General features: G+C 42.4%; 1 protein-coding gene and 1 long non-coding RNA gene across 3 annotated transcripts; one reads left to right on the forward strand and one right to left on the reverse strand.

Annotated features, from left to right (window-relative positions):
* Positions 1 to 316: 316 nt before the first annotated feature.
* Positions 317 to 39,827, reverse strand: NDNF (neuron derived neurotrophic factor). Of its 2 annotated transcripts, none has more exons than XM_028743705.2 (4): positions 39,371 to 39,827; positions 5,760 to 5,954; positions 3,434 to 3,558; positions 317 to 2,850 (listed from the first exon to the last, which is right to left on the reverse strand). In XM_028743705.2, the coding sequence occupies exons 2-4, from the start codon at positions 5,951 to 5,953 to the stop codon at positions 1,457 to 1,459; spliced, it is 1,713 nt and encodes a 570-aa protein (XP_028599538.2). In that variant the 5' UTR covers position 5,954; positions 39,371 to 39,827; the 3' UTR covers positions 317 to 1,456. The 2 variants fall into 2 exon arrangements, with proteins under 2 accessions (XP_028599538.2, XP_077790126.1); XM_077934000.1 differs by lacking the exon at positions 39,371 to 39,827 and adding an exon at positions 38,107 to 38,250 and having other exon boundaries at positions 3,434 to 3,557; positions 5,758 to 5,954.
* A 149-nt stretch (positions 39,828 to 39,976) lies between these two features.
* LOC114604022 (uncharacterized) lies at positions 39,977 to 54,410 on the forward strand. The gene is made up of 3 exons (XR_003708203.2): positions 39,977 to 40,448; positions 53,152 to 53,225; positions 54,037 to 54,410. It is a non-coding gene; the product is annotated as an uncharacterized LOC114604022 (long non-coding RNA).
* The last annotated feature ends 965 nt before the right edge of the window (positions 54,411 to 55,375 follow it).

Here is a 55,375-nt window from a genome sequence, read left to right on the forward strand (position 1 = left end):
ATATATAACACATAATAGCTCCAAACTCTATTAAATTTAAGGGAAACCCGCGTATTTGAATCACAAAAGTTTGAATTAAGGTAAAGTCGTCTAATTTACAAAACACACACAAAATACTCAGAAGTGCAACATATTGAATCCAGACAATTTTTCTGCCATGTAAATGCTCCCAGGCTTCAGTCTGCAATCCTATACTCACTTACCTGGGAGTACGGTAAGTCCCAATGAGACTTAATTCTAAGTCATTTATTCTAAAATGTTTCAAAAAGCAGATGTTGGAACTATTTTTTAGAAAAATAAATGAAACCAAAAAGGGTTATGTTCCACAAACATGTTAATTTTAATCAAACTGATTTCTGTGGAAATGCAAAAAATAAAACAGTTATAAAATGCATTTTGCCTAACCTTCACTTGTGTATTGCATCTACAAATTGACCTTCAGAGTATAGGCCACTAGGTACAATCCAAAATTGAAAATAAAAAGACATAAATTGAATTGTGTTCAATCAAAATTGATTATATACTCTGGATTTTGCCCAGTGTATAAGGGCAAGTAATTGTTGTGTTATTGTTATAAGTTAAAGAAGAAAGGAATCTACCAACCCCAAACACTTTAAGCATTACTAGATTATTTTACTCCTAATACTTATACAAAATGATTGATCCTATTATTTGTAAAAGCCTCCATTTGTAAAAGCTTCCATTTTCAGGATGCTAGTAGCTGAAATAGATTTTCAGATATAAAAGTTTTACAAATTTATTAATTAATGATGCTCAAAATGCATTGGAATGGATGAGAAGGAACATATACTCTAATATTTAAATTTTATGTACAGGAATATAATGTCTGACAATTTTGTACATGAAATACATACAGTATTTAAACATTTAAAATTTACGAGATAGGAATTTACATTAGCAATAAAACTGACTTCTGCGTAGTCCAGTTAATACTTAGTTTAGATCTGTGTTTTAAGAGGGGGAAGATATTTTAATAGTTTACAATCATGGAAACATAGACATTTCGAACAAGACTTTATAAAATAATTTACATGACCCTATAGCCTACTAAGAGATAGAGGTTGTGTGGGAGTTTTGTTTCTGTGTCTGTGCATAAGAATAAGGTAACTGAATGACTTTTCTTAGCCTTTGAAGTAATAAAATAATTTAGAAGCACTTCATGCAATATGGAAGCGAAAAAGGCAGTTCCTTCAATATTTCCTGCTACTTTCGTTATCTACTGAGCACTGAACTTGGACCACCAGACGCATGATAATGCAGCTGTCCGATACCAACGAAGAGCACCAGCCTCAGTCCCTTCATTTGCTCTTGTAAACATAAATATAGATGTTAATATCTTCTCTATATAGTACCAATACAGTTCACAACTCCTCTGCTGTGTAAGTAGTCAGTCCATATGCTTAATGTTCTGCTGATTTCAACATGAGAAGTGCCACTAACAGAATTTCCTCGTTTTCACAATTTTACTTTGATACTTGACGGAGTGGCCTCCATGTCCTATGACATAAACATCCAGAAGGTAGGATTTGCCAGCCTGTAGACCTTTAATTGTCTCTGTGGTAACTGCTTTTTGTAAGTTTTGGCTGTGGAAATATTTACAGAGGACTTTTTCTGATTTCTTCCTCAAGTCTGGCCCCAGGCACTGATTTTGTTCTCTTTTCTTTTGTTCCTCATTATAGTTGTCATCTACTTCCTTTCTGTATATGCAAAATTTGTTCCTTTCCTGTGTACCTAGCCATGCAACTGTGACTGAAGAACACGTGCGAAGTTTATCAAAGGCTTTAATTCGCGTGTCCTCAGGAAGAGATGGAAATGACTGTTTATTAGGCCTTGTAGTAGCCAAAATCTTCAGCATGGAAGCACCTCTTTTATTTCCTTTCAGTCGAATGAGGTATTTAGCTTTTGGCTTTCCTCTAAGTTGGAACTGACGGACGCCTTCAACATTTTGAGACAACAGAAGTTTACCATCTCTTCTGACTTGGATCTGTACGGCATCAAGGCATGAATGGACAAAAAATGTAACCTTTTGGTGTGATGAAACAGGAGCAAACCGCAAAAATTTAGAGCCTTTTCTCTTGACAAACACGTCTGTAACTTTCCCATCTTTGAGATCAACTGTTTTCTGCTTAGCTTCTTCTTTGGTTCTTTCGAAAGTGCCAACATAGGCAGTACTCATATTGGTGTTGACATTCACGGCAAATATGTCAAAATAGTACTGTGTATCAGGTTTCAGGTCAGACACAGTAAAGATGTTCTTGTTCCCAATGCATATCTTTTCAAGGTCAACTCTAGGCTTTGAATAGACCTGTCGCCCAAACTTTGATGATGACTTTAAGAAGCTGCGCTCTTTCCCAGAATTACTGTTGGATGAAAACCCAAAATGGGCAAAGTCAAAGGGGCTGAAGTCCAGACCAGGTTTGGGAGCTCTCATAAAGGCATCATCAGCACTCTGCTTAGCTTCAACAGCACAGAGGCTTTTGAAATTGTGCTCTTTATTAATGACCACACAATATTGCATAGGTTGTTTCAGTAATGAAGCTGTAGGGCTTGGTTTCCATGCCAAAGTGACAGTTGTGCGGCCAAGAGAAGTGACATCAACTCTTGGGTCGTAAGGTAGTTCAGGATATGGTTGATCTGATTCTGGAGTTGTTGTGGCGTACACTTTAAAGTGTGTGTCTTTCTCTGTTGACAGGAGTTCCAGCTGGTACAACCCAGAAGGTGAACTGGAGGACACAAAATACTCAACATCATTTCCTCTGTAGGAGAACAGCTCTGTACCTTCTTCATTGAGAATCTGTTGTTTCTGCTGTTCAAGTGGCTCAGGTTCACCTAGAAGACACACAAAGCATTTTTTTTAGGAAAGGTGGTCTCAGAGGAAACAAGTATATATGTTTAAGTACTAAAATAAATGATTGCTTGGTGGTAACTTAATCACGAAACAATATGGTTTATGGTTTGCAATCCATTCAACTTTTGAATAAGTAACACTGCAATTTTATTGCTATATTGCATTCACATATAGAAGAATAAATTACTATATTCTGCTGCTTTAGTAAGAAGATTTAAGGGCATTTAAGACTAAACTTTCCTTTATTGAAGCTTAGTTCTATGCTGGATTCATATTTAACCATCTCTCAATGTTCCCATCCCTGTTCTCTTTATAAACTGCATAATGTGTGTGAGAAAGAGAGTTAGAGAGGGAGTGTGATAATCTTAATGCATTATTTTGCTATTACAAGAATGGTTCATATAAGCAACCATTCTATGTAGCAGAGTCTAATTTATCAAACTAATTCTAACACACAACTGGTCAGGATTCCCTTAAGGCAGTCACTGTAGATGGAAAGTAAACATTAATCACTCCAGCTGATTCATATCTCCCATAAAAACTAGAATTTTATCTGAAATTTACCTGAGCCATCTCCACTGGACTCTTCTGGAAGCTCCTGCAAACTCAGCTTCCATTCCAAAGGAGCATCACAAGGTGTTACTGTAACTGCTAAGGGTGTGTTATCTTCCTCAACTACAAAAAAAAACCTAGGGAAAGATTAACAAATCCATTAAATTTTTCACAGTGTACTTTCAGTACCTTCCAATCAAAATAAATGGATGTATATTTCACATCCTTCCATAAAGACAATCAATTAGCAAACCCTAGCATTTCATAGTTTCCTTAGGGCTTTTATTTAAAGTTTATGTGACATATCTGAGTGGGGTTGCTGAGGTTTTGGATTGTGTTGTCAGCAGTATACTGAAGACACACAGCTCTATTTCTCCTCTACATCTGCAGTTATGGCAGTAGATGTGCTGGACTGGTGTCTGGCCTCAATAATGGCCTGGATGAGAGTCAATAAACTGAAACTCCATCCATATAAGACTCAGCCACTGTTAGTGGGTGGTTCCCTAGACTGGATGAATGGGAGACTGCTGGTTCTTGAGGGGGTAATGTTCCCTCTAAAGGAGCAGGTACGTAGCTTGGGGGTGCTCCTGGACCCATTTCTGTTGCTTGAGGCCCAGGTGGCCTTGGTGGCACCAAGCGCCTTCTGTCAGCTAAAGCTGGTGGCCCAACTATTGCCCTATCTGGACATGGATAGCCTAACTTCTGTGGCCTATGCTCTGGTAACTTCTAGGTTAGATTACTGCAATGCTATACACGTGGGGCTGCCTCTGAAGATGGTTTAGAACCTTCAGCTGGTGCAAAATTTGACAGCCAGGTTGCTCACTGGGGCAAGCCAAGTTGAGTATATAACATTGATCCTGGCACAACTGCACTGGCTGCCAATTAGTTTCCAGACCCAATTCAAAGCTAGTGCTGAACTATAAAGCCTTAGCTGGCCCAAGACCTCAATACCTTAATGACTGCCTCTCCCCAACCGAACCAACCTAAACCCTGCGCTTGTCACCCAAGGTCCTCCTTTGGGCCTAATTCTCAAGAAAAGGCTGTTTCTATGGTGGCTCCCCATCTGTGGAATGCCCAGTACTATCTTTACACGTCTTTAGGCACCAGGAAAAAACATTCCTCTTTACCCAGGCCTTTTGCCATTAAACAATGACCTTTTAAAAGTGAGTTGAATGTTATAAGGATTTTTTGTATAATTGTTTTATTATTGTTTTTTTAAAATGTGATGTAAATAATCTTTTTAATGTTGTACACTGGGTTATTTGGAGAAAGTGCAGTATATAAATTGAATAAATATGAATAAATAAATACATATCTGGCCATACATCCATTTCCTCAGTAGGAATTCTCTAGCTATATACACCTCATTATCATCTGACTGAGCAACTTGATATTTTCACATATCATAGTAAGCATTTATCAATATTTTGCTTTGTTCTGAAAACAACATTTCAGATTAGCAGAACCTAGTGGTATATTCATCAATAATATATTTTACTACCGAGCCAGGTTCAAAGTTGTTATATCAATTTACAAAGTCCTGAACAACTTAGGTCCAGGCACTTCAGGGATTCCTGGAACCCATATATCCCAACATGATCACTGAGATCATCTGCAGGAGCATCACTGGTCATTCCCCAGGCTGGTGAGGCTCATGTGACATTTCGTGTCATCAGCCCAGTCCTATGGAATAATCTGCCAATGAAGATTCAGCAGGTGCCCTCTGTTTCAACATTTAAGCACCTGCTGAAAACTTCTACTCTGCCAAGCCTGCACACAGGCAATTGAGAATACATATTTCCACAATGGTTAATTGATGGCTGCTTTTAACTTTCTATGTTTTATTGCATGTTTTATGTAGTATTGCTATGAACCACGTCAATATTTTTCTCATTATGATATAGTGGTTTATAAATATTTAAATAAATAAATAAGAAGGCCTGGAAAGGAAAAGGTCATTTCAGCCAGGAATATTGGAAAGAAACATTTGTTTAAAAAAGATATTTTCCTTCAAAACTCAACACTTACTAATGGGAATCTGCTTACATCTTTTGCTAGTCATTGAAATATTTGTACTTAAGTGTGGTACCTTAATAGTACCAATGTCCTTTACAATAATATTAAAACGAGATATTGCTCATATTGTGACTCTGTTTTAAAACATATGATGTCTTTCTCCACATTATTCTTTTGAAATTTAAGCATAATTTCATTTCTAAGTAGAGAACTAATATTTCTATTCTCCATGCTTAACCCAAATTAAATTTAATTACAAATCCCTAGAGCAGCTCCACCTGTAACTTCTGTCTATCTCTGAAAATTTCATTGACCCAAATACCTTTTGGGTGTTTCTCTGAAGAGATAGCTGCTGATTTCAGCTCCATCTGGGAGAACTGATGTATCGTGGAAAAATGTTTTGTCCTGGATCTGCATCTGAAAAAGCTCTTCATCTCTAGTTGGCAGCTTCTGTGTCCAGGAGCAAAATGGTAGCAGCAGCAGAAGGTAGGACATGGAACAGTGCAGCAAGAGCATCCTAAAGCAAAATGAAAGGGATGCATTGTAAATGACAGGGCTAGTAAATATAGTTGTTGCTGTAAAAAAGGGGGGGGAGGTGTTATCTCTTATGCCATAATTCAATTACGTTCAGTATTTGTCTAAGTGATCCGTCAAGTCAATAGTCTTGAAACTCATGTTGTTGTTGTATGATTGAATGAATAAAGCATTTTAAAATTTCCTGCTAGTGGTTTTCCCAGCTGAGACATCTAAAGTTTAGGTTCTAAAGGAAAAGGGCTATAGAGGGGAGTGCTTTGCCAGCGCCACCCGTTCCCACTGACAACAAGTTTCAGTTACCGGTACTTTCTCCTGCCAGCCAGTTTTCAAGCAGGGCTGTTCAGAAGAATGGAAACACAGACTCATTTACAGACATGTGCAACAATATTACAGAAGATCAGAAGACGGCTAGTCTGTTGTCTATTGAGTCTTGTAATTAAACTCTATAGGAAGCCGAAAGAGAGAGAGAGAGAACATGTAGCTTAATTTGTACTTCATTTGCTTTGGTACTATAAAAGAAGGAGTGGTTTACAACATTCTGGTACTCTACAGTGTGTCCTCATTACAAAGTCTTTTTCCTTTGATCGTATTTCACAAAGTGTGTATTTTTCTTTCCTCAGTCACTGAATTATTCTGTATAGAACAATGATCACCGCAGGACTAGGAACAGCAGTGTAATGTAATCTATTTTTGCTTTCTTTCAGCTATATAAACACTCATCTCTTTCTCAGAGTATCAGAAGCATCTTCTTTCCCAAGATCAGGGTTGTATGTGGTAGACATTAGGGAGTTGATTTGCCATTGGTGCTAATAATGGAGGACCAAACCCTCCATGTCTCATCTAACAGAATTCCAGTAGAATCCCCTTATTCAATTGGACTTTCTCTGATGTAGGAAGGGTTGCTGCCTCAGACATCTGTTCATAGATAATCAGCGTACTGTTTATAAGCCCAAAATAGGTTCAAGGTGTCTGAAGGATTGCTTGTTTACATATCAGTGAATGCCAACCTATCAAGATACTTGGAGAAGGCTGTGCTCTGTGTCCCACTATTAACTGAAAATAGGCTGGTGGGTACACAGGACAGTGGCTTCTGGGTGGTGTTACTTACATATAGATCCAGTGTGGTGTAGTGGTTCGAGTGTTGGAGTAGGACCCGGGAGGCCAGAGTTCAAATCCCCACTCAGCCATGAAGTCCACTGGGTGACCTTGGGCCAGTGGCTATCTCTCAGCTTAACCTACCACACAGGGTTGTTGTGATGCAGAGGGGGAGAAAATGTATGCCACTTTCAGCTCCTTGGAGGAAAAGTGGGATATACTGTACAGTATATGCAATAATAAAACAAATGAAATCCTGATACAGTAACACAGTTGAAAATAAAGAACTAAAGGAAATTTGAGCATAGAGATCACAAGTCGAAATATTTGATAATTTGTTTTACAAAACTCATTGAAATATGTTTTAAGTATCATTTAGGATAAATTATGACTAAAACAAGATACTTGGTTCATTAATTTTTCAGTCAGAATTTGTCTATGAATTAATCAGAACTACAGCAAATTCTCTGGTGTTCTGAATGCTTATGATGATAGTGTCCTTTCAATGAACCACTATAAGATCTTAATAATGGATATTCTGAGTCCTGGATTCCAGTGCAATTTTGTTTTAAAAATAAAGGTTACTGTATAGGGTTCTCCAGATTAAGCTTTGTTTCTCAATTTTGTTTTTTAGCCAGATCACCCACTTTATAGGCAGGCTTTTGAATCAAATTAACAACTATAAATAAAGTAGGTAGGATCTTGTTTTAATTTACTATAGCTAATTATCAGGTTATTCCTTCAGACAATAATAGCATAAGTCTTATATTAAGTCCAGTCTTGCCTGCTTATTTAGGCATAAGAAGTCACTTGGGATTTTGTTGAGTAAGTAAGCATACGCCATAGAGTGTTTATTGGGTTCTTCACTTTCTCTCACTAACATTACACATGTAAACCTGTGTATTAGTGAGTAGCCATCAGATAGAACACATTTTAAGAGTTTCCACTTTAAAGCATTACCCCCCTTTTTTGCTGATCCCTAATTCAAAACTGCTCACTCCAATACAAAAATACTCATTATTTGATTCTAAAGTCCAGTCCACTGTTGTTACACAATTCTTTCATGCTGAATTTCCTTTATTTATTTTTACAGCCCTTAATAATTTGCTGGCATGTACATTTCACCTAACTTTTTTAAAGAAAGCTCCTGGTTTGCAAGAAAACCAAGCTCTGAAACTTAGCCCCTGGTGTGAGAATTGGCACTTGGTCCATCATTGCAAAAAAATTGGTGGGACAGGTTTGGCCTTTTGTTTTAATTCCAATTAATCTCAGCTCTTCTTTCTTTTTAAAGCCAATGCTTAGCCCTGAAAGTTGGAAGACAACTAGGAAAATATTACCGTAGCGTCTGCTTTTTGTTGTTTCTGCCTAAGCTGAAAACAAGCATGATGTTGGAGATCCTTGATCGAAACTCCCATGCGTGTCTGTGAAGGTTTAAAGCAGCTGTGGTTGCGATGGTGGTTAGGGCTCAGTAATCAAATTATTTTATGCAAATGTATTTAATTAAAACATTTATACCATTCTTCTTCCGCACTCACTACACTGCAGTTCACAAGATTTAAAAGCAATACAACCACATACACTTAAAACCAGATATAAAATATGAGACCAAGTGGGAGAAACAGTAGAGGATTGTGAACAAAATCCACAGCTCCCAGCGACCACGTCCCCTTCTTTTAGTCACATTATGGGGCCCTCAACAGCCTTCTTCAAAAAATTATTCAGTGGATTCTACAGAAAAGTAAGGGGCCTGGTGTTCTTGGACCCTGTAATTCAACATCATCAGAGGGAGAGAAGAGAGGTAATGTGACACAAAGGCTCATTCATGTAACACCAAACCATACTCTAGTGTTAAAGTACAGACTGGGAGACATACACAGCCTTTGACTCCTCCAGAATGGGAATGCTAGAATAACAAAACCATTACAGGGAATAAAATTACCCTCTTGTGCCAAGAAAGCAAAGGTAACAGTAAAAGGTAAAGGACCCAATGCAGCAGCTTATTGCAGCTTTGTTTTTGCTTTTCCTTCTATATGTGCCAAGATTTGTATTTATTATTTTGGTGGATACAAGCCCTTAGCTTGGCTGCCACCTTGCATTGGTATCCAGTAAAGATGTGAGGTCTCCTTGACTATGCTTAGTAATGAGCCTTAGGCACTGGGAAGAACCTTATGAAAATAAGAGCTCTTCGACAGTTGACCAGACTTCCATGAGCAGTGGTGGAGGTTTGTAAGCAGAGGTTGGGTAGCCATCTGTCAAGTGTGATCCAACTGAGATTTCTGCATTGCAGGGGATTGGATTAGATGACCCCTGAGGACCCTTCCAAGGCTACAATTCCATGGTTCTATAATCCTGGCAGCTTTAAAGTGAATTTAGTTTGCTGTGGCTCTGGCAACCATATCTGTTGACAGGTAACAATATCCTGATTCAAGAACACCAGTCACAAACTGATGACAGTGCCTCATTCTCATTCTTGTACATATAATGACGATATCCTCACAGATATCCTCATCTGCCTACTACCAGTTGCCTACTAGATTTCAGTGTGGTCTGCGCTAGGAACAAAGAAAGCTGCTTATACTTGTTGGTTTCTGCTTTCCTTCACTGTGCAGCGAAAGGGCTTGTCACGAGACAGGTGTTTACATTCCACAGTCTGTACTGTTGGAGTTTCTCACGGGAAAGGGAGACTGGATGTGACGTACACTGGTTTCCTGTTTCTCACTGTGTGATTCTCTCCAAGCTGTCGAGGAGAGAGGATGCTTTCTCTGCTCCTGCAGAGGCAAGATGTCTTTCTGTAATATATCAGCTTTGAACTGTAAATAAAGCAATATAGAGTATGTAGTACGTACTCCTCATCCTTCCGCTGGGCACGGAACTCTGCTTTACACCAACACGTGGTTATGGGCTCCAGAAGTCGGATCGGAGTCCCGGCAAAGGATCGGAATGCAGAGGGACGGATCGGATCGGAATCTGCTCTGCGCGTAAACATGATTGATGAGGTATGTACTACTGCTCCGGGCAGCCTGCCAGCTTCTAGTTAATGGCTTTATGGCTGGACTTTGAACTTTTAAAGCTGTTTTGCCGGGAATAGGCAAAAGGCTCCCAGGCTCACGTTACTATGCTGGGGAAATCGAAAGTAACTTTTAAAAGCGCTTTTGGAATAAAGCAGCTGCAGCAGTGACGCAGCAAGATTTAAAGCAGCATATATAACGCTGAAGGCTAATGCCAGAGTCATGATGGCCCTTCAGGATGCTTGTAGGATTCCTAAGCTCAACAAGAAAAATTATGCGGACTGGGTTCAGTATGCAGAGGCAATTCTGCGGAAAGAGGGTTTGTTTGAGGTGATTACAGAAACCCCCCCAGCTCCAGTTACAGATGCATGGAAAGCTAAGGATTCCAAAGCACGGGGAACTCTTACATTGATAGTATCCCCAGAAGAGCTCTGTCTATTGCGTGATAAGACCTCAGCCAGAGAAATTTGGGAATCTTTGAGAGAGGCTCACTTAAGGACAGAAGCTGGATCTACTATGTTTCACTTCAACAAGCTGCATAATATGGCTCTTGCAGAAGGTGGAGATGTGCGTTTACATCTGATGGAGATGCAAAATCTGAGACATGAGCTGCAACAGAGAGGACTCAACTTTCCAGAGGCTGTGTATTCTTTCATGATACTACAATCTTTGGGTTCAGGTTGGGAGTCTGTTGCAACCCAGATTGCTGTGCAGCCAACAGCTCAGCTGACAGTGGACTTTGTTACTGCCGTGGTTTTAAATGAAGCAGATCGCCGGGGTGCTAGCTGCATGGGCAAGGGGGAGTCTTCACAGACATCCCATAGTGCAGTGGAACCACCAGATGGCGCCAAAGCTTTGAAGGCAGTGAAATGCTACTCTTGTGGACGTCTAGGCCATATGAAGAGGGAATGCAGATATCCCAGGGCCAAGACAGAGCAGCGCAGCGAAAGCTCATCGCGTGGAAAAGGCCGAGGCAAAGGCAAAGGTCCGGTGTCTAGGACAACGCAGCACAAGGCTATGGTTTCACGCTTCACTCCAAAGGTTGCAGAGGTCCAGAAGACGTCTAGATCTTTCTTCGTTGTTGATTCGGCGGCGACCCACCACATGTGCAATGATAAGAGACTGTTTGTGTCTTTTACACCGCAGGAAGGTGCGATTCACCAGGCGGATGACCACACGATTCCCAGTAAAGGCTACGGAACTGTTGTTCTTCACAGTTTGGACTTATCGATACAGAATGTCCTTTACGTGCCAGACGCCAAACATAATCTTCTCAGCGTTGGACAGCTGAATGAGCGGAACATTGACGTGTCCTTCAAGAACAAGAAGTGCATCATCACAAAGAAAAATGACTATGAATTGCATGCTGAATATGTTGATCGTTTGTTTGTTTTGTATTATGATGATGTTGTGCAGGATGACACTTGTTGCATTGCAGGTTCTAACAAAAGTTTGCATGCAGAATGTATTCATGATTTTCATCGAAAATTTGGTCATTTGCATTTTGAGGCAGTATCTAAAATGCCTGCCTTGGTTGAAGGTATGACTATTAAACCCTGCAAGTACCACATGAAGTGCAAAGCATGCGCAGCAAACAAGGTGAAAATGGCTGCGAAAGGTAAGGTGTCTAGTAGGCAAGCTACGGAACCATACCAAATTGTTCATGCTGATTTGGTTGGACCACTATCGCCCTCTTTGGGTGGAAATAGGTACTTCATGGTTCTCATTGACGCATTTTCTAGATATATTTTTGTGTACAATCTCAAGCAGAAATCAGAGGCTTTTCCTAGGTTCAAGGAATTCTGTGCTTGGTTGGAAAATGTGCATGGTAAGAAGATAAAGACCCTTTTCAGTGATCGCGGGGGAGAATTCACTTCTCAGCAGTTTGAAGCTTTTCTGACTGAGAAAGGAATTCAACACGATTTGTCTAGTCCTCGCTCGCCATGGCAGAATGGACTTGCGGAACGGGCAAATCAGACATTGCTTCAAGGGTTAAAAACCTTGCTGCATGATGCCAATCTTCCAGAGAGTTATTGGGCCGAATCTCTCTCGTGTTTTGTTTACAGTTACAATCGCAGGTTATCTTCAGCGATTGGTTGTACCCCCTATGAGAAGATGTTTGGCAAGAAGCCTTACATCAAACACATGAAAATTTTTGGTTCTGACATGTGGGTTCACTCACCACAAAATTCCAAGTTAGACAAGCGTGGATTGCATGGTATCTTTCTAGGTTATCAGAAAGGGTCTTACAGAATAATGATGACTGACTCTAAGAAAATTAAGCTCACGAGAAGTGTTGAGTATAATGCAAAGTGGGGGGAGAATGTGGGAATTTTCCAATGTTATCCTGATGACGGTGATGAGACTGAAGATAGTCAAAAGCAACCACAACAACCCACACCCACTGATGAAGGTTCTGAGTCTGAATCTGAAACTGAATCAGGTGATTCAGAGGATTTCAAGAGTGCGAAAGCCTCTATGCGACCCTCTGAAAGCTCTGATCAAGAATTGGAGGAACCATTGTTCACAATAGGTCGTTTTTCTCCTAAGAAGGAAGAGGAGAGTGTTGAAGACTTAAGGCTAATTCGTAGGTCACAGAGAGCCACAAAAGGCAAACCTCCAAAGAGATTTGCTGATGAGTTTGCTACGATAGCAGTAACAGCTGTTAAAAGCTCCAAGAAGGTATTTGAACCTTCAAGTTTCCAAGAAATCCAGGGTTTGGATTCAAAGGAAGCTGAGCCATGGTTAAATGCCATGAAGGCTGAGCTTGATTCCTTGGAAAGGAACAAAACATGGGAGCTTGTTCCAGTAGTTCCAGGAATGAAACTGCTTGGAAGCAAATGGGTCTTCAAAGCGAAGACAGATCAAAATGGCAAGATAGTCAGACACAAAGCCAGATTGGTAGCCAGAGGTTTTGCACAGGTACCAGGTGAAGACTATCACGAGACCTACTCACCCACAGTGAGGTATGAAAGCATTAGGCTTATGCTCAAGCTAGCTGCAGAGGAAAATCTACACATTAGTCACCATGATATTAATACAGCTTTTCTGTACGGATCTCTAGATGAATCACTTTATATGCTTCCACCTGATGGCGTACAGGTAAAACAGGGATTTGTTTGTGCTCTGAAGAAATCCCTTTATGGTCTCAAACAAAGTGCACGGTGTTGGCACACAAAACTCACTGAAGTATTGTTTTCTCTAGGTTTTCAGCAAGGGAAAGCTGATCCATGTGTATTTGTCAAAGAGGAGGGGCAAAAGAAACTGTACTGTTTGTTTTATGTTGATGATTTATTATTCTTTTGGAAAGATGTCGCAATGTACAATAACGCCCTAGCTCAACTGAAAGAGCACTTTGACATGAAAGATCTTGGTGAGGTAAACAACTACCTATCTCTAGAAATAGAGAGAGATCAAGATGGTAACATTCTAGTACACCAGTCACGGAAAATTGCTGATGTGTTAAGCAAACTAAACCTGATGGATGCTAACCCTGTAGACACACCGATGACAACAGGTTATCAGGTAGATGACACTGAAGAAGCATTTTCTGACACTACACTGTACAGAAGTGTGCTAGGCAAGCTAAACTTCATTGCCAGATGTTCAAGACCAGACATTGCTGTTAGCTGTAATTTGCTAAGCAGACAAGTCAGCAATCCTAGTGTCAAGGATTGGAAAGCTCTGAAACGCATAGCGCGGTATTTGAAAGGCACTATGCATTACAGACTGAGATTTAACAATCAGAAGTCTGGTGGTCTTGAAATATTTGCAGATGCAAGTTTTGGAAGTGACACTACAGACAGGAAAAGTACGTCTGGAGTTTGCTACATGTACAATCAGGGTCTGTTTGATTGGTCATGCAAGAAGCAAACAACAGTTAGCTTAAGTACTTGTGAAGCTGAACTGAATGCACTGTCTTATTCACTTAAGGATTGTGAATGGTTGATACAATTGTGCAAAGATATGAAAATTCCTGTCAAATGTCCAATCCAGGTTTACCAGGACAACAAAGCATGTTTGGCTTTGCTGAAGTCTGAAGGTTGTAAGCAAAGCACGAAGCACTTGCAATTAAAGTTGCAGCATGCTAGGGAATGTATTCAGAAGGGACTCGTAACGGTGTCCTATATGCCAGGTAATGAAATTCCTGCTGATGTATTGTCCAGGATTATATCAAGGGATCAACACTGTACCTATGTGCAGAAGTTGGGTTTGTACTGATATTGTACGAACACGCTGCCCAGTGATGTTCACAGAAAGGGGGAGGATGTTGGTTTCTGCTTTCCTTCACTGTGCAGCGAAAGGGCTTGTCACGAGACAGGTGTTTACATTCCACAGTCTGTACTGTTGGAGTTTCTCACGGGAAAGGGAGACTGGATGTGACGTACACTGGTTTCCTGTTTCTCACTGTGTGATTCTCTCCAAGCTGTCGAGGAGAGAGGATGCTTTCTCTGCTCCTGCAGAGGCAAGATGTCTTTCTGTAATATATCAGCTTTGAACTGTAAATAAAGCAATATAGAGTATGTAGTACGTACTCCTCATCCTTCCGCTGGGCACGGAACTCTGCTTTACACCAACAATACTGACTCAGATCACTGGTCCATCTATGTCAGAATCCTCTGCACCTACTACCAGCAGCTGGCCATGATTTAAGGACCAGGGCCTCTTCTGGCCCTACCTCCCGGAGATGCCAGGGACTAAACCTGGGATGTTCTGCATACAAAGCAGAATCGCTAAATAACATTTTACTCTCTTCTAGATGTTCAGCTTGTTTCATCATTAGAAATTTTAAATCTGCAGGGGGAGTAAAGAATTTGTTGGAATGTCACCACTGACTTGAAAGACTTGCACATTGTTGATCCTGACTAAGTGAGAGCCAAAACAAACAGTCCAAAGTGAAAGAACAAACATCTATCTTATTTTTTTTAGGATTACAAAAGTGCCCTCTAATGGCCTTTTCTCACCCCGCCCCCAGAAACTATTGCTTTCTAGTGATTGTCTGTCTAATAGTACAGTATAAATCTGAGCATGAATTTGAATGTCTGGTCACACTCTGTGGTTCTGGTCTGTAGGTTTTGGACAAATAGAACTGTAAGAAAAAACTGAGTAGAAAACAAAGCACATTCTCTTTATCCTGGCTAGATCAAGCTGCAAATTTCCTACTAATGTCAGAAAGAAAGAAATCCCATGGCCACCTTTGCAAAATTCTCATTGCAATCTGCCTCATTTGCACCAAAGGACCAAAAGAAAAAAATAAAGAAAGCAGAAGAAAGCCACAAAAGTTTTACTTGACAATCTAGACAGAATACACACAGAAGCACAAACCCTGCCAGATGTAGCTCTTTCGTAAGTACAGAGTAATGCATTGCATTTATGTTTTGCATGCTACTAAGCATAGCTACATAGAAAACATAAACACACAGCAACCATTGACAGAAAATAGCAACTACGGTAACTTCCTACTTATAACTTTCTTATACCACACAAAGTGAATATGAACCTGCAGGGACTGCTACTTCTAGGCTTGCAATAGCAACTCTTGCTTATAAATCACCATCAGCAATCCAAAATTAGGAGCAAGCATGTTTGACTATAGCAGAAAAGACAATGATTCCATACCAGTAATCTTGGGTTTATTTTTATTTACAATACAGTGGTACCTTGGGTTACATACGCTTCAGGTTACAGACTCCACTAACCCAGAAATATTACCTCAGGTTAAGAACTTTGCTTCAGGATGTGAACAGAAATCGTGCAGCGGCAGCGCAGTGGCAGAAGGAGGCCCCATTAGCTAAAGTGGTGCTTCAGGTTAAGAACAGTTTCAGGTTAAGAACAGACCTCCAGAACGAATTAAGTTCTTAACCCGAGGTACCACTGTATGTCCAAGCTGCATTTTAGGGTAAACATGCTCACAAGGCAGCTTCTGTACAATATTAAAATACATGAAATCAAATAACAGCAATACTGTACAAGAATCATCATACCATGGTAGGAGATAAAAGCCTAATATTAATACCAGAATAACACAGTTTAAAACCAGCAAAGCCTTAAAGACCTTATAGCTGGTGATGATTACAGCATCTTTAAGCCATCTATTAATGAAGCCAGGTTTCATAATTGAGTACCAGAAAAGACAGCTCTGAAGCCTAATGTTTTTGAGACGTGTGTAAAGCAAATATGGTCATTTGGTAGTAAACTGATGAGTGATGATCACTAGTACATATTTTTAAAATGTGCAGCTGAAAATATCCAGTGTTTTCTTTTATAGCATCTATTTACCAAAAACACAGTTTTAGTACTTTATACTTCAAACATTGTCCACAAAGCATTCCCAGTTATATATTAGTAGGTGGAAGTACTAAAGCAACAACTTCTTGCACTATATTTTCACAAAACACAAATCCACTACTTTTTAAAGCTAACAGTTGCATCAGCCATTTTGTTCCTGAAGGAATCACGATACACACCATCTTCCAAAATTCCATAAGAAGCAGTCACCAGTGGATATTTTGCAATCCAAACCCAAGGAAACAATTCACTTTTATTTTCTGTCAATTTTTAGGTCCCTGAGACCTGTAAAAGATCTACTACAACAGCAGCAAAAGGTCTGGATTTACTTGAAGCAAATACATCTGGAATAAATAAAACTAAATGTTTAATTACAGAGAGTTGAAAGTGCATGATTGTAATTTAGTGAGGTTAATTTCAAAGAATGGCCTGCCACAGGCATTTGTATGTTGTATTTCTATAACTGGGTGGAGGGGTGTGTGCAATTTTGTATCCCTCAAATCTTATTTTTAAAATCAAAAGCACTGACTTTTATTTGAGTAACTCAGTCCCCCATTTGATAATAAATCTGCAGGATACTATTTAACTTTTGACTGTAGCCTTGGAGAAATCAAAGGGGATCATGTGAAGGTGGCAAATAATTGTTCAGACTAGACTTTAGGGACTAGGTCTTATTCCATTAAGCAACCTCTGGCTTGACAGTCTTAAACTTAATGACTTTATCTGTACAGATGCAAACTTAGACATCCTTACTATAATTTAAAAGAAATACAGTTCATGTCACCATAGAGAACAAGAGTGTCACTTGTGTGTCTACTTAGTCTGCTGTTCAGGTACTCGCTGTTGATGGGCAAAGTAAGGTGATTAAGGCTAATCTGAGATTAAGCCCCATTAACGTCAGTGAGACTTACTTCTTATTACATATGCATAGGATTTCTTCATAAATTTGATCTAATTTTGTGTATATATTAGAACACAGGGAAGAAAGAAAAAAATTGACTTTTGGAAAAAAAGTTTGACCATGTGTATAAATTATTATTACACCAAACAATACAGTATAACTTTCTCTTTGCCCAGGACACACCTGGGACTTCTGACTCCTCACCCAGATGTGAAACATCCTTATATGTGGGGTATAAAAAAGTATATAATGTCTGCCCTTCCATCTGCCACTTGTATCCTGCAGAGGTGTTTGGCATGCCAACTCTAATTACTTAACTTGATGTTCCAAAGCAGTTCTAGGTGTGCACTGGAAACATGTTGTGAGCATAAGTGTGGCATCACACACACACACACACACACACACACACACACACTAACAGCAAACAACTAGCTCAATTCTAAAGAGAGTTAAATTCATCCATGTGCCAAAGATAAAAAGGATTTTTAAAGTTCAAGACTTCAGTTGACTTCAGTGCCATGTAAGCAATAAAAATGTTCTACAGCTAGTTGGTGAACCTGTGGCCTCCAGATGTTGCTGAACTTCCAATCAGAACATCCCTGATGACTGGCCATGGTGTTCCAACATCTGGAGGGCCACAGGTTAGCCTGCCTGTAGTACAGTCCCATACACTGTGCTTTGTACAACTTAACCTCCATTTACCCTACACTTTATTTGGTTGTTTATTCCCAACCTTGTTCCTCAGTGGGTCAAGGGCAATAACAAAGCTGGAGCCAAAAGTACACATGATTTTAAATTTGAAACTAAATGTTGACAGCCAGCCTCTTATGTTGAATCAAAAGTAAAACCAGAAAATTAATTATTCAAGCCTGTTTCTGATTTTAAGTTGTGTTATTTTTATGGGATTGCTTTGTTTTTAATTGTAAGCTGCCTTGAATGAAGCTAACATATTGGAGAGGCAAGGTATAAACTTTTGAACTAAATAGTAAATCAGAACATTGGTTCTGCAGGCCAGCACTACTGCACTGATAAACTCTAAATTGCTCATTAATTCTTTTCACTGAAATCCAACTTGTTTCAAATTTATTAATGTATTTATTAACTAAATTTATACAGCCAACCCACAATATAAGTGGCCCGCAAAACAAATATAAAAATTAAAATACAACAGAAAATGGTTGATATCGTTTGACATTAAAAACACAACTGAAACACATTTTTTAAACTAAGAGGACCATATCCTCTTAAATAACACACGTTATTTAAAAGGCCTGGATAAACAAAGAAATCTTCACTTGGGACTGAAAAGGCCAGAACGATGGTGTCAGGTGAACCTCCATAACTGGGGCCCTGTCTCCAGTGGTTGCCCCATACCCCTCAACTGTCCCGCTTTGAGTGGGGCATCCTGGAATTACAGAAACCATCCTGGCTTCCGATTGCATCCCAGGCACAGCCCCCAAAGACACCAGTTTTGAGGATCATGCTCTCAAGCGAGTTACCTGGCTTCCATGAGACTGCAGCCACCAAAAGACACACATCCCAATTTTCCTCTGCAGCATGTTGGAGGGTATGTTACCCATCTCATGTTGTTTGGCAAGGGCATTTGGAGCAAGGATTCAGACCAGCTCCAGGTAGGGTGCAATGAAGAGTACGGTATCAGTGCAGAGCTCAGGGATGTCTCCAACTAAGTTCCTTCAGAGTAGACCCATTGAAATTAATATAGCTTACTCATGCTCATTTGTTTCAATGGGTCTGCTCTGAGTAGGGCTAGCATTGAATATAATGCAATTCCCCCCCCCCCCAATAAATAAATTTCTAGACTGACATATTATTAATGTGGATGGGTGTATATTTATGTGCGACACTGTGCAATAAAATAACTGAAATTTAAGGAGTAACAATGGATACTTTGACGATTTTAGAATCTTAATAGGTTCAAATACAGTATGGGTTAAATAGGACTTATTTTACAGTTTATTTCAGAACGTGTTTTCTCCTTTTGTTGAACATATTATTGCAACAACGGAAATCACATCAGCATTTCAAAGAAATATTGTAAAATAAAATACCTTAACAATTGGATTTATTTTTCTAATCCATCCATAAGTAATACCATGGGGACCTGTGCTATAGCTACTAAGAAGTTTTGTTAAGACCACTTCTGGGAACACTCAGTTTAGTTATACTGAACAAGCCAAAGGTCAAAGAAAACACCATCTGATCATCTTGAAAAGGAATAGTTAGGTTCTGAAAGGCTTTCCCCCTTTTCTTTTGATGGCAATGTGTGTTGTGTTTTCAGTTTTAGCACTATATTAGAGCACCCCATTTACCTCACTAGCCAGGTGGCACAGGTGCATTTTATCTCAAAGTAGATTCAACAGCCAGTCTTTTTATTTAAACTTAGATTTGTCTCATTCATTTAATAAGTGGCGTGTGTGCCTCTGGATGATCCAATTTCAAGAGCAGAGCGGGGATATAGGTAATGATTTCTAAACCCTCCCTCACCAACCACTCATTTCCTTGAAGCCACTCTTCACAAGTCTTGTCCCATCAGAATAACTTCCAGGATTGGGCCTCTGTTGAAGGAAAAGTGAATGACATGAGGTACTCTGGGGAAGTGATATGTGAGTTGGGGAAGGGATCCAGTACCTCTCACCCTTTCCATCTCCTGTCTTCTACATGACCGTGTAGTTTAAACATGCAGAGCTGCCACCATCTATGTTTGATCCTATCTTAAATGACACAGATTCAGCATTATTTTCGTGTTAGAAGCACTTAAAAGAATTTACAATTTAAATATGAACAAGAAACACATTGTGGCTAAAGCTATACTTTTTGGTCTTTTTGGTTACCTTGATTACCACCAGCCTCTTATCTTACTTCAACTGATCTGTTTACACAATCAATTCTGTAAACAAACTGAGTTTGTTTACCCAATTAAAGGGGTTAATCAAAGGCTGAAGCAAGATGGAAATGAGCCCTTGGATAAGCAGCTACAAAGGCACCGAAAAAGTAACAGTGGTTGTTTTTTTTAAGCTGCCTACTTGTGTGTAGGTATTGCATCAGAATGCAAGGATGGATCTGGGGCACAATTTGTTTAAAAAAAATGGCTGAAATATGCAGATGGAAAAACAACAACTAAATAATATCTCAGTGATTGCCTGCTAGCATATGATCAGGAACTCAACTATGGATGTTTTGCTGCTAAATTCTAGCACATTTTAAAAGAGTTGCTCTGTTTTCTATATATTTTCTCAAACATTTTATTTAATCTCCCAGAAATGAAGAAGCAGAAAAATTACAAATTTTCTCCTTTATGGTTCCTACTAATAAAAGGAGTTTCAAAATAACTGACTTAAAATCTCATTTTCCCCTTTAGGTTACAGATAGACAAATCTTACAGCTTCCATTTTTGTCCTCCAGAAAAGAAAGCACATGTGAAAAAGTTTCATAAATATGAAAAATTAAAAGTAGATTTTGCAGAAAAGATATGTGAACAGAATACTAAATTCCTGCCAGCTACTATTCATTGATTTTCTCTGAAAGTTCCTATAGGATTTCATTACAAAATATCCCCCCCCCCTTAGGAGTAATGTAAGATCATGCATCAATTCCCACACAGCTGGAGACCGAGAAAGAACTTCCCTGCTGAGTACCTAATAAAATGATCAAATACCATAATGTATCCTGTAGTAATATACCATTGACCACTCCCTATGTTTTGAATGTATTTTACGCTATTGTAATTAATTACAAAAAAAAATTATGTATGGAATAGAAAAAGGTTACATTTCTTTCTACACGGTAATTTAACTAAAATTTCAGAACAAATAGAACTAGAAGTGATTAAATTGTATTTAAATGGACACATATAAAACACCAAGAAAACATAAGCAGCTACAGTACCTAAAGCCTACAAATAAATAGCAAAAATGTTCAACAGCATTAAAACCAGAAAACAGCATTTGTCAGCCCAAGGTAAAGGTAAAGGACCCCTGACAGTTAAGTCCAATCACGAATGACTCTGGTGTTGCGGCACTCATCTCGCTTTATGGGCTGAGGGAGCCAGTCTTTGTCCACAGACAGCTTCTGGGTCGTGTGGCCAGCATGACTAAGCCGCTTCTGGCGAAAGCAGAGCAGCGCATGGAAACGGTGTTTACCTTTCTGCCAGAGCGGTACCTCTTTATCTACTTGCATTTTGATGTGCTTTCAAACTGCTAGGTTGGCAGGAGCAGGGACCGAGCAATGGGAGCTCACCCCGTCACGGGGATTCGAACTGCCGACCTTCTGATCAGCAAGCCTTAGGCTCAGTGGTTTAGACCACAGCACCACCTGCATCCAAAGCCTTGCTAAAAAGGAAAGTTTTAACCTGGTGGTTAAAGGTCGTCACTGAAGATGCCTTTATAGGTCTGTTTAGGGTAGTTGTTTCAATGCACAGGCAACAGCCCCCCCCATTTGCGTGTGTTTCCCATGTGTGTGACCACACATACGCACATTGCGCTGAACACAGATGTGAATTTTAAAATTGCAAAAACGGCCCGAGAAGAGCCCAAGACGGGCAAAAGGTGCCAAAACAGCACCTAGCAATACCGGGAGCCCTTGCATTGACGGTTGAGGCTTGTGGAGAGCTGGATTTTGAGCAATGAGGTTTGGAGGGAGTGATAATGGTGAAGTTTAGTAAATGTTGCTGGCTTTTTAAAGGGTTTTTCAAGAGTTTCCATAGTTTTTGGGATGTTTGCAGGATTTTCCTATGGTGTATCAAATCTACACAATTTCACATATGTGTGTGGTGCCTCCAAACATAACCTCCATGTAAATTGGCTGTAAGTTGCCTGTGCATTGAAAGTTGCCTGTACTTATTTGAAGTGAGTCACATTTATTTCAATGGAACTTGCTTCCAAGGAAATATGCTCTGAATTACAGAATCAATTAGCAACTACATTTCATATTCCAGGGTCAAAGGTCCGGAAGCAAACAATTCTCTAGACCTCACCAAACAAATATGCACATATCAGATCTGAGTTTCTCCTATTCCAAATCCAACCTCACCAAATCAATGTCAGAGGAATTCCTAAAAGACACATTCAAACAGGACTGGGGGAAATATTGTTACAGTGCAAGATTAAGAAGTGTGCTGGCTGTATTTAGTCTGTATGCTGGCTTACTCAATCAAGTGTGCTGCTTTTATTTATTATATTAGCTCTAACCAAGCATCTCAGATTTCCTTAAATTTCTTCACCCTTTCACATCTTCCCTCATGAGGGTCTTTCAATTACAACACAATTTCTGTATAGGCTAAGTACGTGGCTTCTGCATGCAGTATTCCAATTGCAGTTCTTTCAAGGTATGTACCCTTCTGTTCATTTCTTGCCTGCTGTTTGATATGATGCAAGTCTTCACCTATTTTTTTAAAATAATTTTTTATACAGTACAGTTCCTCTGCTAAATATTTGAAAGGGACAGTACATCATAGCTGCCATTATCACATGCAGATTAGGGGTGAAATCCTAACCCTGGGCTTGCTAGAATGTGGCAGATCTCTAGCTGAGTTGTATGTTTTCCTCACAAAGGAGTTTTCTTGTTTTGTACATATGTGAAATTAGGCCCCTTTTGCCCCAGTGCACATGACTTTACATTAACATAGAAGCATATTTGTCATTTTACTTCCCATTCACTCAGTTTGGAGAGATCCTTCTGGAGCTCTTCACAAATCCTTTTTGTTTTAATTTTGTATAGTCCACTAACGTGGCTACTTCACTACTCGCCCCTAACTCTAGAACATTTATGAAATAAGTTGAGAAATACAGGTCCTTGGGGGACTCAATTTTTACACCCCTCAATTGGGAAAACGGTTTCCTGTTCCTTAATCCATAAAACCACCTGTCTAATCCATAAAACAAACTGCTAAACTTTACTGAGGGGCTTTCTCAAAAGATTTTTCCAAGGCTAAGTACACAATTATTATTATGTGCATTTGATCAAATGAAAGGTTTTAAAATTTTAGAAGCAAGCTGGAATTCTGGACAGGAAGCTGTAAGTGGCAACCATGTTACTGTGCTTTTTGATCTAATCTGAAGGCCCTTCTTTGGTGCTCCAGTTTGAGCCAGTCTAAACTTGTTTTGAACTAATCAGGGTATAATTTCACTTCACCTCCATCTTTCATTCTCTAGAACCAACCTAGCTATTAACTCTCTGAGATGTTATGGTTTCTAAACATTTCTTCTAATCATGTACAGAAAACAGTCTTATCTTGACCAAGAAATCATTTTTTGCAATGGTTTTTGTTTTTCAAAGATAATGTGTCTTGGCTATGCATAAAACGGTGTGATTAAGAGCTATCAAAATCAAATGATCAAAGGCTTTATACTTGCTTAGCTGCTTGTTCTCTGTTTATTTGTCCATGGCAGGGGAAAGGTTAGTCCTTTAGCTAGCTACTCGTGAAAAAAAGAAAGGGGGCATATAAACAGGCACATAGGTCAGCGTACCACAGATGAGTGACCATGACAACAATCTGGAAACCTTCAAATCCCCCAAACTTTTTAACGATGACTTTAAGAAAGAAGTACTAAAAGAAAACAATGTTTTGGCAGGGAGGGGGGTAATTAGTTCAAAGTTCAGGATCTTCATGCTTCTGGAGCTGTTGGGGGATTTGGAGGACATATGTAGAGACTAGGAGGTGGGAAGCCTGCTTGAGTTGCTTTCCTGTTCTTCATTATTATTTCCAGATTAAGTGGGGGTTGGAATGTACGTCAAGGGAATTCTATTTTTCAAAGGTAGAAGATAGACTGAGTTGTGTTGGGGGCCCAATTATCTGCTTCTGAGAAGCATCACGAGGCTTAGCAAAGGTTTCTCAACCATCCTTAGATGAACATTACTCATAAACAGAAAGCACTATTACCGAAGGCATTGCACCAACAAGATGATAAAGAGGACACATATTTATTACTATTACTTTCCATGATTTTATCCAGAGGCCTTAAGCATGTCAATGGCATGTTTTCAGGTTTTTAAATATCATGCACTATATTATATAACTGATACCTTGCCAAGTAGGAATTATCTTTAGTCAAATGATTTTTCGGATTTACTTTAGAAATGTAATTAGAAAGGAATATGAGGAGACATGGGGCTCAATTAAGACATGGTGTAATCGCTGACCTCAGAAAATTTGCTTTTTACTTAAAGTAGAACGCATGAATTTATTATTGGTTCTGTTTGTCTTCAGAACTACAAGGTACTTTTTTCTCATGGAAGAATTTGAAAGTTAAATTAAATTAAATACTATTCTGACCAAAGAGGAAGTAGTTGACACAGAAGTTTCATTAAAGACTATTAAAAACAAAAATAGAATTTTCCACTGACCTAACCATTTGTCAGAATTCCCTGTAATAAATGACATTTCAACACAGACTATGGGTTGAATCTAACATTTTAGTGGAGTTTATACAGTTCTAAGTGGGTTAAGGAGTGTATCTAATGCTGTCCATCTGTGAAAAGAATGGACTTCCACTTATGGAAAGGGATTTCATGTTCCTCTCTCCCCATTGCAGCCCCCTCCCATGCAACCCCAAAATATGCTCTGGGGGGCCTTCAATCCACAGAGCAGATTTTGAGGCTGCATGGAGGGCTACAGGAGAAAGACAGGAATGTGAAATTCCATTCAGTGAGTGGAAGTCCATTTTGCTCATGCATGGACAGCTATGGATATATTGCTTAACACATTTATTCCCATGTAAATTCTGCCAAATTTGTCTTGATTATCTGTATCTATGTTACACAAATGTGTGCCAAGAAGTCGTGCTATAATTACCGTATTTTTTGCTCTATAAGACTCACTTTTCCCCTTCTAAAAAGTAAGGGGAAATGTGTGTGCGTCTTATGGAGAGAATGCAGGCTGCACGGCTATCCCAGAAGCCAGAACAGCAAGAGGGATTGCTGCTTTCACTGTGCAGCGATCCCTCTTGCTGTTCTGGCTTCTGAGATTGAGAATTATTTTTTTTCTTGTTTTCCTCCTCCAAAAACTAGGTGCGTCTTGTGGTCTGGTGCGTCTTATAGAGCGAAAAATACGGTAATTAAGAGGAAACTTTTCTTGTTGTTTTAATGTAGTTCAGAGGCTTTGCCTCAAGTGGTACATAAATTTATTATGAGATCTTATTACTGTGCTATGAGATTTGTAAATTGAATAGATGAATGTGGATTAAGTAAATTGGCTGTATTGTTTACACAAAGAGCAGCATGGTTTCATTTTATGTTCTGTGCCAAAGCAAAGGTGGAATGCGTTTCACAAACTTTTAATGCCCCGCAAAAATGAACCCACCCCTTTCAGCACCTGCTTATGAGGGGACAAGTGCTGGGTAAGGGAGAAGCACATCCCTGTTGCTACCCAGGCTGAAGCCCAATCACACTAGGATGCAAATCCAAATCCAAATCTTATTTCAACTAAAACAGTCTAGGGGAATAAATCTAAATTGTGCATGTGCACAATTAGTAGAATGTAGTGGGTTTTCTACAACTATGGTTCTCCCCCCCCCCCTTTCTGATCAAATGACTCAAAACTTACATGGCTTAAAATGGCTCCTACCATGTTTTAGGGCTATCCTTCTTTGGAGAGTCACTCATGGTTGCTCTTTACAGCCTGATGGTTTGTCTCAACAAAATGCAATCTAATTCCACAAAATTAGAGAGGTTTCTGCCTCCTTATGCAAAGCTGAATGAAAAGGGGGCTCTGATTTCCAAGGAAGATCTCCTGGTTTTTACAATCCTATCACCACTGTAATCACATTCATCGTTACATTTCATCCAAGGAGCTCATGGTTTTCTTCCTCCCAATTTAACCTAACAACAACCTTGTGAGGTAGGCTAGGCTAAGATACTTTGACTGCTCCAAGATGCAGCTATTCACGCACCACTTACATCTCCACCTGCTGGCAATTCCTAAGCATCGCAAGTATTCCACCACCATGTATTTAAAACAGCAACTAGTGTGGGAGAAAGACTAATATTTGTGGATACATGTCCAAACACAGGGACTTGGATTGTAAATGTGCCTTTCATAAAGAGATGGGTTTCTTCTGTTCATGGAAGGCTAGTGGATGATCCCAGGGACAGGGGTAAAAAGGTAAAGGGTAAAGGGACCCCTGACCATTTGGTCCAGTCGTGACTGACTCTGGGGTTGCGGCACTCATCTCGCTTTATTGGCCGAGGGAGCCGGCGTACAGCTTCTGGGTAACGTGGCCAGCATGACTAAACCGCTTCTGGCGAACCAGAGCAGCGCATGGAAACGCCGTTTACCTTCCCGCCGGAACGGTACCTATTTATCTACTTGCACTTTGACATGCTTTCGAACTGCTAGTCCTAGGCACTGTGGTTTAACTCACAGCGCCACCCGCACCCCTAGGGACAGGGGTGGAGGAGGTTAATTTTTGCTGATTGTCCCACTTCCTGCAGCCTCCTCATTGGTTGGATATTCAGAACTCTACCCACAGGATGTTCCAGCCAATGGAAGAAAACTCAGCATTATCACCACCTCAAGTCTGTAAACAGTTTAATTTGCATCAGGTTTCTAGATTTCAACAAGTCAATTTAGACAGTCTGGATGCAAACAGATTAGTGTCTCTGAATTAAATAGGAAACAACAAAGCACTTCCATATTCATAACAGCATGGACATTTTGCAAAATGATTGCATAACTTAAGCCTCTATTCTAGTCTATAGTGACCTGAAACCCTGTTATTCTCAGTTATTAGAGTGGCTTATAGTGCAATACTAACTATGCCCTATTTAATTCAGTGGGGCTTACTCCCAGCTTGGTGGATTTAGAATTGCAGCTTTAGTTAATTTCAAGGGGTTTACTTGTAGCATGACTAACTAAAGTCCCACTGATTTCATTGGCCCTATTCTAAGCATTACTAAGTCTGGATCTAAACCATTCTGTTCAATTAAGGTGCAGAACCTGACAATTGGAGTTTGTGGAAAGAGGAAAAAGGCTGTATTGAGTATTCAATTTTTGGCTTAATTAATAGTACTGCATTTATTTATTTATTTATTTTGTTCATTATTATTATTTATTCTTATTGTTTTCCAAAATGTATAGGAATGCAATAATTTTCTCTTTAAATCAAATGCAAATGTAAATCAAGAAGAAGAATGCTAAATGTACATACCTGAGAACAGCTAGGCTAAGATAAAGCTGCTGAGAAATTGGGGCTACTATGAATATCATCATTATGATGATGATGATGATGATGATGATGATGATGATCTGATAAAAAAAATGTTCCTAAACTGTTCTCAATGTTCTACTATTTAAAAATTCCAGATGGTTTAGAACACCATGCCTATTCTTTTATTATATGACACAAAAGTGGTGGCCATACTCCCTGTTGCAGGGAAATTTCAAACATTGTTAGTTTACACAGTATGAGGAACATTCACCTATGATGTATGGCAGGGGCAGCTTAGCAGTGCAAACGGAACAGAACCTGCCTGCGTGTTTGTAAGTCTCATACTATGTGTCTGCCAGGAGCAAACAAGGGTAACCTAGAAATTGTATCCAACTCTATCACAAAGACTCAGGATAAATTATAACACAGTAAACGTGATTAAGAAGGCTACTCCTACATAGCTACCTCCTCATCTGTTTAGCTGTCTAAAAGCTTTTTTGCATAAAAAATACATAAGGCCAAACAGTCAAATTTAACTGAAAATGATAATCTATAGGACAGGCATTTCTTATCCATATTAATCTTATCAATAGCACACGTAGTTTAACCAAAACGACCTCATTATTATCACAAACAGCAATCACAGCGCCCCTGTTCACTGTTCAGGAAGCCTAATCTATCTAATAACATACTACAGCTTTTCTTCTTCTTCATATTCATATTTGTTAGGAACAGCAGAACTTGGGAGAATGTTGACCAAAAACACTATTTTTGTTCATTTATGTTTCACTTATCTCTACTACTTATCACTACATCTTGTGTATTAAGGCCCTATCAGTTATTAGATTTTATTCACAATATCGTACGTTACTAATTCAATTAGGATAAACAGAGGTTACCACAATGCCCTTTAACTAGCAATTATCATCAATTAGCTGAATTTATTCTGAGTCCCCTGTGGGACACAGATAATCAAGGATGAGTATGTAAGCTCCGTTAACAATTCTTCGTTAGCCATAGTGTATCAAAACACAACAAAATTTGATTCCCTGGGGGAGGAGGGCAACCTGGGTATTTTGAAACATACCATCAGCGGCTGTGTGCTCCACAAAGAAAGAAAGCATACTGCCTCCAAACTGGGGCAGGAGGGAGAAAGATTAACGAGTCACACCATCTGGTAGGTGCCCAGCCATGGTCATCATCCAGGATCCATTTTCATGTAATAGCTTGTGGTTGGTGGGCACATTTTTCTAGCAACTCAGTTCTGCAAACCAGCAGAAGACCATGTTTATTCCCCCACAAACCTAGCAAACCTACTGTACTCCAAAAAGCTCCTTTTATTTTTCTTCAACACAAACCAAGCGCTTGCTGTTGATTACCAAACACAACTGTCCCAATCTGTACCCTACTTTGCCATCATAATGGCTTTTTTACCCCAGTTGCTCACTTGCTGTAACAATTTCATGGTAAGTACTGGCACCATTTTTTCTGTAAAAAAAGCACTGGTAATAATCCTTAGTAATAAACTCATCTGCACTTACTCATTATGGTGCATCAGGGCACTGTACTTCCTTGCACAATTGCATACTTTATGCACCTGTAGTTTGTGGTACAAGCCGGCATTTGTGTAAGAAGTTGAAAAAACTTCTGTGTAAGTTGAAAAAACTCTACCTAACAGAGTAAAAAAGCTATCTATCACCACCTTTTAGAAAAATTGAGGTGAAGTAGAAGTATCTAGATTCTTAGGAAACTCATCAATGGATAGCAAGGATTGCTGTGACCTCATTAATGAGGGATAAATCATTAAGGATTAATAATAAATTGCTCCTGGAATTCAGCTTAAACTCAGGGAGAGACTGCCTCTTCATTGGCAAGTCAGAAGCTTCAACAAACCATACAAGTATTAAACTACCCATTGCTAATGTTTGGGTACTAATGTTTGAGTACCTGAGTACATGACATTTATTTTGCCACACTTTTTAATCACTGCATTATTGTGCATGCCATTTCATTAGCTGAATTAAATTGAGGCAAACCATTTACTCCAAGCGCAGGGCAAATTTATTAGTTTGTAGGACACAAGATGTTACAGTGCAAAATGGCAACGTAAAATTGAAAAACATATTCAAAGCTGTCATGTTCAATATAGAATAGTTGTACATAAGCCTGTTCTTATACAGTGTTAATCTTCTAGAGTATTATTATATTTATTTATATCCTGCCTTTTCCTCAGATAATATTTTTTTAGTTTAATTTTTTAAAATCATTTATGCAATAAATGTTAGGTTTTATTCTTTGTTGCCTTCTGTAAGGATGCAATATCTGAATTCCTCTGAAAGCAAGGCATCCCCATTCTTTGGTTTTGATTTCCTCCCCTGGGCAGTTCATCAATTTCAAGAGCAAATACTTCTCCCTGCAGTGAGATACCCCACTGCAGTTTTCTAAAATAATAAATCGTCTCCTCTTGTTCCGTGCTACTTTCTAGTATCCTTTAGCTTACTTTGATTCCTGCCTATTACCAGAAACTAGGAGTTTAAAACTCGTTAAATAGCTCTATCTGTGCATACAAAACATTCTCGTCTCAAAAAAATGCTGAAAGCAAGGAACTTCCTCCTAGTCATTAAAATCTATTGGCAAAAGGTGAAAGCATCCCTTTTACTTCATCAAGACAAACGTGAAGCTTATGTGCTCTCTACACTATTAATCGCTGCTCCCGTAAATGTCCTCCAGATAATGTGGCAGGCATATTTTTCTCTTATGGCTGCAATCCTTAACTCACATTTATTCTGGTTCTATGCACATTATATTCAGAAAAAACTCCCACTGAGTTCAGTGGAGCTTTCTTCTACACTGTGTGCATACAGCTGTACTCCCAAAGCGAAACTACACGTGCCATTAAAACAAGGACTTCACTTATTCATTAGTCCTCTGTAGAATTCTTTGGGAGTTCAGGTGGCCCCACTACCTTCTGGGATTTACTGGAGTGTCATAGTAGATAGTTATCTCCCACAGTGCCTTGTGCCCCCTGCAAATTTTGCTTATGCATTGAGATTACTTTCATGTCCATTCGACTCCTCTGATGTAAGTATTATGGATAGAAGAGGACCCTAATACATATTGTCAAAAATCACTTTTGCTTATCTCAAGTACTCTATGAGATGTTTTGCCTCCCAGTTTCATTAAGAGCGAAAGTAATCAGACCCAACTATTCTTCCTTCTAGGTGCATGAAGGCCAAAGTACACATAACATTAGTCACATGTTTAAGCAAGCATGCTTAATCTGGCTGCCTTTATTTTGGTGGGAAAGCAGACATTGCGCCCTGGAATGTGTTCCTGACCTGGAATGTGTACCTGATGTCTCCTTCCTGGCTGGTTTTTGCCATCAAATACACTGTTTACTTCAAACAGCATCTATGAGAAAAAATAGCAGAGCGGCAGAATGCATTTTGAATATAAAAACTGGTGTGGGATCCCAATCTGAATCAGGATCATATCCTGGATTTGGCTTTTCCTCACTTATTCCACTCTTGGTAATAAGATGATACAGGCTAGACCCATTAAAATCAATGGGATTTGTTAATCATTGATAACTTAAGTTCCATTGAATTCAATGCGTTTGCTTCATGATTAACAGTCAGAATCCTAACCATGTCCACTCAGAAGTAAGTCCTATTAATTCAATGAAACTTACTGCCAGGCAAGTGGCATTAGGATGGTAGGCTACTTAAATGCAGAGCTTTATGAAACCTTTGACATCAATAACCCATGACAGTGTACAAGGCAGCTAAGTGTTAACTTAAGTGTAATACATGACAGGCTACATTGCAAAGTTCATCTAAACTTTTAGCGTTTTAAAAAACCAAGTAATAAAAATAATGCTCCTCAAGAGCAGGCTTGAACTTATATGTTCAACAGATAATGTATGAAAAGTATGAATTATTTCTACTTCTATATGTATCAGTAACCAATCCCATCAGCAATGACATAAAAGATAACATACAAAACAAACATAAACTGATGTTTTTCAAAAAGTAGCTCCATAATAGTTTTCTGTTCATGAGATAAGTTAGAGCATACTGTTTCTATTACCTTTAGTTTTAAAACCACACACATAAAAGTTGCAAAAAGAATGTGAACTGCTAAATATAAATTTGTTAATGAATAGATTAATTAGTAAATTCACCCTTAAAAAAAAAAAGCTGAGGAACGGCATGATAAATACCTGCTTAGTAACCAAATTAAATTCAGCATCCACCAAAGTGGCAAAATTCAAGGAGAATGCTGAAAATAGCCCCTTGAAAAAGGTGGCAGAAACTTTTTTAATCTTTAAAAACTAGTGCAAAAGCTTAATGGCTCGAAATGAATGCACAGTCAAACAAGGCATGCTTTCCCCTTAAAAAGCTCTACTGTAACAGAAGCTAGGGCCCAGATGTTCTGTGGTTAAAGCTGTCGCTTCATTGCATGAAGGCACCGCAGGAGTGAAACATAGCCCTAGCTTTCCTTCATCTAAAATTCATTTTTTGGCTTGTTTTTCTAACAGTTTCTTAAACTGACAAGCGAAGCCTAAAAGTTTGTCTTTTATATCATCATGAAGTGTATCCTTTTACAAAATAAGATTTCTGATGATGTGTTTATTCACTATTTTTCCATAACATATTTGACACATTAAAAAAATGTAGGGGGTAGAGAATAGAGCTTTCAGAAGTCAAGGGTAAATGCTTTGACACCTTTCACATTCAAGAAGCTTCTGTGTCCAGGATCCAAACATGTTTTGCAGGGATCATGTTTAATATAACTTGTAACCGTAAGAATGTGGCAGCTTGTCCGATTGTATTTTTAAAGACAAGATTGAAAGCGTACTCTTCTATTGTCTCCCTAGACAGACGGATGCCAACAGTAACAACAACAATATCTAAAACTATATTTGATTCAGAGATATTCATCAGCCTACGGAAGATTTCCAGGGTGCCTCTAAAGTTGCCTAACAAATAAATCCAAACTTATATGTAAACTTGCCCCTTTAAATTAATGAATTTCTGTTTCCAACCACCAGACTAAAAAACCTCTGTTAACTCAACATTATTTGGAATTACTTTTAATTTAAATTTTTCACAACCTAATTTTCCAAATTAAATATTAACTTTTCAATGGTAATGCCAACAACAACAAAAATTAGGAACTAAAATTAATTAGCAATGTCAAGTTGCCAACACCAAATCCTGAGATACACTACCGTATATAGTGCTTACATTCAAAATTGCACTTTTCTAGTCAGTTTTCTGCATGGAACAATGCTCAAGTGTCTCCAGACACACAGTCATATGGATAAACATAATGTACATACCAAGAGTATACATAGACATACCAATCAGCAATATTATCATTATGGCAACATTTTTGGAGCCATTGTCATCAGAGGAATCGCACGCTAAACTTATTCGTGTATCATGGCAAGAATGGGCATGTTCAGAACTGGAGAAAAGCAACCAAGAAAATGCTTGCCCTAAATGATGAGCAACCCATTTCACAATGCAGTTGACACAAAGCACTAGAATTTAACCCCCTTTCAATCCTGTTCATAATCAATAGAATTTACAGAAGTTTAAATTCCCACATTCCAGTTTAACTGTGTCTGGTCATTATTATCAAAGCAGCATACAATAAGAAAAACAAAGGAAGAGATATAGATTCTAAAAACAATAAAACCTTTCCTACTATTATCATGAGATAAATTATGTGTTTCCAAGTGGTTTGGGTACTAAGAGTTTGCTCTTATGTTTGTATGCTCCAGTAATAACATGTTGAGGCTGAACAAGAGCTATACCAATGCATCACAAAAATAATGTTATGCAATTGGCTTGGCAGGTAAATAGGCCTGCGTAAAATTTTAGGATGCATTTGACCTGGAGCCCTCAATGTGACCTCCATGAGCGCTGCAGCAACCTCATACATAATACTTAACACTCAGCTAAGGTTTCCCTGTCCCTACCAATTTCTATTTTATTTTACAAATACTAGGTTTAGTGGGTTTGGTTCAGGGTGTATCCTTCTTTTTTTGTCTGTTTTATTTCTTGTGTGGTGTGTGCAGGTGTTTTGCTTTTGCATTTTTGGAGGAGGCATGGTTCTGAGCATCCCCAGTTTTTCTTCTGCGAAACTGGCATGCTGTGGTACATACAACAGTTGCTTAGATTTCCAGCTGTGTCCCCAGGTGCCCAAAAGCTGGAGAACTCTGATCTACACCCCCACATTGGGTCATACCAGAGTTGCAGTTCTGCGCCTTCGAACTGGCAAGCAGGGCTTACTTGTATGTAATTCTTCTTGAGTTATTTCACCAGCTCCTATTGAAAGTTGTACCTTTTCGCAAGCACAGTAGCATTTAAAATAGTGTTCAAAGGTCCATTAGATTCTAGACCCTAAATTTGCCAAGTGCATGTCTGAACAACGAACAAGCATGCAAAAAGCACCTCTGGGGAACATGTGAAAAATTTGTTTGCACAAAAGGTCATCGTCAGCTGTGCTGGCATGCAACAGACATAATGGCCATGTCCTGGATTAAAAACCTGTGTTTTTGTTTTTCCGGAAATGTAAGTGGCATAATTTAACTCAACTTCAATTTGGGACATTTTCTAATATAGTATATGTCTTATGTTGAATCAGCCCATTGGCCCATCTAGTCCAGTACTCATTACAGTGGTACCTCAGGTTACAGATGCCTCAGGTTACAGACGCTTCAGGTTACAGACTCCGCTAACCCAGAAATAGTACCTCGGGTGAAGAACTTTGCTTCAGGATGAGAATAGAAAGGCGGCAGTGCAGCAGCAGGCCCCATTAGCTAAAGTGGTACCTCAGGTTAAGAACAGTTTCAGGTTAAGAACGGACCTCCAGAATGAATTAAGTTCTTAACCCCAGGTACCACTGTACACTGACCAGCATCAGCTCCCCAAAGTTTCAGACGGGTGCCCTTCAGAGCCCTATTTACAGAAGTCAAGGACTGGACCTTAGGTCTTGTACATGCTAAAAAATGAGCTACAGCTGATAGCCCAGGAGTTATGCTGATTAGCTGCTATACCTTCAACAGATGTTGTGGGACAGATTTACATCAAACCCTCATTAAATCGAAAGTAATATGGTGCATGATGCACCAGGGCAATCAAACCCTGAGGTCCATAGGGCAGAAATGCTTATCGGACTTGTTTGTTGTGTCTTGAGTTTCATTTATATCGTAATAGCTACTTACTGCATTCATCTGACTCGTGTCAGTTTTTTAAAGCATGTACACATAATTAGCTGTGCATCTTAAACAAGTTTACAGAACACCAACTTCAAGAACTGTGTGTCTGAGACTCATATCTGACTAGCTGGGAGTATTAAGATAGAATGCAGCTCTGAGTGTGTTTAGAATCGCCTAGACACATAGTGTTATATATATAGAATATCTGAGAGGTTTAAGATATACAAAAGGGGGCACTTCATTCAACATCATGTTGCTTGTGTGCACTCGGAGCATCTGTTACATAGCACCTAAGTCATTAAATGCTACTTCTGTGCTGCCATAAAGCTCTGGGGGGTTTTTTTTGTGTGTTTTTTTAAAAACCCCTGTCATCTACAAACTAACATCTGCCTAACATGCATGTGACAAATTTAAACCCTCAAATTAGAAAAATATGTCTTATTATGTTGTATGCTTTACTAAGTGTACTTTTTACCCCAAACCAGTGATGAAAACACTACAGCCATCATGTTCTTCACAGAAAGCTGACATATCTATAGATGATGCCAACTATTTTCTCATATATATTTTGGAATTTGTTCAGTATGAGAAACCATTATCTTTTGAAATATCAGAATGTCAGAATTAAGGAAAAATTGGTACGCCTCAGTATTTTAAAAACAACAGGACATACAGAAACAAAAATCTGCAAATTGTATTTCCCGTTTTAAGTTTCTGTTGGTTTTGAAATCAAAGCAGACAAGAGTAGCAAACATGTGCCGGCTTTTAACAATCTTACTTGATTTGTAATCACAGAAAAACCTAGTGAGTTTCAAATCTATAAACCGGCTGTTTAACGTGTATATTTCACATCTATCTTAAGTAGACAAGAGGAGAGGAGTTAATCTTGTCAACTCTTCTGTAACTTGATTTTTTTTATTCTTCCCTATACTGAAAATTGCATTCCTCTTACACTGGACACACTGGTTCAAAATACTGCCTCCTCATACAATAAGAGCCTGGTAAAATCAATTATTAGTCATTTTTACACACGGGGGTGGGGGCAGTGGGGAGGGGGGAAGAGATTAGGTTTCTCCCAGTACATGAAAAGGCTGGTAGGAACTACAAATGGTAGAGTTCAATACACTACCACAAGGTGAAGTTGAGGAGGATTCCTACAGAAATTAGTGGGTGTAGGTGTAAAAGATGGAAGCAATAATCAAAAATGTTTGTGGGAGCTGGACCTAGGATCCCTGATATGTCCAGATCCAGGTCCCATGAACACCTTTGAGAAAGTTGTACATCATATTCAGCAAGGCTTGAAATGTTTCTACACCATGTACTCCAAAAGCTATTCTTTGGATGTAAAACGTTGTGTCTTATACGGTCATAAACAGACTAAGAATTATTTATATTGTTGTTTGTTTATTTATTCAATTTATCTCCCACCCTTCTTCCTCAAGGAGTCCAGGGAGGCAATTACCATATACTTTATATATTTTATAGCATCCATCATTTTGACTAAGCACATCACTGAAAAGTTACTTTATGTAGTGCAAAGATCAAACTGGCAACCCAATCCTATATCTGTTTATTCAGAATTGATCGTAGGATTGCAGCCTAAAACCTATGCAGACTTACATGGGAAGGAAGCACAACATCGATCTACTTCTGAGTAGACATGCACTGGACTGAGCAAGACATGTGAAGATGATGTATACATAAAATCATCTATATCAGATAAAGAATCTGATACTATCAGCCTGCTGCAAATTTTTATTGCAGGTTCCCCACCAAGTTAAATTTCTGAAAATGTGAAACAACTCAGGAGAGATTAGTTTCATTAGATCTGAAATCTGTGGCACATAGATGGAAGTATGTACTAGTGAATCAGGTCCCTGGTGGAGATTCTCTGACTTGATCCCATTAGTATTACAATCCCTTTGTCTGGGGACTGACTCATAAACAAGCAAGTTCTGTACTGAGCAGAAATTATGCCATTTTGGTCCCGCCTTCCTTCTTACTGAGCATCTCAACAAAGCACAGTAAACAAATCATACAAGAGCTGTGATTTTGCAGGATCATTTCAAATGACTGTCTCATTTGTAAACATATACTTTACTCGCAGTTGCCACATGCTACTATATACTTTACTTTGGGGGGGAATTTTTTTTTTTAAAAAAATGGCATCGCAGGGAAGTGGAGATACCAAGAAGGGTCCCTTGACTCAATAGCCAGCTCCCTTTTTCCAGGGTGACCCACAGTGGTTGATTCAAAAGCAGCATTCTCTTTCTGTGGCATTGGCAAGGATATTGCATTTATATATAACAATAAGCTAACCAGCTTGAGGAAGGCATAATACTTTCCCACAGGAGTGTTAAATGGGTCCAGAACAAATAAACTTGTGGTGAGGGCTTTTTTTTTTAGAGCAGGGATACCCTTCAATTATATGCTCTTTGAATGATAAAAAGCTGTATCTGTAAGTGATTAAGAGTTACTTTATAGTCACAGTTTCAGCTCTGTTGAAATAAATGTGTAATACAAGCCACACATATTTCATATTCATTCCACCCAGTAACATCTTTCTTGTTTTGTTCCTTTAATTGCTGTGAACTGCCAGACCCCATTGCTAGACTAATCCACTGAATTTTCCAAAAGGTGCAGTAATAAAAACAAACAAAACCATCTGTTTTGTTTCTCTACACATTTGTTTCTCTAGAATATTTTGTTAAAAATATTACTAGTTTTAGAGACTTGTGGAGAGTTTAAAAGAAACTTGCTGAGAATAATATAACATCGATCACGAGCAGTTCTTAAAGAAGAAAATCGTTCAATTACTCCCTCCCCTTTCTGATCCTCTAAACTCATCTCTAACTCCAATTGTCACTACAAAATAAAAAATAATAAAATTCCTTCCAGTAGCACCTTAGAGACCAACTAAGTTTGTTATCGGTATGAGCCTTCGTGTGCATGCACACTTCTTCAGATACACTGAAACAGAAGTCACCAATTGTCACTGAAACTGGAAATGGAAACCAAATCAATGAAGTCAATTAGGATGTTTAAGTCCCTGCAAACAACGGTTTAAACTTCAGCTTGAAAGAGCTTGCTCGAGTTTTGCTTCGGTGAAAATGTGGTGGTGATGTGGGTGGAGACAAATGCCAGAGCCCCATATCCTGCAAGTGGTTAAGCTGCAGGAAAACTTTGGAAGGGACTACAGGATCACAAGCTGGAAGAGGGAGAGAAGAAGCTATTTTTAAGTAATAGGCAGCCTTTGGGTTATTTCCAGCCTTCCTCCTTTTCCTGGTCTCCCTCAGCCTCTCCCACAATTACCGTCTTCCAGAAGATCACAAGGAGAGGTTTCAGGGGTGCTGCGGCAGCAGGTAGAATAACCTAATGCTCCTTCTTTGGAGTAATGAGAGGGTCCATAACTTTGGACAGAAGGGGAGGAAAAGAGAAGGGGAACCCACCTAAGAACCAAACTGTCATGCCAGGCGAGAACAGACTTCCAACAGGAGCGCTCCTGAAAACTCATCGCGGGTGGGGAACTTCTCCTGACGCGGTTCCGCCAGCCAGGGGAGCTTTGCTCAGCCCCTCTGACGCTGCCCCTTTGGAAAGGCGACGGGGGCCAAAGGAAACCTGGTAGGCAAGTCTTGTGAAGCTGCGCCGCTCCCCCGCCCTCACCCCGGCGCAAAAAAAAGGAAAAGAAAGAAAGTTGGCTTGATCTCAGGTTCATGCCTCTCTTTCCCCTCCAACAGCACGAAGAACCCTTCCCAAAGTAAAGAGGATAATGGGAAGATCAGACACGGGATGAAGCAGACTGGCAGCAGGCAGATTTGCCTCATCAGATGGAGAAAGAGAGAGAGAGAGAGAGAGAGAATAGTATTTGGCCAACCTGAACTTAGAAAAATCAAGCTCAAAACCCCCAGATTTTAATGGCTGGGATTGCGTTAGCCATTCTTCACCTCCGATTCGGCGCGCGTGCGTGTGTGAACCAACGATCTCCTCTGCTAACTGTAGTCCTGTCCCAACATTTAATATCACCGTTTTAATTAATCCGGCATGAGGAGTTCTCTCGATCTCTTTCATAGCAGCTACTAACTTGCATCGGATCTTGCGCTGAAATTGGGGCTCTGGGCTGTGTGTGTGTGTTAAATCGGAGAGGTGGATTTAAAAGGTGCCGAGAGGTAACTAATCCGCTTTAACTGATCTGACATCAGACAGCAAAGCAGATTCGAGGCTACTGCGCTCCAAGCATCTCTCCCCCGCCTCCCGCGCGCTTTTTTCTCTGGTACGAATGCTCGACCTGGGTGCATTTTAGAGCCAAGGAGTTGGACTGTCTGGCTCCACAAACAGGTGGAGAGGGAAGTGAAGACGGGGCGGGGAAGGCAGCTTTCCAAGAGCCAGCCTGTCCCAGGATCTCTCGCAGAGGGCGCTGGATCGTAAGGCTGGGCTTGCGCGCGCAGCCTCTCTGCGAAAGAGCCCCGGGCGGCGCACAGCTGAGCTCGGCTTGTGTGGGGCAGGCTGTCCTTACCCGCTGCTCTCCTCTCTCCGAGTGTCCCCCCCTCAAGTGTCCGTAGCCCGCCATCCCCCAAACCTGCTCTGCTCCCGCTTAGGCTGCTCCTGTCTGAGCTCCTCAGCCCGGCGAGAGCCGAGAGCCCAGGGCGCCCTTCCATGGTGCGAAGCAGCCTCCAGCCGCGCGCGCCCACCTCTCCGCTCTCGGCTTCTGCTTACCTGAACGGCCAGCCTTGATTGGCCCGCGCCGACTTTGCCCCAAGTTCTTCGCGCGCGCTTCTGAGGCGAAGAGGCGAGGCGGGCTCTGAGGAGAACCGAGCGCGACCGGGGCTCCTCGTTGCCCGCGAAAGAGCGTGAGGAGAGGGATTTAAACTTCCCTCGAAGTCGCAGTGCTAAGAGTTCCTTCGTCCGTTCCCTTTTCCCGTTTTTCAGCGGGAAGAAGAACGGCAGGCAAAGCCCGGGCAGGTCCTTCCCATTCTTCAGGAGGAGGAGAGGAGACCAAGTCAAGAGGGGCGAGAGGCGAAATTGCCTGGCTGGAGGCTCCCTTCGCTTCTCCCACAGTTGTCTTTCTCGTGCAATGTTTAAAAAAGGAGCGAACAGCCCAGCGCCGAGGAGCTGAGGGGGAAGGCGCCTGTGTGCGACTCGCTCGCCTCCTGCCCGCCTGAGTTAGGAGTGTGTTGTTCGCGCTGAATGTCACTTGAGTGCAGCCTGGGAGAGCCGCTCCCCCCATACACCCCGCCCGCTACTTTCCCTCCCTGGCCCTGCCGCCGCCACACACGCGCTCTCGCGCACACACAGCGCGCGCGGGGCCACCAAGCACCAACCAGGCGCCTGGGCAACACCAGGCAAAAGCCTATCGAGCGGCCGCCTCCCCTCCCCTCCTTCCCTAAGCCTCGCCGATTGTCCCGGAGGGAGCGCACGCGGCAGCCCACCCCTCGCGTGCGCGCGCGCTGGCTCCTCGGCGGGCTTTGCCCTCAGCCGGGGGAAAGCGGGCAGGCGGCGCAAGCGGCGGAGGGGATTCGTGATTCCTTCTCGTCTGCTGCCTGGGCTTAAACTCTCTCAGGGACGACGGTTCCCTCAGAACTGGAGAGTGGCCGAAGTCACACAGGCTGAGGCAGGTGCGGCAGAGACACACAGCCACAACCGGTCCCACACAACTCGGGGGCAGAACTTGAAAGCTGCCCTAGAGAGAAAGAGGCCATTAGTCACAGGATGGCCTGCTGAGGGCAGCAGTAGCAGCAGCAGCAGCTCCCTAAGTGTATCTTCATCCCCTGTTAAGGTACCTGATCCTTTTAAGGTGAGATTCCAGGGAGGAGCCTGGTGTGCACTATGGGGTCTTCTACAAGTATAAAAAGTGTGTTTGAGCTGCTTTGGGCCACGTGGGAGTGTGGCTAATGTCAGAATGTAGAAGAGAAGGACAGGTACGTTCTAAGACTGCTTTATACATTATAGATAGACATATACACACAAACCAATTAGCCACTGTCAGGGGTTCAGGAGCAGAGGGACAGGAGAGGGAGGAAGTAGAGACCGAGGGAGAGGAATCTGAGGGAGAAGTCAGCGAGGGTAGCCATCCGAGGTCTCTAAGTCTCTCCAGTGAATCAGAGGATTCACAGAAAGGGGCCCCAGTGGTCAGAGCCAGGGGGTTGCCAGAGGGAACACCCCAGGAAGGAGGGGCCAGAGGGGACTCAGAGAGCAGCAGCTGGAAATCGGGACCAACTTTCCCACCGGAGAGCAGTAAGGGGGAGGAGTCCCAAACATCGGCAGCAGGCAGCCTTCCGTCAGCGGAAGGACATGAGTCAGGGTTAGCCACGCCTGCATCAGAGAGCGAGGTAACGGTCAAAAGGAAGGTCAGGGGCAGCGCGCGCGCGCCAAGTTCAAATGTACAGGAGGGGGGCGCAATGGGCAGTCCGGAGAGAGAGCCGGGTCCCAAAGCCCGCCGGAGAGAAGGGGAGGAGTCCGAAGGGTCCGCTTCCGAGGCATCCCGGAAAGAAGGCACCCAGGGGGGTAGTAGGACCCAGAGGAGGAAGGAGAAACGTAGAAGGTGGAGTAAGGCTAGAGTCTTAAGCTGGTGTACAGGGGGCGGAGACTCAGACGAGGCTTCGCTGGTCTAGGGTTTAGACGTAGAGACGCACGCTAGTGTTTGGAAATGGAAACTAAATGCCAATAAAGACTTCTGTACAGTTCTAATGGCTAGCGTTGGTCTTCTGTGAGCTGAGACCGGGAGGCAGTCTCTGACAGTAAGCCTCGTCTCAAGTTACCATCGGTTTTCTTCGCCTCAAGCATCGCTAAGGAAGCGAGGCAGGGAGGGTGGAAGACTGGTGCCTTGCGAGCTCACAAGAGTCAGGCAAGATGACTACAGAACAGAAAATAGCTTCCCTGCAAGAAGCGGTGACGCTACTCAACGCTGAAATAATCGCATCCAGGAAGAGAGAGGAAGAAGCGGCAGCTGCATGCAGAGATCTTCAAGCCAGGTTGGAAGGGCTTGTAAAGCAGGGGATCCCAGCACCCAGGTCCGAGGGGATCGGTTTGGGGAAGAGAGGAGGCAGCATTGTATCTCATTTTGATGGGAATTTGCAGCAGTACCCCAATTTCCGAGCAGATGTGCTGTTTGCGCTGCAGCTGCTGGAAAGAGACTTTAGAGATGAGCGGGAAAAAGTGGGGTTTATTTTGTCTCATTTGCATGGGGACGCGAAATCATGGCTGCGCAACCTGTGGAGAGATAAGGACCCAGCGCTCCAAAGCGCAGATGCGTTCATTAAGGCGATGGACTCCTGTTTCTTATCCAAAATAGACCTGGACATTGCCCGGAGGGACATATTTGGGCTAAGACAAGGGAAAGCCAGCGTAAGGCAGTATCATTCCCGGTTTTTTGCATTGGTCAACGCGCTGAATTGGGATAAGGATTCTCCGCCGGTTAGAGACCTTTTTTGGGAGGGTCTGAATGCACAGATCAAGGATGAGATGGCAAGGGGTGAGAGACCCACCACCACTCAGCAAGTGGTTGAAAGAGCGTTGTCTATTGGGGTGAGGCAGGAAGAACGTCCGTGGAGCAAAGAAGAAGGGCGTTGGGGACGTTCACCAGCGAGAGTGCCCTCCCTCTTGCCCAGAGAGGCAGCGCGTGCGCAGTCCACGCCTCCACAGGGAGGGGGCGAGGAGCAGATGGAGATTGGCGGTGCTAGGGCTCACTCAGCTACCAGAGCCTTAACGCCGGGAGCAGTAAAATCGAAGCTGCCTAGAAGGAACAGGAAGTGCTATATATGTGAGAGTGCAGAGCACATGGCGAAAGAGTGTCCCCAGAGGAGTTTCAAGCACACTGCAGCTTCAGTGACAGTATTGGAAACAACTCAGCAGAGAGCACCACAGCAGGGAAACGACCAGGTCTGGCTGGAAGAGGAGGCACTGGGGCCCAGCCAGACGAGTCAGTGAGGAAGTCCCCAGAGATTTTGCAGCCCACAGACCCCCTCCCACCCAAGCCAGTGGTGCAGCTAACCGCATCGCTTCAGCTGCCCAATGGACTCACCTTAGAAGTGCCTATTACAATTGACTCTGGCAGTAACGCAGACTTTATAGGATTGGAGTTCATTCAACAACACAACGTAGCATTACTGCCAGCCACACTGCCCCTGAAGGTTGTCACGGTGGATGGCAGGGAACTGCTAGGGGGGCAGGTGGTGCAGCAGACGCCGCCTATGGTGATGCAAATTGGGAATCACCGGGAAGTCATCAGTTTCAATGTCACCCAGCTGTCCGACACGCCTATAGTATTAGGCATGAGTTGGCTGCACAGGCACAGCCCAGCATTGGCGTGGTACCAGCGCCACCTGACTTTTGGCTCCTCCTACTGTGCAGAACACTGCATTATACCCAGCCCGGAAGGGGAAGAGGAGGACCCGCAGTTGCAGTTGGGCACGCTGCAAGCAGTACCCCACAAGTATGCGGAGTTTTTGGAGGTATTCTGCGAGAAGGAGGCGGACAAGCTACCCCCTCACAGACCCTATGATTGCAAGATTGACCTCCTGCCGGGGGCGACGCTGCCAACTGGGAAACTGTACTCCATGTCTGAGGATGAACTGCAAGAACTCAGGGAGTTCATAGATCACAATTTGAAGCGTGGGTTCATCCGGGAGTCGAAAGCGGTGGGGGGCAGTCCCGTATTCTTTGTGAAGAAGCGGGATACGCCCCAAAAAAGACTGGTGGTGGACTTCAGAATCTTGAATTCGAAAACCAAGCCCTCAGCTTTCCCCATGCCCAAGATAGACGACTTGCTCGCGACGGTGCGGAAAGGACGCGTTTTCACCAAGCTGGATCTACGTGGCGCGTACAACTTGATTCGCATGCGCGACGGAGACGAGTGGAAGACGGCCATGTTCACGCCACTGGGCACCTACGAATACAGAGTTATGCCCTTCGGATTACAAAATGGCTCTCACACTTTCCAAGCCTTTATGCATCACGTGCTGGCGGGGCTCCTTTACAAGAAGTGCGTATGCTTCCTGGACGACATCCTGATTTTTTCAGAATCGCGAGAGGCGCACGAGAGGGATGTCAGGGAAGTTCTGCAGAGACTGAAGGAGCACAGGCTGTACGCCAAACTGGAGAAGTGCCAGTTCGACGTGACGGAGGTGGATTTCCTGGGCTACAAGTTGTCGGACAAGGGGCTCGCCATGGACAGCGCCAAGGTTCGCGCAGTTTTGGACTGGAAGAGCCCACGCAATCGGAAGGAAGTCCAGCGGTTTGTCGGCTTTGCCAACTTTTACCGCAAGTTCATCAAGGGATTTGCCATGCAGACAGCGGCCATCACCGACACGCTCAGCTCCAAGAAGAAGAAATTCATCTGGACGGAGCAAGCGGAGCAGTCCTTTCAGAAACTCAAGCGTCTCTTCGCGTCTGAAGAGCAGCTGCTGCATGTGAATCCCAGCAGACCCATGAGGGTGGAGACGGACGCCTCAGACAGAGCCGTGGGAGCTGTCCTGTTGCAACAAGACCAGCAGGGGGACTGGAGGCCGTGCGCCTTCTACTCGCGGAAGCTCAGCAAGTCGGAGCAGAATTACACTATCTGGGACAGGGAGTTGCTAGCCATACATGCAGCATTCAAGGCATGGAGGCACTTCCTCATCGGAGCCAGACATACAGTGCAGGTCCACACGGACCACAAGAATCTGGAGTACTGGCGCACGGCTAGGTTCCTCAACCAGAGACACATTAGATGGGCAGAGTTCTTCGCGGACTTCGACTTCAAGATAGAGTACATCCCAGGCGATAACAACGTGATGGCGGATGCATTGTCCAGAAAGCCGCAATACCTGGAGGAGGCGGCACCGTCGGCGGCCAAGCACATTTTCGCACCGGAAGCGTGGGCATGCGCGTCGGCAACCGTGGACCTGGACGCCGTACGTCGCGCGCTGCGGGAAGACCCCTTCGCACGGGCCAAGATGGAGGAGGTGCACAGGGGCACAGCGAGGGCCGACGAGTTCCAGATCCGCGATGGGTTGCTCCTCCACAAGGGAGCACTCTACGTGCCGGGAGACGACCTCCGTGCAAGGGTCCTGCAGCAGCTACACGACGCTCCCACCGCAGGGCACTTTGGCAAAGAAAAGACTGTCGAACTCGTAGCCAGAGACTTTTGGTGGCCCAAGATGCGGGGGGAAGTAGCGGATTACGTCTCGAGATGTGACACCTGCCAAAGGGCCAAGTCAGTTCACAGACCGCCGGCGGGATTGCTGGAACCGCTGCAGACACCGTCTGAACCGTGGGAGAGGGTGGCCCTGGACTTCGTCACGGATCTGCCCAGCTCGAGGGGAAAGACAGCAGTGCTAGTGGTGGTGGACATGTTTACTAAGATGGCACACTTCATTCCGTGTGCGAAGGTAGCCACGGCAGAGCAGACCGCCAAACTGTTCATAGACCACGTGTTCAAGGTCCACGGTCTGCCACGGTCTATTCTTTCCGACCGGGGGCGACAGTTCATCTCGAACTTCTGGCAGAAGTTGATGGGCATTCTGAACGTCAAGGTCAATTTGGCGTCGGCGAGACACCCGCAGACCAACGGACAAGCGGAGAGGGTCAACGCCGTCATGCAGCAGTACCTAAGATGCTACGCCAACCAGCAGCCCACGACATGGGTGGACTACCTGCCGCTCGCCGAGTTCGCTTACAACAATACGAAGCACGTGTCGACGGGGGTGACGCCGTTCTTCGCCAACAACGGGAGGCATCCCAGAACCTTCCCGGGTTTAGAGAGAGTGGGGGAGGGGGAGCCACAGGCAGCGGAAGCCTTAGCGTCAGAGTTGCAGGAAGTCCACGAACAGCTCAGGAGGCAGCTAGAACTAGCAAAGCACGCATACAAGGTGCAGGCCGACAGACACAGAAGAGTTGGGGAAGACATACAGGTGGGTGACTGGGTCTGGCTAGCAGCGCAAGCAGTGCCGACCAGATCATTAGCTAAGAAGAAGCTAGGACATAAGCAGCTAGGACCTTACCAAGTCCAGGCGCAGGTCAATCCAGTAGCCTTCCGGTTGGCTCTTCCGGAGGGTTCCAGAATGCATCCGGTGTTCCATAGATCGGTGCTCACGCCCTACAAAGCACCTCATAGGTTTCAGGAGCCGGACACAGCACCAGACCAGAGCAGTGAAGGGCCCAGAGTGAGGGGGCCGCCTAGGAAGGGACACATCAATGAGGTCACAGAGATTTTGGACTCCAGATGGGGGGAAGAGGGAGTAGAATATTTTCTAGCCAGAGAGGGTACCCCGGCCAGTGCCAACAGCTGGGTACCGGACTATGCCTTGGAGGAACCGCTGCTCAAAGAGGAGTTTCATGCCCTCTTCCCGCACAGGCCCATGCCAGCAGAGTATTTCGATGACTGGCTTTTCACACCCACTCTTTCAGCCAGCACATTCCTGGGGTTCGACTCGGACGAGGAACAGGCACCAGTCCCCAGCTCTCAGGTGGGTTCGCCACCGGGGTCTGCCTCAGACCACTCGTATTGGTGGGACGATCAACCAGAGGAGCAGTGGCGCAGGAAGTGGCTGAGGGGTCCTTGGATGGGACCACCCGAAGAGGGGGAGAGGGGCGAGACGGACATGGACGTGTTGGGGGACAACGTGGGGTTCGAGCATGAAGACAGAGAGATGGAAGCAGAGGAGAGCGACGTTGACGAGTACATGGGGGATGAACTGTATCCGGCAAGCACCCCCGCGACGACGGAGCACCCAGTACCCGCACCGGAAGGAGGGGAGGGGGGAAGGGGGGGCTTCGAGGGGGGGATGGATGTCAGGGGTTCAGGAGCAGAGGGACAGGAGAGGGAGGAAGTAGAGACCGAGGGAGAGGAATCTGAGGGAGAAGTCAGCGAGGGTAGCCATCCGAGGTCTCTAAGTCTCTCCAGTGAATCAGAGGATTCACAGAAAGGGGCCCCAGTGGTCAGAGCCAGGGGGTTGCCAGAGGGAACACCCCAGGAAGGAGGGGCCAGAGGGGACTCAGAGAGCAGCAGCTGGAAATCGGGACCAACTTTCCCACCGGAGAGCAGTAAGGGGGAGGAGTCCCAAACATCGGCAGCAGGCAGCCTTCCGTCAGCGGAAGGACATGAGTCAGGGTTAGCCACGCCTGCATCAGAGAGCGAGGTAACGGTCAAAAGGAAGGTCAGGGGCAGCGCGCGCGCGCCAAGTTCAAATGTACAGGAGGGGGGCGCAATGGGCAGTCCGGAGAGAGAGCCGGGTCCCAAAGCCCGCCGGAGAGAAGGGGAGGAGTCCGAAGGGTCCGCTTCCGAGGCATCCCGGAAAGAAGGCACCCAGGGGGGTAGTAGGACCCAGAGGAGGAAGGAGAAACGTAGAAGGTGGAGTAAGGCTAGAGTCTTAAGCTGGTGTACAGGGGGCGGAGACTCAGACGAGGCTTCGCTGGTCTAGGGTTTAGACGTAGAGACGCACGCTAGTGTTTGGAAATGGAAACTAAATGCCAATAAAGACTTCTGTACAGTTCTAATGGCTAGCGTTGGTCTTCTGTGAGCTGAGACCGGGAGGCAGTCTCTGACAGCCACGTATATGATATCTGGACGTGTCTACAAAGATAAGAGTTCAGTCTGGTTCTGCCTCACAGTAGACTTCAGTTTCTTTCACAGCATGAGGGTTTTTGTTGTTGTTAATTACCTTCTAAACAACCATCTCAAAGCGATTTACCCATAAGATAATTTAAAACAATTTAAAACCCCAAAACAACAAATATACCTGTATGCTTGGGGTGTATATAAAGATATAAAAGCAGCATGTTAATATAATTTGAGATTTGCATTTTATATTAAGGAGTAACAACTCCCAGCTTTCTTCCCAACGGTTTGTGAAAATAACATGTTAATATAGGGGCAGACAATGGTGTCAAGGTGATTGAAAGTGGTTTGAGAGAGGCTCTGTTTTCCATGATATTCACACTTTTGGGGAGCTTCAGACTGTGACATAAACTCCAGTCAAACTAACTTTTCTCGATTTTGAAATTATACAATAACCCACAGATCTGTTTACCAGAGGCACAGATTGCCACTCCCTTCTTAAAACAACCCTCATTTATCTGGTGATGGGGTCAGTTTTCCAAAAGACAGTACATTAAAATTTAAGTTTCAGATGTGCTGGTTGGATTGTGCTGAAACCACTCTCACAGTTTCACTTATTCTCCCCTCCCCACACAGTGCACACACTTCTGGCATTATATGTTCCTAGCTTTACTACATTTTGAAATCTACTTGGAGAAGTAGCTAGGAAATTAGCATGTCGTCTAATTCTTGACACAACTGCATTGTGTGATGCAATTTTATTGTTTTCTGCTTCAGTACTACTGTGGTGTTTTCTGCCCTGGGAAGAAGAGCTGATGTAAATTTAATAATTAACAACAATAATAATTTTCAGCATTCCTCCCCATGACAATTTATAGACCAAATCTTATGATTCAAAGCATTAAAATGCCACTCTGATTCTGAAAGTTAAAAAAGAAGAGTTAAAGCATAAAAAGAAATATGGTGTAAAACATGTTTTTAAAATTACATATCTGTATATATTTATCAATATGTTAAGCACCATCTGTGTCTTAACATAGGCCACTGTACCTTTGGGCTTATTCTTGAGCTTCTTGAATAATCTCTAGCATATCTGCAGCCCTGCTTTTTTCATGAAGTAGAGAAGGGTGAACAGCGGTAGTGGGGTAGTAAGTAGAATGAGATGTAGAGCGGAAAAAGTTCTTGCCTCATTTACAGTTGTGCATAATCTCCATGTGGCAACCTGGCAACCACCCAAAAGCAACAGCCCTCAATATTCATACATACCTGAAAGCGATGGAACTTCCTTCTAAGTAAAGGATCAGGCTGCAAGTCTTGCAGGACTGGCCACCAGCTTTAGCATTGAATTACACTTACTAAGGCAGAATCTATTGTGAAGCATGCAGGTCCTTGTGAAACGCAAGTGCAGGAGAATTTCCAGATGGATTTTGCCTGATGTCTTGATACCATGCCTCTTGGTTTACATGCAAAACATGAAAGCCAGTTTTTGTTGTTGTTTAGTTGTTTAGTCGTTTAGTCGTGTCCGACTCTTCGTGACCTCATGGACCAGAGCACGCCAGGTACTTCTGTCTCCCACTGCCCCCTGCAGTTTAGTAAATAATAAAAAGTTGTGGGGGTGCAGTTTAAAATTTGGTTACTTTTTTTGTTTTTACAGTAAATTTTCAGGGGGTCAGTTTTTGTTGGGACAAATGTTGACAAAAGGAGATAATTCAAGCACATGCACAAGTTTTGGAGTGCACATCCATTCAAACAAGGAATAGTAAGTAGAAATTATGTCCCAAGGCCCATGTCTAAAATCACAACCACTTTACACACAGCTCTTTCATGTCTCTCCCCACGTCTCCCAGATGAATATCTTGCTTAGCAAACAAGGTTGGTCTCTGTGTTATAGCAAATCAGATGGCACCACGGCTCAGGCTATAAGTGTCTTGGTCATTGTATCACATTTGTTTTGTTTTATTCATGCTATCATTTATAATGACAAGGAGAGTAAAAGTTCTGAGTGTCCTAACAACAATATCAATTAAATAAAAAGAAATAGTAATCTGTTTTGGCTTTTTAGAAGCAGGGAAAAGGCACTATTCATTAAAAACCCAATTCACTGTGAAGTATTTGATCCAATGCACCTTTAATGAATGTTCCAGATTTTTGTTGTGTACATATAGCACAGCACAAGTGTCACTGTCTATAACATTCAAAATGCACCAAGGCTCATTTGGAACCTAAACAAGTATTTGCAAGTTTAAGTATGAGAAAAAGCCACAGATGGGGAATTCCTCAAGATGTCTCTTACCAGAAAAGAACCAGTCTGTTGTTGCTCCTGTGGAAAATAAAATCAAACAAGCCACCACAGTAAGAGCAGCCTGAAACAATTTAAGAACACTGGCTAATTAGAAGATTATAATCTTGGGAACTCTTCCTTCTGAAGAACTGCTAATTGAAAATATCCACAACACCATCTCATCCGTCTCACACATAAAATTCCTCCTCAGAACTAAATTTTGCTGCAGTACATACAAACATATCAGAAAAGGCAGTTGGTACCTTCATCTGAGATCATGCCCACTGGTTATTGGTGTGCAAACAAACCCTTCGTGCATCCAGAATTTCATTCTCACCTGTTTCTTTCCCACCTACTTCTTTACATTTAAGCCCACTTCATAACCACAACCCCCCTGTATGAGCCTCTTGGGCTTGCCGATCGGAAGGTTGGTGGTTTGAATCCCCATGAGGGGGTGAGCTCCCGTTGCTCTGTCCCAGCTCCTGCCAACCTAGCAGTTCGAGAGCACACCAGCGCAAGTAGATAAATAGGTATCGCTGTGGTGGGAAGGTAAATGGTGTTTCCATGTGCTCTGGTTTCTGTCACGGTGTTCCATTGCACCAGAAATGGTTTAGTCATGCTAGCCACATGACCCAGAAAGCTGTCTGTGGACAAACGCTGGCTCCCTTGACCTGAAAGTGAGATGAGTGCCACAACCCCATAGTCGCCTTTGACTGGACTTAACCATCCAGGGATCCTTTACTTTTACCTTACTTTCTGGGGCTGATGGGAGTGGTGATCCAAAACACCAAGAGAGCTATGGCTAGGTGAATGATGAGCTACAGACAGTTGACTGTAACCTGGGCAAAAGCAAATTGTGGAGAGGAACAGAATGCCCTCCTCCTTAGCAGCTTCTAGCGCATGACTGGTTGCCAGGAAGGCACCCTGAGTAAGGAGCGCTCTTGCAAAGAGGTGAGTATATGCTACCACATTTTGTTGCAGGTTCCATTTGTCTTTCCTAATCCTAAATGTGTTTAATAACTTATTTATTTGCAGCCAATCTGTATTAGTACTTAATAAATGCAGCCTTTGCATGGTAAACACTCCTCCTTTTTGTTGGACACAAGGCCAGCCCTTGCTGTAGTGAAATCATAGTCCTGTAACCTTGATGATTTTTGATTGAATCAGAGCTTTAAACAGGAGAGTTTGTCGCATTACTATTGAAAAGTGCTAGCATTTGTTTTAGTGTGCCAAATCTGATTATGATGTTATAAAATTAGATCAAAGATGAATGGCTGTACAGTAAAAATCCAAAAACTGCATGTGCAAAATAATGAGAAACAGGGTTCCGTTTCCTTGCTACAAACACAATTTCTGAAGTTCTAATTATACTCTGTTGTGGGGAGAAAGGGGGAGGGGGAAGAGTAAAACTGTGTTGTTTGGGGTTATTTAAAGATGGCTTGAAACCACTTTCACAGCCAGAACCTACACATGCTTACTCAGAAATAGACCCCACTGATTTCAATGGGACATTTCCAAGTATGTGCATATAGGGAGGGCTGCAGCTGTGCTGTAGGACCTCTATATGTCCATTAAGAAGTTTCACTGAATTCATAGAGACTAATTCCCAGTAACCCGGGTACATGTGGATAGGGCAACAGCTTGTTTATCTGAGACTGAAATGGCTTAAGAGTTAAGCTCCTCCCAGAGGAATTGCAAGTAGGAATGTCTCTTAAAAAAATAAGAGAGTTTGTCAGATATAAGATGGGTTCCCTAGTCATATTGGGTTGAAAGGTGTACCAGTACTTTTGAAAGTGGCACATGCGCCTCCCACACACACTTAATCAGATCTGGCATGAGTGAAATTGTCACGTGATCTTTACAAAAAAATAAAAAACAAAAAAAATCCGACATCGCTTGTTTCTGAAAATGTACATAATACCTCAAATTGAATCTTTTCCCTAAAGAAATCTGAAAGCAAAGTGCCCCTGAATATATGGCTTCCTTGTGGACTTCACTTCCCCATTAGTAACCTGCAAAATTATTTGGACATCCTGGTAGTCCCATCAGTTTTTGGAATTAAATAGAATGTCTCATGGAGGGAGCTGTTCCTCGCAGTGTCATGTGGCCTTTGAGTTTTGTTTTCATGTTGGGGCTGCCCTGAAATATATACCGTATTGGCCCGAATATAAGCCACACTTTCCCCCCAAATTCTGTGAAAAGTTAAAGTGTGGCTTATATTCACGACCTTACGCCACCGGCAAAGCTTCCCTCCAGGAAGCAGCATGGGTATTGTCTTTTTTACTCCCCCCCCCTCAATTTTAAAGGTGTGGCTTATTTGTGGGTGTGGCTTATATTCGGGCCAATACAGTAAACCAAATATTGTCAAATATCCTTCAAAATGTTTTGCCTGAATAGAACCCTCCAGATTTGCTTCCATTTTATCTTTCAGGGACAGCTACTTCACCTAACAACACTTCTTTCCAGGTGCTTACTTGCCTGCAGTTCAAACAAGCCTGCTTAACCTGGCTGCTTTTATTTTGGAGAAAAAGTAGCCATGGTGGTCCTGTTTGGAATGCATCCAGATCAGGGCCCTGTGCTGGTTTTCTCGTGGAAATTGCTCCTTCTGGCTCCTTTCTTGAATGCGCTATTTACTGGGTGCAAGCATGGTTGTTTAAACACCTGACAAATGTCCTCATGAGAGGGAAAGAGGCTCTGTTTCTGTTCTGGGCTGGCTGGTTCATCTGCACAGCAGCTGTGAGGAGATCAACACACGCACACATTTCATAAATGCACACTGCAATGTGGCATTGGCGCCTGTGTCCCTCTTCAAGGAAGAAGGGATCTACAAGGAACGGCAGGAGGCAAGCGTTTTTGTTTGCAGTACACACTATTCACAGCAGAAACATCTGCTCTACATGACACATGAGGTCACCACAAACACATGAAGACTCAATATGCATGTATGCGCTGACATAGTTTACTTGCGTGCAATAGCAACTGCTTTGGCTGGGAATTGTTCTATACAATTCTGGCTGGCTAGCCAGTGCTCTTGGGAAGAAGCAGCGTTGCCTAGGTCAAGGACAGGGCACTGTTTTCAGCCTGACGAGTGAAAAGACTTGGTTCACATATAATAATACTTAGCTTAGGGCTGGCCCTAACCATGAGGCATAGTGAGACAACAGCAAAAGGTGGTTGATGTTGGAGTAGCGGCAGCAGCCTCCAAGCTCTTCCTTCTGGGTGCCCAGCTGTTCCCTTCAGTTGTCACATTCCTTTCCTGAGCCCCTGAACCTGGCCTGCTTTCTCAGGTGTGCTGGTGGATGCAAGTCCATCATTAGTGTAGAAGAACGCTCAGTCAGCTTCTAGCAGTGGACTTGAGAGAGGGTGCCACCTTGTCCTTATCAAGCAGCAAAATATATTGGGCTGGCCCTGGCTAAGCCATGTTTAGCAAGTGACAAATTAGGTTGTTCCACGGATGATCAAGCTAACCATGAGCATCTGGGGTGAGATGGCCAAATAAACCATGGTTAAATTTGAGTTCTGGGTTCACACATAACACTAATCCACATAGGCACCAACTCCTAGGGGCCGAGGCAGTGATTTATGTGCTCCCCTAGTATAGGGACAGCCACCAGTTATTTAATGATGAGAGAAATACTTTCTGCAAATGCCCAAGAGACCCTCTTGCCTTTATTGCTGCAGGCTTAGAACCAAGTCCTGAAAAGCAAAATCATTCCTGGTGTTCAGAGCTTCAATGGCACAGTGAAATAGTCAAGGTAAGTTGAATTTAAAACACACATATTTCTTTTTGTGTATGTGCACATGTATAATAGCATTGTGCTAGATTCTGTTCTCTTATAGGAATTCCTTATGTGGATCACCTTTGTGTGAATAAAATTACAAGCAGGAAGCTTCATTTTGCACACCTAAGCAATCTGGCAAAGTAAGGCGTTAAGAACTAATTTTATGTGGTGCAAATTCATGTATGCAGAGTGCAGAACTGACAAAAAGGTACAGGGAACAAAAGTATGACATAGTACTTGTTAGCAAATAATAAAAATACATTTTTGAGTTTGCATTTATCCAGATTCATTTCTAGCTGCTGCAATGTTATAGCTCTTTTATGTTATTTTAGTATGTATGATGTGAGGTACCCCGCTTTCTATGAGGAAAACCAGATTCTTTTTACCGCTGCTGATTCACCAAGTGTGTGGAGGAGTTTCTGTTTGAATCCTACTTCCACCATGGTACATTTATTTCGAAACCTTCTTATTGCTGCCACCATATATTTATACCATCTCTTAAACTATAACCCAGTAGCTGTGGTACTTTTGAGGTGGTACAAAACCAGACAGGCCTTTATTGTTTCTTTTGGGGTTTTATACGTTTACTGTTGTTACAAATATACATTAAGTTCAACGGACAGGCTCCTGTTTCTATCCCCTGGCCCTACCTGTCTGCGGTGCCCAAGGGAAGCCTGCTACAATAAATATATTCTTGCACACCACCCCAATCTCCAGGCAGTGTGAGATTCCAGGGGTCCCAGGTCCTTACTCCTGGAACTTCTTTATCTGTGTTGTTTTAAAGGAGACCATCTTGGCTGTGAGCCCTGGAAGGCCTGCACCCTGCCTTACTGGCCCTTTCCCATCTGGCCTGGGAGAGTGGAGTGCTGACTGACTCCAGCTACAAAAGCTGAAGCTGTTGAACAGATTCTTGGGCTGGAGTATTGTTTACGGGGGGTTGAGAGAGCTGTTGCTGTTCTTGATATTATTGTTGTATCTTTCGTTTTAGATCTTATGATTTACATGGAAATTGTTTACATTTGGTTGTGTACTTTTTGATGTGTTTTATTTATTGTTTATGACTTCTGTTATGTTTGTAATTATGTAAATCTCGTCATGTTGTAAGCTGCCTTGAGCATAGTTACAACTGTACAATTGTAAAATGATGATGATGATGATGATACTCAGGGTTTGTTTTTCCTTCAGAATGAGGCACAGTGGAGAATGTAGTGTCTTCATGATACGTGGCTTATTTACACATATATACAACCTGAGCCTGTGATGGAGGGGTTCACAGCATTAACATGCCAAGAGAGCCTGGTTTCTTCCATAGCCACAGCCTTGGATCCAAACAGAAACCAAACAACATTCTGTCTCACTTGGTTTTCAGTGTGCTGCTTTGCCTCTAGCTTACATCACTGCAAACTCTCTGTTCTCAACTTCAGCTTTGTCCTTCTATCTGTCTGTGAGTTTGAGGGAGTGGGCCATGCCCATTTACCATTCCCCTTAATGGTCCATCTCCACTGGTGATCACCTCACTAGGAAACTAACCTGTCGTATATTTTCACACTGGCTGGATCCTTGGGTTAGAAGGATCTTGGCATGTAGCTGACTTCCTTCCCCTAACTCACAACAATATAAAACTGGGTTATACTGGTGTTGGACCACTGGTCCATCTAGCCCAGGGGTCAGCAAACTTTTTCAGCTGTGGGCCGGTCCACCATCCCTCACACCTTGTGGGGCGCTGGACTATATATATATATATTGGGGGGGGGGTGAACGAATTCCTATGCCCCACAATTAACCCAGAGATGCATTTTAAATAAAAGCACACATTCTACTCATGTAAAAACACCAGGCAGGCCCCACAAATAACCCAGAGATGCATTTTAAATAAAAGGACACATTCTACTCCTGTAAAAACACGCTGATTCCTGGACTGTCCGCGGGTCGGATTGAGAAGGTGATTGGGCCACATCCAGCCCCTGGGCCTTAGTTTGCCTACCCATGATCTAGCCAGTATTGTCTATTCTGATAGGCACTAGGTCTTCAAAGCATTAGGCAGAGACCTTTCTTCCCAGAACGTTTCTGGGGTGTTCTGCATGCAAAGCATAGTGCTGTCTATCTGCCACAGAGTTATGGTT

This window comes from Podarcis muralis, chromosome 9, assembly GCF_964188315.1.
Source record: "Podarcis muralis chromosome 9, rPodMur119.hap1.1, whole genome shotgun sequence".
NCBI lineage: Eukaryota > Metazoa > Chordata > Lepidosauria > Squamata > Lacertidae > Podarcis > Podarcis muralis.

Excerpts from the sequence above, each read along its gene's own strand:
- NDNF (XM_077934000.1), bottom strand. Across the intron at positions 3,558-5,757 it reads CAGAGAAACACCCAAAAGGT|TTTTTTTTTGTAGTTGAGGA; the intron begins ATTTGGGTCAAT and ends TCTTTCCCTAGG. Across the intron at positions 2,851-3,433 it reads GTCCAGTGGAGATGGCTCAG|GTGAACCTGAGCCACTTGAA; the intron begins GTAAATTTCAGA and ends TGTGTCTTCTAG.